The following is a 71,269-nucleotide window of genomic DNA, read 5'->3' as shown; positions in this document are numbered from 1 at the left end:
AAACCATATCCGTGTCTGACTGCCTGAGTCTCCCATTACTTTCTAGTCCTAAGGCATAAACCAGTGCAGCCAAGTAAACTACACAGTGCTTAAAAATGACTTGACCCTGTCTTTCATTCCTCTTGTCTGCTTCAAAGCAGCACTGCTTGGGATCCGGGATATCTGAGTAGCCTTTTTGGCTGACAAAGCCAGAAGTGAGAAAATACAGCAGGAATGTTATGGTTTTAGGACAGGCACTTGGGAATGTGGATTGTGACCAACTGTGCAGAGAATGTAGGGTAATGGTCTAGCCTAGGATGAGAAGTTGTAGGACAAATGCAAAAGCTCTGGTGTGCTAAAAACAAAAATAAGATGGTTGTATGCAGCCAAGGTAATAATTTTCCTAAGAGCTCTTGAAACAACTGAAATTGTTGACATTGCAATTATTCCAAATGATTTTATATAATAATAATTTTAATTATTCTCAGTATTTTTATTCTACTTGCAAATTCTGTTTTCTTGCTTTTTATTTTTTTTGTGTGAATTACAGAAGTTAATTTCTTTCTTAATTACCCAGTTCTCAAGCCCTGATGTAGATTTCTAACACTTTGAGGCATATTTAAGCAGATCTTTGTTTATGCATTTGGGGGAAAAACAAACAAGGAAATTTGGAAAATGGTTTTAACCCCAGCCATCCTTTGTGAAAACATGCTGTTGATTGATAACCAAAATGCTAAGCAACTGTTGTTGCTAGAACTCTGGTGTTGTATTCATTCCAGAGGAGTGAGAGGAGATGGAAGCTGCTGTTCCCACTGTTTTGCCTTGATAAGCCAGTTCACTTTTCCTCAAAAGCCTTTACCAGTTTCACACTTTTCATCCTTGCTCACACGAGGAAAAGGGTGCTGCAAAGACTCGGGAAAGGTTTCAGGAACTTAACACTTACAGGAAAGAGATGAGAAAGCACTGCTGGGGTGAGCCAGGATTCTCATTTCTCATCTTTATTATGGGAATCCCTAGGGATCCTTCTGGGACTCTGCAGTTTGTTTTCTCTGCCCCATTTCACAGCTCTCACTGTAGCATTGCCACAAAATAAACTCACCTTTTTATTTATGAATATCTGAGAGAGAAATTCTTAGCACCGTCTATGGGAGAAATAGAGATACTGGTTTCTTCACAGGTCTGAATCTGCAGTGAGAATGTGCCTAGACAAGCTGCTTGTCTTTTAACTTACAGCAGCCTGGAGTCTGTGCTTGGGAGATTGTGCCTTGTTTCAAAATGTGCCTTAAAGAAATGCAGTGAGCCATTTAAAAGAGGGCAAGCAAAGATTCAGATGTCAAAATGGTACCTTGGCTGTGGCAAGATAGGCCTGGCTAGAGCCTAGAGTCAATCTGGGCTAGCATGTCTGAGAAGGTTGGGTGAAGAATGGGATATTTGACCTTCTTGATCTTGATAGGATGAGGAAGATTCATATCACTTGAAGAAAAAGCAGAGGAAGCACTGTTATTAGCAGAAGACTGACTTCAAGGCACATCTCCAAGCTGGAGAGTATTCATGATCTGGAGTAGTGTCAGGACAAACACGATTTGATGGCTGTGACTCCTGACCAGAGCAGTGTCCTCTGTCCCATGTTTCAGGTCACTTGTCCATCTAGACCCTGTTGAGCTCCTAACTTTCACTTCCTGTGCTGCCTTATGGACCTCTCTCTGTTTCTCTGGTGCTCTTGCCTGTTGAAGTTTTGTGCTGTTCCTGTAGCTTTGGTTGTCCCTGGCTCCTCCTTCAGTAACAACTGATGTCTTGATGGGAGCACCATGCTGGCAGGCCAAGGCTCAAATCCGACTGCTGATAAGGAATGACACGACAAGAACAGAGCAGGTAATGGTCTCTTTAAGTCAAAAAGGTCTGATGTGTGCTGCTGTGGGAAACATGTAGCCCTGCACTGATAGACCAAGAGCTGCCATACTGCTGGTTCTAAATTGTTTGCCCTGCCATATTTGTTGGAGAGGACTTCAAGTGTCTGATGTGTCCATTGAAAAATGTTTCCTCAATACTCAGTGCAATTTTATTAAGATCTTGTTTATCCATTTGCTGTTCTCAGAGCACACTCTTTTAATTTTCACTCCGTGGTATTTGCACAGTAGAAACAAAAGTCCTATTGTTTTGTATCCTCTGTTCTGCTTGGTAAACAAGCAAAGGTCTTTTTTGTTACATTCACATGATTGCAGCTAATCATTTTGATGTTTTTAAGAAGCTGTGGTCTAGCAGGTAACTCAGTAAAAGTTTAGCTTTCAAAGGATTGGACAATTATTATTTCTGACTCTCTGGATAGCTGTTGGAGAGACCTCAGTACTTTCAATCAAAACTTCCTGTTTTACTAGCTCGCTCTATCAGTGCTAGCTGATAAGATAGCTAGATTTCAGATAATTAAGACCCCAAAATTCAATGACAATGAATGCCATTCTGGGAGTATGGGAGGATTAAACACAAGAGAAGGGTAAAGAGAGCTGTGCAAAGGTTGTTCCTGCCTCGGGAGGTGGTGTAAGCTGGGCAGTTTCAGCCTTGATGCCATTGGCTACATGGAATTGCAGTGCTGGTGAAATGCACAGTGCAGAATTGCTTATGCAGTGGCAACCTCTGGAGCTCCTTCACTCCAGTTTTAAGTGATCCTAGTGACAGCTTTCCCTGCATGCTTCCCTTGAGAGCTGTGTGCTTGGTCTAATTGATTGACCCATTAGCAAAGCAAGTTTCTCTTGCTATTCAGCCAGCATTTTCCTTCTGCTTCATTTCAGCCCATCACTCCTAGTTATGCCCCTGCAAAACCTGCCTGAACTGCCTTTGCCACACTATAGCTTTATTGATCCTGGTTCAATGTAAGTAATTCTTAGCTGACTGAACTTATTATTGGCTGTACCAGGGCAGTGAAGGCACTGGTGAGAGCCAGTTTTCATGGTCTGTGAGGCTGGAAGAGAGGAATGCAGGGAAGGAGTCTGGTGGTGTTCACTGAACTTTCTGAATGGCTGCCTGGAGTGGTGGAAAATGGTTTCTGAGTTTTCCCCCAGTCCTCAAATCCATGAGTTTGCACATCTATGTGTGTGATACGTGTGGATATCCAGGCCACTGGATGTCACAGCAAGGAGCCCTGAAATCAGAAGTTAACTCATGAGTATTTGGCCTCTGGGAGGTTTTTCAAGGATAATTTTTGGGTTCTTGTCAAGGAATGTGTGTTGTAGGTACAGGAAATGAATAATGTCTGAGGGAAGTTCTTACCTGAAAGTGTTTGGCTGAGGAAACCTGTTGTGTGATAGGCATCATGAGAACTGACTCCCAAACTTCATATCCTGTGATCCTTCCCTTTCAATGTCTGTTCTAGGCTATATACTCCAGAAGCATTGAGCATGCTAAAGTACCCACAAATTGAGGGGGATAATCACCCTGTGGCTTGCTCACACCCTGTTTAGAACTACTTAGATAGATATGTGTCTCACCATGAGCTTTGTGCTGGTGAGTTTATTCTGCCTCTAGGGTGTTGCTCATCTGAGTGGGCAAGCAGGAAAATTCTCCTTGATTCTCAAATTTCCATGCCCTTACCCCTTCTGTGACCCAGTTTACTCTTCGATGTAGCAAGATCTCTTTCCCAAGGGTGCTGGAGTGGAAAGGGGGAGAATGGTATTTCTATTGTTGGGATTTAATTTGAAGACCATTTACAAGCCAGTTTGGGCAGCCTGCTCATGCTATTGTGGAAGCTGTTGGTATGTGCTTCTCTGAGCTTACAGATCAACAGGATAGTTAGAAGGGCACTATTATGGAGAATTTTAAAGCCACTGATCGTTTCCTGTCTAGGGGAAAGCAGAGAGGCATGTGTGGGGCAGCAGGTGGTGGGAACACAGCCAGGCTGTGGATAAAACAGCAAATGCTCGACTGTACTGGTCCTGCTCCCACAGAGTTCAACACAAGCACAAAACTGTAGTTATCAAGCCTTAGGCACTACATAGTATTTACAAGCTGAGGGATCCAACTCCTTGTTTTAGGATATTAGGCCCCTATTAGTGCAAGAAGAGCTAAGCACAGGAAATTGCTGCAGCCTGCTGCTGAGATGCCAGTGGACACTGAGCCTCCCATGTTCTGTTGTGTGTTCCTGGAGGCTGGTTCTGCAAAAATGATTAATAAATGGGAGCTGTGCACCTTCCTGCTGTGGCTGCAGAAGCAAAGCCAAGACAATTATTTGCCCATCAGAGCTGGGTTACGGTGTTCCTCCTCCCATCTTCTCTATCCTCTCTTTTGTTTTTGTATTGTTTTGCTGAGAGTGTAAATGCAGAGATGATTAATTGCCTTGCTGACCTGATTCTGTAAATACATGGGATCTGCTTATCTCAAAAAGCTCCAGCCCAAATGACTAGAGTATGCCAAAGTTAGGTGATTAAAGAATTAGAAAATACTTTCTGAACATCCCATTCTCAACTCATTGTGACTTTGGACAGAAGCCCAGGCAAGAGGGGGAGAGAAGGGTGAAAAAGAAATAATATAAAAAAAGAAAATAAAAATAGTAAATTCAGTGAGAGAGACTTCTGCAATATTTTGCTCTCATTTTATTGAGAAGATTGATAACGAACATTAGTGAGGCAAAATTACAGTGATTTGTATAGATTCCCAGGTGAACAAGTTTAACAAAATAAAATATTATAGCCTTCTCTATCACGGAGCTATTGTACTGATCATAAAATGAAAGGGCTTTATATATATATGTAGGCAGGGGAGTGTGTGTGCTCTTACAGCATGGATGGAGGCATCTCATTTTCAGCTAATAGACTAAAATCTGTGCTGGGCTGGAATAGTGAAGTGTTTAACTCTGCTAATGCTATGGACGATTACTACTCTGGGAGAGGATGCACCTGGCAAACTCTTATTTCAGATGCCAAAGCAAACCCAGTGGAGCTTGCTGAAATGCCCCCTAGGCCACCAGTTCCTTAAACCCAGCTCAGATGCCCTGTTAGTTTCTGCTGAGGTTGGCAGCAAGCTGAGCACCCCGTGGCTCTCGTAGGTGTGAGTGTGGCACAGCACATCGGCGTTGACAGGTTAAGTGCTTTCTCCCTGCTGCTCCAGAGTTTGTGGCAGGAGCTGAGCAAAACTGAAGGACATTTAAATAGAAATAAACACTTCAGGATGAGAATGTTGTGTGTGGTGTTTTTGAGATAAGTGGTTGTGGAGTTTCTGTGTTGCCTGGTTTTGTTTTATTACAGATGATGCTGAGGGATAGGCTGGGTAGCACTGCCTTGTGCTGGCTTCTCAGCAACAGTCACTGATGTCAGCTGTGGTGGAGGAAGGAGCTGATGTTCCCTCCCTGTCCTGGGGCATTTTTCTGGTGGTTGCTCTAGCTTACAACAAATACCTCCTGGTTTTGTGGCCCTAAAATGGTAGGAAGATTAGAGATTAATTTCACCATGATGCAACACCATCACCTGCCATTCTGAAGTGAATCTACTTCCATGCCCTCCTGTGTGCTCCTTAAATATTCCAAGTTGAGGAGATTAACTTACTACCAAGGTAAAAGAGGACACAAATTTGTGGTGATAATACTTGTGCAATAAATTCCTATTTGCTTCATGTTTCACTTTCCAGTGTGATAAACTAATGTGGCATAGTGAACATCTGCTTTCCTTTAAACCACGCAGAACTGATGATTTGTTGTTTTAATTATTTCTAGGGTTTTAAAGAAGATGGAATTATTTTATTCTTCAGTACAAAATATTTCAAATGCTAATGTTCTTTGGAAGTGAAGATAACATCTACTGCAAAAACGTGTTTGCTTTGACAGCATTGTATGTTTTAGCCAAATTAAATGAAGGAAATAGTGTTTAATTCCTGGTTCTAATCAAAATCCAGCATCATCCCAACTCTGTCATTCATTTTTAATTTTGGCCCCTAGTAGTTTTTCTACTGTAAATACATGAGACAGAAAATGTGAAAGTAGTCATCCCTATTCCCTTTTCTTCTGCTCTCCACCTGTGCTTTAAATGCTGTTTGGAAATGAAATGTAAAGAAACATTATTTTTACAAACAATGTCAAAGCAAACCTCAGTCTAGAAATCAAATCAAAGTTCAATCCAGAAATATCACAGACTGTTTTCAGAGAAGATTATTTTTTTCTGATGTGTTTTCTTGCCAAAGAAAGCCATAGGTTTTCTGACCAACTCTTTTTACTAATAACAAAGGAGTTATCAGAAAGATAACCTGTCTCTTAAACTAGAGTTTACAGCTCACTATGTGTTCTCTTGTGCTTTGAATTCCCTTTAATATATGGGTGTCTTTTGTCATGTACCAAAGAAGGTCAGCTGAGAAAGGACATTGAAGGATTGTGTGTATGTGTACACTTGCAGCTTTTCCTGAGCATGAGCTGTGGGTTGCAGTGTTCAGAGAGTAGAAAGGGATGTTCTGTCCTGCCCGTGCCCTGGGTTGGACAGGGTCTAAGAAACTGTTGAAGAAAATCTACAGGAGCATTTGGATTGAAAAAAATCTGAATTACACCCTTCAGGGTTTTTATCTACCGGGTAGATATTTATATTCTAGCAGATGAAGTGGTGGTGGATTTCAGATGCCTGTACGCTGGGGAACTGATCCATCTTGAATGGAAACCGAGGATGGAATTGGGGCACCTGGTTGGGTTCCTAGTTTGCTAATCCTGACAGGCAGCCTTTTTCAATTTGTTCCACTGGTGTCTATTTGCAGTGCCAGTTCTTTGAGGCAGCAGCTGTCCATGGGATGAGTAGGTTTCTGTCGGAGTCTCTGAGTCAGGTTTCTGCGTGCCCTGCTGATCAGTAGGTAAAAATGCAGAGCATAGCATACTCTGATTGGGTGAGTCTTTTCTTTCCTCCCAAGGAAGGCATGACAGCTTCATGTACACCCTTCTTCTGCATACCAGTCTCCAGGAACCAGAAGCTGGGTACCACTGCTATCGATGCTGCTGCTAGACATCTACCATCCCCAATTTTAAGACCACTATCCATGTACTTCCTTTAAGAAGAGGAGCTGTGGTGGGAGATGAGCTCTGGGAAGTCATTATTTCCCCCTGGAAGGAAAGATAATTACTGCATAGCCTGTGTTGTTGGTTAGGCAGTTTTAGAACAGCTGTGCTAAAAGGGAAGCAATGGGTTGTCACTTCTAAACTGCTGGTGCTGTAAAGACAAGGACAGAAAGGAATGGCAGGTCTTTATCTCCATGTTTCTACCAAGTTTTAGTGCATCAATCACTCATGCTATCCAAGACCTGTTGAGGAGAGATGATAAGATTTATTGGTGGCTGTTGGAATAACCCACATAGTGGATGAATCTGTTAGTAACACTCCAGGGAGTCTTGGTCTATCAAAATGAAATAGGCAGGGAGGAGCACAGGCTCCCAGCTGTGGAGCAGCTGAGCTCTTGGAGGGAGGTCAGTTCTTCACAATCAACATGAATTGCACAAAGCTTCTGATGGCTTTTTGTGTTTTGTTTATTTATTTATTTCCTCTCGCAACATTCAGTGAAAGTCTGAGAAATGGAAATCAGACACTTGCAGTGGAGGAGGAGCAAGAGGCTAGGAATACAGTACAGTTTTCCATCCTCCTGTGTTAGGTCATCAGTGTGACCTTGATGGACTTGCCTCAGGCTGCTTGGTTGTGGCAGAGAAAAGACTCAAGTGAAGAACTGTGTTAACTTATGAGCAGTTAAGTTAGAAGGAGAAAATGTGACTTTGGTTATTTATTACTCCAATGCTTACTCCTGCCCTCCAGTACACATGGGGTACTTGCCATAGTACCAGCTACACTGCTGTGGGAAAAAGCATCAATGGAATAGCTTCCCCTCCTGCTGTGTGGAATCAAATGCATGCATGCCACATGTTCAGGCAAATAAAACTGCATCCCAGAAGTCCATGAGTTAAACCACCAGTCTGCATGTCCAGTCCTGAGAGAAACCCCTGGGGTTTTGTGTTTGTGCTCACACATTTGAATGTGAACACCCTGAATGGGAGAGACCTCAGGGCATCTCTAGTACAATCTCCTACTCAAAGCAGGGATAGTTTGAGGTCCAGTCAGGTGGATAAGAGCTCTTTGAGCTATTCCCTCTTGGATCTTGAAAACTTCTTCAGCTGGAAGCTGTGTGACCCCTCTGGGCAGCCTGTCCCACTGCCTGACTTTCCCAGGGGAAATGTTTTCACTTGCACCCACGCTGAGGCCCTTGTGTTTCAGCTTGCACCTGCTCTCTCATTGCCCACTGTGACAAGCCTGCCTCTTCTTGATGGGCTCTGGCTGGCAACGCTGGAGCCCCTCAAAGCCATCTCCTCTTGAGGCTGACCAGAGCCTGCTGGTGTTGGCTTTCTGCAGAGGTGTTCCCCACTGTCCAGACACTGCTGCCCTGAGCAAGCTCCACTTTATTCAAGGCTCTCTGCACTGGGAGTGCAGAAAACTGTAGGTGATGTCTAACAAGTGCTGAGGAGAAGGAATAATCCCTTCCCTTGATCACTGGTTGGGCTCATGTTCCTGCTCCGTGCCTGCCAGGACCCGTGTGCCTCCTCAGAGAGCTGTTCCCCAGCCAGGCAGACCCCTGCCCCTGATGAGAATTTTGGCTCTTGTTGCAAGAAGCAAAACATAAGCAGAGAATAGTTCCTGCACTTGCCTGTGTTTCACACGTTGGAAGATGAGTTTGCCTTCAGGCATCCTGATGAAGATGATTATTTTCTCTGAGCACTTAGCTTGCCACTGTTTGAACCTTGCATGGTTTAATAAAAACCAAAAAGCACCCCTTAAAACATTTTACCCAGGGCTGTTATGCTCAGAGTAAGTTCCAGTCTAGGGAGTTTTCTATTTCCCCCTTTTCCTCCCCTTGAATAGGATGCCTTTTAGAACACATTTGATAATCCAGGAGATGTCTCAGAGTTCGAAACAGCAGCTGCACAATGTGGTTTGTGTTTCCTTCAGCATCATCAGAAATTCTCCTTTGCATCCACCAGTTACTGACATTGCTTGGAAGTGACACACTGTGTGCTTCCTTCCTTTTATCAGTTAGAATTTTACAGTCTCTGAGAAGTTACAAAGCAGTCTTCCACTTAACTTCTGGAAAACTGAGTTAGATGAGGAATAGCTGCAGAAAAATCAGCATTCCTTAAGTTTAATTGAACTGCTGTATCAGACTGAACAAATTTCACTTCAGTAAAGTTAAAGTGGCATGGGTGTGTTAACTAGTGCTTATCCAGCTGTGGGTTTATTACTTTGTAATTAATTGTTAGTAGTGCTTTAATTAAAATAAATACCCATACAAAGCTGAGCATGGGTTTAATGTGTTTTGGGCTTTTTTTAAACACTGGCATACTGCAGTTGCATCATTAGCATCAGAAGATTCCTGCAGACTGTCACAGCACCAGATAATGAAGCTGACGTACTTTATCTTTGGGTGAGTGGACATCTCTCTAGCTCCAGCTCTGTGTGCAGGGTGGGAGCCCAGCAGTTAATTTCTCTGTGGGCTGTAGAGGCTGTGTGGCCCCACAGACCACAAATATGGAAACTGCTCAACAAGAGCCTGTTTTCTGCTGTCAGACATCCCATAGTTTGCCTGGTCCAACTGTAGATGATTCTGTTTCCAGTGACAAATTTTTGTGGCCTAATAGAATCAAAATATATTTCTCCAGTTATGTTTTTGTTCTGTTTAATCTTTATAATTTGTCATACTTAAATATTTACTCCATGCACACAGACTCTTTCTTTTCTTTGATTTAATCCTTCTGCTGCTTGTATCTCATGCTGTTTTATTTGCTAAAACCATATTTAGCCATAATGATGTTACAATGGTACGGTTTTAATGAATGATAGATTTCATAGCTGGAGTTTGTCATTCTAGGGTTCTGATTTCTCACGGGAACTGAAATTATTCCATGCAAGACATTTCTGATGTCTTTAGTTACCAAAATCCAGCTCTCCAGCTGCTGGAAGAAGCAGATTGTGATGAACATTTAACATCTTTTATAGCAATGGGAGATATAAAGTTAGGAATGCGAGGATCTGTTTTATTTTTTTCATGCTCTTATATTTTAATTTTTGGTCTCAGAGGGGCTATCTGCCTACCTCTAGTCAGCTGGGAAGCAGTGCTCTGACTTTGGGTAAGTCTCAGCTTTGAGTGCTTTGTCCCTGAAGAAAAATCCCAAGGTTAAAAGCTGGGGAAAAAAAAAAATCAACCTAACCCCCAATTTGGCAATAAATAGACCTGATATGATGGAATTACTTAAAGCAAAAATTAAATCCTAATTACTATGGACAGCTGATGGAAACATGGACAAGCTTTTATTACCAGTGCCTTGGGAATCTACAGGAGGAATTCCATCTGCTCTGAGTTCTGGGACTGCATCCAAGGCCAGACTGGCTGCCCATGGGCACAGGGCTGGCCCTGCAGGGTGGTTTCCAGAGCCTGTGCCCAGGATGGCTGAAGCCCCCTGCCAGGCAGAGGTTTCACAGGCACAGGTGGGAGCTGCTTGTTGCCCAGCATTGCCTGCTGCTCTTGTCCCCAGCTGTAAGGCCTCTCCTGGACATGGCTGTGGTTCTTTGTGCAGAACCAGAGCAGAGGTACAGCTGAGCAGATCTGCTGAGTGGTGTGGCAGTCTTTAGATTGGGCTAAGTGGGAAGAGGCTCAGGAGAAGTCAGGACTTGCCGGGTCATTGCAGTGTTCTGGCCTCCTGTGCAGAAGGGGCTGCCTGGGTCTTGTGTTGAGGGACTGCTGTAAAGACCTGCAAATGTGAACCAAGTGGAGTGCCTTTATTAGTTGGAGAAAAAGACCAGAAAGGCAGGACTCATGGGTTCCTGTGTGGTCAGGGGGAACTCAGTTAACTGCTCTGTGCTTCAGTGCAAGCCATCAGTAACATAAGCATCATGACACTTACCTGCCTCTGAGGGCCATTTGCTTAATTAAATTGCTGAGATCTTCAAATAAGAGATGCTTTAAATAAGTAGTTCTGTGTGGGGTAGAAGTAATGGAGCTTGGTTTCCAATGGCTTTGTCTTGTGCTTCATTGCCAGCTCTGATTGAAACTTTCCCCTGGGCCAAGACTTCATGAGGTGGTTTTTTTTTTTTGTTTTTGGTTTTTGGTTTTTTTTGTTGGTTTTTTGTTTTGTTTTGTTTTGTTTCTCTTCCTAATTTGCTCTCCTGGCTTCCCAGGTGTTCAGTAAGATGCAATCTTGGCCTTTCCTGAAGAATGGTCACTCCCAGGGGATGTTTCTTAGATGTCTCTTTTCCACCCAGCTGCCTGGCTTTTTTCCAGGTTTTTCTGTGTTACGGCAGATGTCAGTAAACTTTGGTCCAGGTCAGCCAGGAGTTTCAGGCAGTGCAGCAGCAGGTGAGACCTGCAGCCCACAGGGCAGCTTGCAAAAGCCTGGCTTGCTTTGGAAATCGTGTGGAAACCAGAGCATGACAGTGTGAACCTATTGCTTAGAAATGATGGAGGAACTGAAGGAGGAAGTGGGGTTCAAGTGTTTCACTTGGGCACTGTGGAAAGAGCAGTTATGGTCAAGGCTCCTAAATCATTTGGACACTTTGCTTACCTGCTCCAGTGTGATGCTGTCCTGAGGATGTCCATAGCTCTTTCTTCTTTTGAATTGTTTCTTTTGCATGTGGACATGTAAGGAAAGTGTGGTTTATGGATTTTCCTCAGTGCTTAAGGCCAAGGAGACCCTGTCAACACCAGTTAGCTGATCCCAAATCCCTTGTGTTGATAGCTCTGTGGCAGCTCCCCTTGTTGTAATTCATTCCTGCTGGCAGGCTGTCCAGCTGGGGAGAGTTTTTTAGGGTTTTTCAGCTGTTCCAGTTTTTGTGCACCCTGCCTTCTTGGTCTCCCACAAACAGACCAGAGATGAGGCAGGTACACCTTGGCACTCCACTTCAAATTAGACTGGTGAACACATTGCAAGTCTAGGAGAGCAGGTGGGGAATTGCTCATGACAAAGAAGGGTCCAGAAGAAAGGGTTGATTTTGGGGTTCAGGGAATGGGGAGCACAGCTGGTGAGCTCTGTTTGAATGTGAGTCTGTGTGAATATATGTAGTACCACATCTGCACCTCCTAGGCAGTGCTCCTGCTGGGGTTGCTACAAGGTCAGCTCAGGAGTTCACACTTTCTGCCTGTTACTCTGGGTGAAGTACAGATAGAAACTCTCTCCTCTGAGCTACCTTCCTGCTTCCTTGGGTTCTGCTGGGCTGGAGCTGGGAATAAACTGGCTGAAGGAAGGGTGCAAATGCAGAGAAACATCACTCACAGGTGGAGGGATCTGTGGGTGCAGGGATTGCACTGCAGATAAAGTCAGGCTCTTGTGCCTGCAGCTGCAGAGAAGATGAGCAGTGAATTGGCAGTTAATTGAAAGCTAAAGTAGCTGTTTACTAACAGTATAGTCTTGCCTTTTCTCCTCTGTTAAATTTGTGTGAGATCACTCAAAATCAGCGTCTTTGACCCAGCTTGTTTCTAATATTTATTTGTTTTCCCTTTTCCAGTTAAATTCATAGACCAAGCTTTTTATCCTTTCTTCCTTTTCTCTTTTTTTTTTTTTTTTTTTTTTGAAGCCAGCGTGTTGTATTGCTGATCCTCACTGCTAAACTGCTGCTATGCATCAGCTGAAAAACTGATTCTCTCAGTGAGCCAGTTAAATTCTGCTGATCTTCACTCTGCAAATAATTGGAACTTCGGAGAATAGGGATGCAAGGACTCCTTGGATAAAGAAGGGTTTACCGGTCTGGGAAAAAGGAGTTTTAAGATTCTTTTGGGATACGCAGAGGAAACGTTGGGTCAGGAAAAGAAGTAAATATTTGTGGGTTCTCATTGATTGAATGAAGCTGTTTAAGTCTGGCTTAAATTCTTTACAGGGCTGAGGGATTCATTCCTTGAAAGAATAATGTGGTTAATAATAATGCTCCTACTGGGTGAGTTGCTGACTGGTAGTTTGTACCTGCTCAGCTTTTTCCTGTTCAAATACACTGTCTTATGACTATGTAGTGTCAATACTTTAATTTAGAAAATCACATTGGTCAAAAGGGTAGAACAGGAAAGCATTTTACTGAGAAGATTAGGTTTTCTCATGTGGGAGATGATAGAAAATAGCACAACAACACTTCAGTATTCTGATGTTCTAGCTGTTAGAGTCTCTGACTCTCAGAGCTCCCTCTAAGCTAATGTGAAATGTGGTTACCAAGCACAGTCCCTGGCAATTGGTTGGTTTGTGGGTGCAGTATTTACAATATTCTAAACAAAACCAAGATAGGAACTGCTTGGGATTAGTTGTCATTAGAGCTGGCTGGCATTGTTTTCATTAATATTAAAATAATTAGGAGTATGTTACAAAGTTTGGTGTTTTGTTTTTTCCTAAGGGTTTTAAAAACTCAGAAAGAACTGGAATGAAATACAGCTCTCTTGCTGCTTACTTAGCTGCTTCATGCCCCATTCCCAATTTATTTACAGATATGAATGTGAGGCCAGGAGGAGCTTTCCAACCCAGTTGCCAGAAATGGAGGCAGTCAGGGCCATCTCCACCGAGATCCATGAGTACGCTTAAAAGTAAAGGAGGTTGTACAGCTGAGAAGGAGAAACTGGGGCATTCTGCTTTCATCAGTCTGCTTGGATGTCTCTTGTCAGATTCAGTAGGCAGGTATTGGTTTGATTTTTCTTTCCCCCCCCTCCAGTCTCCACTGGTACAAAATCCCTTTTAGATGCAGAAAGGAGAGAAGAAAGAGGATCTGAAAAGAATCTATAGAAAATTCATTTTAAGAATCTTTCTACCTGCAAATTATTCTGACATAAAATTCCCAGTTAGTGATTTTCTTCAAATATTTGAAGAGCAGTCAATCACAAAAAGTATCTTATGAAAGGATTTGGCTTTATTATATTTAATGGAGCTGAAAGTACACTGCTTAATATCTGGGCACCAGGCTAATGAGCACTTAGAAATGCTAGAAGCATTGGTATCTATATTGAAAAAATGTCCAGAACTTAGCACAAGGGCCCATTGTGGGAGGTGCTGGACAGGGGATGATACTTGGAAGGTACACCTGAGTAAAGCCATGAAGGATGTGAAGGGAAGTGAACTGGGAGCTCATGTGGGCAGGATGATCAAGATGTGCTGGGAACATGGACCTGGCTGGTGAGCCTCGGCAATCCTGAGTGATGCAGGGTAAAATCCCAAGGAAAGTGGAGAGGTGAGGCAGTGTTAAAATGCTCACCAAATCGGTGGAAACCTGACAGCAAACCAAGACAGAGATGGGCTATTTAGGGTAGTTCAGAAAGTGGATCCAGGGATGTTTATGGCAGCAATTTCATTGCTTGGAAACACTGGTTTTGAATACCTTTGCTTTGTGTAATATATGCAGTTACATCTCCAGGGAATTAAAGCAGCAAGAATTGTTTGAATTGTCTGCAGATATTTGTATTGTTGTTCAGAAGCTGAATCTCCTTTTGTTTGTGTTGTTTTCATTAGTTTCCTGGATTGAAGCTGCACATGAAAAATGCTTCAAACCATTTAAGGGGCAGGATTCTATTTGATTAGGATTGTTTTGCAAGTGGTTATTAAATCCATTTGCAGTCTTAGAACTGAGCCTCCCTTTGGCTCTGCAAGCTGGATTGGAGAGTGCCCGATTAGTGTGGCCCATCATATGGTCACCCATAAAGATGGTCCTTGCAAGGAGGGCAGAAGGAAACGCAGTTTAAGGAAGCATTGTATTGGACCATCAGGGCCAGAAGCCAGAGACTTCACACTGTGGAGAGCTCTGCTGGGAGGGAGATGGCTGTGGGAAACATCACTGAGTAGCAAACACTGCATCACCTGTGCCTCTGTCTGGGCAGCCATGCAAGGTTAATATGAGTGCTAACCAGCCCCAGCCTAAAGAGCTAGGATCTGGGGGTTTGGCTTGAAAATCTGCCCATATCTTCTTCAGTTCCAGTTCTTCCAAATCAAAACCTTGCTTGTTCCAACTAAACCTTTGAATTGTAGATTCTAAGCTGCTACAAATTCTTCCTCTACTGATGGGGGAAGCTGCCTCAGCTCTGGCAGGTTTGGCCTTAGTTTTGGATTTGTTCACGCATGTGCAGCATTAACAGCTTCAATCAGTGGAGTAGCTGAGAGCAAAGGTTGCCATTTCAGCTGCCTTGCAAATCCCATATCCCAAGCATGAAATGTGGTGTTCCAGCAGGTTTTGTGCATGGTTGGATTTTTCACCTGGAAAGCGCAGCCCACTTCACAAAATGTTACCAACAAAACAGCTGCTTAGAAAATTGGCCTTTAAGTACCACCTACTGAGTGTGACAAGGGACATGTGGGTCCTGGCTGCCATGTCTGCACTTCTCCTGCAAAAAATGGGAGCTCAGCTGGCTGCAGGTGAGCTGCTGTAGTCCTTGAAGAGGGAGTCATGGTTGTGTTCCCACTGCACAGAAAATTTCTGCTCGATTGACAATCTCCCCTGGCACAACTGCTCACAAAGAAGACAGTTTGGAGCTGAAGGGATATCTGGCCCAGGTCTGTGCAGGAGACAAAGGGATTGTCAAGGGGACGTGTCCAGGGGGCATTCAGAAGAGGGAAGAGGATATTTGGGCAGAGGTCTGGAAGAATGAGGAAAATAGGTGAAATCTCAAATAATAGGAGGGATCGAAACCATGGAATTTCTATGGATTGATGAAAGATAGTTTGTGCTGTACTTCAAGGGTTGGCTCTGAACTCCTTGCTGGGAGCCAGAGCAGACAACTGGAGCAATTCCTTTGGATGATGAAGATCCACAGACCAGACAATGTGTCTCAGAGGAGTTCTATGCAGTTGAGACCAAGAGCAATGCAGGGTGGGGTGAGTGATGCACCCAGCTTACCAGCAGCACTGGGAACAGTCCCTTCCTCCCTGACTCTCTCATTCTGCTCACAGTCCAGACAATTGTTTGAATTCACCACTTCACTGAATGCTCTTCCTGAACTTTGGCAAAACAAAGCTAAAAAAGAAAATCTCTTTTGCCATTTCAAAAGAAACTAACAGTCATGCTTCTGAGTGTCTTCACATTTATTTTCCAAAGATACAAGTGGCCTGTCTGTTTGAAAACAGAATAACACTCCCCTCCTCCCACAGTTTCTTCTTCTTTAAAGGCAAACCGAATAGCAGTGCAATACAAATCCAGGAGCAGTTCACAGTAAGGAAAGGCAGCTCAGCATGAGGGGCTGAATAGCACTAAAACTGCAAATAAGTGAACTGACAACAGTAAACCCAGAGAATGCATTACACGTTGGACTCTGATTATGTGGGGAAATGTACAAAAAAGATATTTGTGCCCATTTCAGGAGTGCCACTCAGGCCTGTTCAATATTGGAACTGGAGGGAACTAAGTGCAGTGATGAAGGGACCCTGAATGGATGTTTGACAAAGCCATTTTTAACTATGTTTTGTTCTTCTAGTATGTGTGAAAAGCACTAACTTTCCAAAGGAAAAATGTAGCGCTTGATATAAAAATCCCAGAAAACAAAAGGAGAGGGAAAGCCCCAAAACATAACTATGGATCAATGTCCTTTTGTAAAAAAATAAATTTTCAATTTAAAAGACCACCAAGATATCTTGTGGTATTTGTTCTTGTGCCTTAATGTCCCTTTCTTTTGCCATCCCCCACTTGGATGGGCTTGTGAGCTGGGCTGTGTCCATGTTGAATTCTACATAACTCCACCACCTTCCATCCTCCGCTGCAGTGTGGGACTCTCCTCTCTATGGCACTTGACTACTCCACCTTATGGAGAGAGCAGCATTTTTAAAGACAGTTATTTCTTTTGCCACGATACTTATGCCAAGTATTAGATGCAGTTGTTTTTCCACAAGGTATCTGAAGTTGGACTGAGGAAGAAACACCCTTTGAAATCCAGTACTCACTGAGGACCATGAACCTTACTGTTGGTGCTGATGGGGAGATGTTTTTCCCCTTGCTAGTCTGAAAGTATGGCACAAAAAAAGAATTACTGCTTTCTCAAAGCTCACAGACATTTTGGAACAGTTCTTGTCTCCTAATGACCTGTAGATTGGGCCTTCATTAGTTTAAGAGGGTGAAGGAAACATTGCTGAGTCTGCTTTTCAGTTGAAACTCTGTTTTGAAATACAATAGAAAGTTTCTCAAACTTCTATTTGTTAAAAAGAAGATGGACCCAACCCAGGCAACTTCCTGAAATTTATCACTGGCATTGCATGCTAAGTTCTGGGTGGGATGGCTAAATTACCTTTGGTTACAGTAAAGGGTTTTTTTCAGATTTGATTAAATATAAATGGCAGTTTTTTCTTTTGTAATTATTCCTGGGGGAAATTATTTTAGAGTAGACACATTTAATAAAAAAGTTTTTAAGGAATTCAGTCTTGGCAGAGACAGGAGGTATGGGAGCAAAGTGGGACAAAAAGTAATTTTATCACTTGATAATAAAATAAATAAAAATAACTCTAAAATAGTTTAGAGTTAAGCTAACTTTGCTCTTGTCTGCTGCTGAACTCAGTGCTGCTGAATGAAATATTCAGACAAAGGTTCTGGGTTTTGAGGAACTTCTTTGTAAATTCCAATACACAACTTTCTAGTTGATACCCCTGTGCAGTTAGGTGCTGAAGTAAAAGTTTACCTTGTAAGAGAAGTTTTGTGCTAAAACCAGTGGGAATTGGGAATTCTTCTTTAACTTAGCTTCTGTATGTTGACATTTCATTGGCACTACACTTGCTGCAGTGTTTGTATTGCTGGCTTGTCCATGGCTTGACTTGTCCGTGAGAAAGGCAAGGTGATAATTGAATCCAGCCGAGTTTGTTTTCTTGTCTTGTGCTGGCATCTTGCTCTTTCATGGGCTAAAAAAGTTTTATTGGTCTTCAGGTTCTGTACTAGGCCAAGTTGGATATTTAAGCTGCTGTCTTCCTCTGCTGTGCATCTGGTTTTGAGTTTCAGTCAGCGTAGGCGATGCTGGCTGAAACTGCATTTCTACAACCCAGAAACCTGTCAAGCGTAACTATTAGGTTACATATCCAGCAGTGGCTCTGCAGTTCAGGACGGCTCATTTTTTTGTGTAGAATTATTTAATTTATTATTTAATACCAGTTTGTATTTAACTGTGTCATGTCAGTTTTGGCTAGCTGCAGGTTGGAGCCTGTTGCCAAGCCCGTGCCAGCAGATGTGCAAGATCCCCTCTGGAGCTGCTCGTCTTGTTACACCGGGAATAATGGGGGTTTGCCAGCTCAGTCTGGACAGTGAGCCTTAGAAAACTGGAATGATCTCAAATTCTGTCTTAAGTAACAAGTAGCATCTACTGTGGAAAAGGAACAATGATTTCTATGCTCCAAGTGACCCAAGAGTTCTTGGAGACTGTATCCACACAGATCTTCCCTGAACTGCTGACACAGCCCTTGGCGACAGACCGTTACTAGTGACTCTGTTAACCCTGAGTTTTCACGTGCTCCTTTTTAAAAATTGTTCCTGAATTTAAAGGGTCAGGAAGGCTTCTTTCTTAAAGTCTGCAGGAATGATTTCCCTCTTGCAGATAGTGTTTTTCTGTGCAGCAGTTTGATCTGGAAGCTGATGATAATGTGTTCATGCTTGCACAAAGAGCTCATGAACACTTAAAAGCCAGTGCAGTCTGCACACCTATTCTTGCCACATCTCTCTTGACAGGTGAGATGTGCTTCCTTTTGGACCAACTGTTTCAAAGGCTTTTATTCATGTGGTGGATAGCTGAGGAAAATCAACTGCTTAAAGGACAGAGTTTGACTTCCCTCTTTGATCAGGAAGAGAAAAGGCCATTCAATCACCATCTTACCTAGATCTTAGGAGATCTTTCTGTATTACAGTCCAGTTTAAGTCACCCACTTGTGTGCATAATTGGAGGAGAGGGGTCATCAAAGATCTACCACGTTACTGAGGTTTTCTGCTCTGACTCTCAATATTGAGGTTGACAGCAGTCCAGAAGCAGGCTATACATCTTCAGGCTAAGTCTGCTACTTTTCCATCATCTCACAATACTACCACATAAAGGTAAATATTAAGATATTTAATGTAGGCCTGGTACTTGTTATCACTCAGCAGTTCAGCTAATTTTTTAAAAGCAAAGCCATGTTTGATCTGACCTTTGATAGACTTATTTGATATTGAATAAGAAAAATTCCCCCACCTGATAACCTAAAATTGTCCTGAACCTTGCCACAAGTGTCAAAGACTTAGAAGTCACAGACTTGCTGTGATAACACTGCTGATTATGCTGATAATTGGTATCTGAAGCATGTAAATGTATACTTGTAAAAATGAACTTATCAATGCCATCTTCTCTTTAAATATTTTTTAATTTTAATCAACCCTGCAATTGCTGCCTGAAATAAAAATACTGTATCTGCTAATTAAGACTTACATGGTAAATTAGAACTGGCATTGAGTAAAAAATGCCATCCTGGACTGGTAAATATTTCAAATTAAGGTTCTTTATTTCTAAATAGAATAATTAGAAGGCATCTGTTCTAGAGTAGCACAGTGTAGAAGGAGTTATACAAGTAAAATATATCATTATGCTGAGTTGTAATGACATCCATGGGGAGTTTTTTGCTTTTAGTTTTGATTTATAAGCAGAATTATAATGAAATAAGATGTGTAGAGGAGACTGTGGAGTAGTGTTTCTGTAGCTCTGGACACACACCTGTCCAGTCAGGAGAACTCGGGCTGATTATTTTATATAAATCACACGGCTACATTTTTCAGCTGAAGGAGATGTGCCCACTTGTTGAATGCATTGCAAACTCTCTGAAAAGCTAGTCAGTGGAAATTGTGGGTGGAGGTCACCTTGGGGAAGGCACATGGCAAGTGCTTTGCCTGGAAATCCTTGATGTGCCAGCTGGGTGCTCTTGTCTCCAGTGTTGCTCTTTCTCCTGAGCTCCAAAGCAGAGAGATAAGTACCATGGAAGAGCTTTCAGCAGTGGCAGAGGAACTGTTTTAAGCAAAGCAATATCTTTTTCCCTGCATGTCAACCTCAATTCAGTTGGAATACTTTGAAGAACAAACTAAATTCCCCATTGCTAAATTCTCCTTCCATAGTAAGGTTCAGTAAGAGTTTGGGGGCTTCATGTGTTTGTGTTCACTGCCACAATGTGTTCTGTGCAAATCTGGCTGCGGGAGGTAGGGGAGAAGTAGATAAGCTGGTAATATCTGTGTCAGTTGAGGCCCACAGTGTCACTTGTATTGTCACAGCCAAAAGTTTAGTGAAAAACTCATCATAACCTACGTGCTATTTCAACGCAAAGAATTTTCTGAACCTTCCGATTTTCTCTGATATATGGAAGATTACCTCCTTTTCCCTGCTCCTGTGAAAATATAATTATGGCAAAACCAGACATCTTTACATTGTGCTCACAAATATGTGTCTTTTCCTATGAGTGTTGAAAACTGATCGCTTTCCTGCTCTTCTTGGACCAGGAACAGCACAGCTTGTCCACCTCTATTGACTTTGGAGTAATTGCTTTGGTTAAGAAATTCTCTTGAATGTGCAGAAGAGGGCATGGAAAAGGGGGCATTGTTTTGAGAAATTGATACCTTTCTCAAGGTATCATCAAAACAGGGAAGTTGATGTTTGTAATTCCTACTGAAAATTTTCTCTTAAGTTGCTGATGGGGTTTTGTTTTCATATATGTTTTTAACAGACCTCTCTGGACCCTCTGCTGCTGGTTTAACCCCTGCTGCAAAGCCTCGTTTGTTGAGGTGGCAGGCCAATAGGCAATCACATGGATTATGTGAGGATCATTTCAGGGCATTCTCAGCTGGAGATAAGAAGGAAATATATCTGGAGTATGCTTCACGTTTTCATTGACTAGTTTTGTTGGTCTCAGAGGCAGGTAGGAACAGAAAAGAATTGCTGTATATTAAAATGCCTGCAGCAGTATTGTGCTTTTTGTCAGTAGTGAGGCACAGCTTTTATTTTGTAGGCTGGATTAGAATGTCTCTTTTGCAAATGCCTTGTGCCAACAAAATGTTTACCAGCCACTAAAATGCTGGGGGAGAATACTTTTCTATTGTGATTAAATTTTTTTTAGCTGTAATTAATTTTTTAAAAGCAAAGACTGGAAGCAGTGAAGCAAATATCTTGAAGCCATGTGACTTTGAGGGAGTAAGAGCACCTGCCCTATGCAAGCCTAGTTCTTTTCAGGACTTCATGAGCTGGGTAACCAGAATCACTAAAGGCTTAAGAATCCTAAATCTATGAGTCTTGAACTGTGCAAATGTGGATCCTGTGGTACTGAAGAGCTCAGGTGACCACTCTAGCACATGGGTTGTTGTTGTTGTTCTGTAGTTTTTAGTAAAAATTAAAAGGTTAAATCAGTTCTGTTCATCTGAAATGAGGCCATGGTGCCGAAGATAGTTAAGAGGATGCTCTCTTCTTGGAGTCTGGTCTGAATTCACACCAGATAGCAGCAGTATCTTTTTGGTTTCATGAAGATGCACCCTAAAGCTCTTAAGCTTCCAAGGGTTTGACTGGAAGAGTTGAAGGGGGAAGGGATAATGTGTCTGATATACAAGGAGTTGAATCAAAGTTCTTTATAATCAGAATTACCAGCCCGAAACATACATAGGCTTTCATAAAAGTATTAGATTCCAATGTATTTGTTATCAGAGGCAAGCTACAACATATCACTCTTTTTGTGAGATCCTGTTAGCCTGATCTCAGTGTGACTGTGTTTTTTTTTTTTTTTTTCCAATCATCTTTGTCTCTCCCAGTTTTTTTTCTCAGCTGACAGTTCTGTCCACCAATTCGGTAATTACTGTCTATCATTTTAGGTGATGTGCTAAGGGCCAATATTTAAGGTCACGGCCATGAACATCTGACTTCCCTTGAGAGTAGAACTGGTTGAGTAGGAAGAATATTGATTCACTGAATAGATCAACCGAAAAGAAGAAAATTTTTCAAATGCTTTTGACCTAATAGCATTCAACCTTCTCTGCTTGAGGCAAGTTAATGAAGGGGTAAATCAAATATTGTATGAATCATGCATCAAAATACATAATGAGAAAGACTGAAAAAAAGCAGCCCAGAGACTTGCTGCTGACAGCTGGGAATGTGTAATAGGCAGGGTTCAGAACAGAGTTCTAAATTTCTAGGTTTCTAGAAAATGCAGAAATGGATGACTTTGACCCCTAAGTGAGGGTGCAAACTAATTCACCTCTGTGGCTACTTTGGTGGATTGCATCTTAAAGAGGAAGATAGAAGCAATAGCAGATTTCACTGTTTTACCTAAAAATGTATGAGGCAATTGACAGAAAGGGTGAACCTGTAACGTACTGTTCCCTCGAATGGTGTCTTTTAAGTTAGGAAGAAAGTTCTCTTAGTTCAATTCCAATGATTTCTTACTTTCCCCTATATGTGTAACCCTGAGCAATTCTACTTTTTATTATTGGGTAATAGCATCAATTACAGAGCATTAAGAATTTCCCAGGCTACTCAATGAGCACTGCAGATGAGGAAAGAACATCCCTAAAACACAAACCCAAAGACAGTTCCATCATGGGTGGTGTGACTGGCATTGAAAGAAGGTTCTGAGTTCAGGTGCCCATTTCCCATTTGGTGCAAGTCATAGTTTGGAATCTGTGGTGGCTGATATTCTGAAACCCCTGAATTCTGTATGTTGTGCTTCTGGTCTGAACTAATGATGTGGAAATATAAAAGAAGCTTTTTGATAACAGCAATAGGGAGAGCAGCAAAATAGTGATCCCAAAAGGCCTTTAGATCTCTTGGCTGAGTTTAACTTTCTTGGCAAATTTGAGCTCCAAATAACAGAAACAGCTTGTCCTGCAGAAGGAGAAAAGTGCCATGCAAGAAAATGTCCTAATCTTCTGGGTCATCCACTCCGATCCTTTTACCCTTGAACGTGAATAATTTACACTCAGGAAGTTGGTTTTACTGTGACAGACAAGCATTTGTTGAGAAATCTCAGTGTTGGTCTTTCAGAGCTATCCGGGGGGCTCCTGGGGGTCCCCAGTTCCCCCCGTCCCCACCCCAAAACAGCTCCTGGCCAATCAGAGCGTGCGGCGCTGCTGACAACTCAGTTGCCGGGCCGGCGATTTTCAGGCAATCAGCGCCTGCGATAGCGCTGCTCATCGGTTGCCAGGCAGATCAAAACGCTTCTCAATGCGCTAGCCAATCAGAGACTGCGCGGGGCCATTTCTAGCCAATCAGAGCGCTTGTTCTCGATGACTCCTCAGTCGCCAGGCGGACCCGCAGCGCCCAGCGCTCCCCGGGAGCGGAATTTGGGGAGGGGGGAGGTGACCCTGGGGATGGGGATGGGGCGTGCGGGGGCAGCTGGGGCCGGACTGGTGGCACTGGTGGTGCTGAGAGCCCCCCCGGCCGCGGGGGTCGCGGTGAGAAGGGGTTGGGGGCCCCAAATTAAACCAAAGAGGGATCGGGACCCCCCCACGGAGCAGGAGGGGCCTGGAACCCCCAAAACCAAACACGGGGGAGGGGAGCGGGGATTGGGGGAACGATGGGGAGGGCGGGGGAAAGAGGGGGATGGGACACCCAAAAAGGATCAAGACAACTTGAGGTGGCCACCTTTCTATGTGGATGGTAGCCAATGGTAGCCAATGCTTTTTCCCAGTCCATGGGATCCCAGTCTGTGCAATCCCAGTCGATGTGGTCCCAGTCCATATAATCTCAACCCAGTTTATCCCAGTGTGTACCGTCCTGATCCCTATGGTCCCATTCCATATGGTCCCAGTCCATAGGATCTCAGTCCAGGTGATCCCAGCCCATGTTTGATCCCAGTCTGTGTGGTTCTGCACACACTGCCAGGGTCTGAAATTCCAGTCACCAGCCAGGAAAAAATGTTCCTGCCCTTGAATGTCCTTGCTGTCCTCTCAACGAGTTAGAATAAAACTAAAAATCAATAAATTTGAATTTAAATAAAATAGAATAAAAATGAAATTTAAAAATTTCAACTCTTACTTACAGTACTCCAATAATGATTTAACCCAAAACCACCTTTTGCTGGGAATGGAGACACCGGGGACCCTTGGAGTCCCCTTTGCTGACGATAGTGACACAATTAAGCTCGCCCAAACTCCTCCTGGATCTCCCCTAAGCCCCCAGTGGGGATTCCTGGGAGTTCCCCTGTGTTCCCCCTTTCCCAGGACTCTGGGGGTCCCCCCGACCTGTCCATGCACCCCCAGATTTCTTCCACAGCCCCCTGTGATGGTGGGGGTGGGGGCCAAGTGCTGCAGCAGATCCAGCAGTGAGGGGAGTTTGGGGGGATCCCTGAGCATTTGGGGTCCCCTGGGTTTTGGGGTGACCCCCGGGCCCCCCAGGATCTCCCTGGACACGCTGACGCTGCCCGTGCGTAGTGAGAAGGTTCATACCCGGCACGGGGTCCCAGCTCTGTCACCGGCATTGCCCAGGAAGCCCCAAACCCTCCTGGGAACCCCCAAACCCCCCAGGACACCCCGACCTCCCCGGGACCCCAAAACCATCCCTGGGCCCTCCAAAAACTCCCCAAGACCACAAAAACCCCACACAGACGCCCTCCAAACCCTCCCAGGACATCAAAATTCCCACAAGACCTCCCGGCACGCCCCAGACCCCCCTGAGAAGGTTCATACCTGGCAGGGGGTCCCCATCTCTGTCACCGAAAGGTACCCCAAACCAGCCTTGGGTTCCCCCTAGGATTGCCCAATCCCCCCCTTTGAGAATCCTGAAAACCCCCCGGGGAACCCCCCAAAAATCCACCGGGACCCCAAAAACCCTGGAGATAGACAAAACCCCCCCAGGAATTCATCATGAAATTTATACCCAGCACGGGATCCCCATCACCATCATCGGCATCACCCGGATACCCCCAGATCCTCTCGGGATCTTGTGCCTGAAGCAAATGGAAAGAGAACTGGGGTGTGAAAAATAAAGTTTGTTTATTTTCAGAAAAACAGCAATGAAAACACAGAACACATTTACATTGTAAGAATATTTGTAACAACAGCAATCTATAGAACGTATATACCTAAGAACATATGTCATGGTTTGACACTGGCGCGATGCCAGCGCTCCCATGAAAATGCACTTTTTAAAATAATTGCTGTGAGATGTGATCAGGAACAGAGCAGAGCAGGCTCAAGCTTAATAACAAAGAAAATAACTTTATTAAACTACTACTACTATAAAAACACAGACACTCAATCCTGGACAAAGACCTTCCAAAACACTCTTCCTCCTCCCAACTAATTCCCACCTAATTTCCAAATGGAACCACAGTGAGACACCACCCGGGATCCTGATCAAGTTGCCACCCTTCAGATAATCAAATACTCAATCTTTCAAGGGAGACAGGAGTCTCTCCTGTGCCACAGACTCCCCAGGAAACACAATTGCCACCCTTGTGTTTCCATGTCACACATGGCAACTGCCCAGAGAAAATCTGTCATGGTGACACTCTCCTCTCCATGTCACAGTGCTCTCACCACCGTGCATGGACAGACTGCTCATAGGGCTCCTTTAAGGATGCTTTGCCATGGACCAAAAGAGACAACAGTTCAGTTTCTCATTGCGGGACTACAGTCACCCCCATTGTCCCCTGGGGCTGAGGGTCCAACAGCAGAGGTCTTCTTCTCCTCTTCTTCTTCCTTGAAGACAGAGGGCTTCTCCCCACCTTTTTCAACTCTCCTCTGTTCTCTCTACTCCTCTGCTGGTAATCCCTGAAACAGGTCTCTTGGCTCACCAAACCACCCCCCTAAGTGCAGCTTCTGTCAGGAGAATTTGGTTCAGTCTATGGCTAACAAGAAAAGTCCAGCCACAAGCTACTCCATCATCTCCTTCCAACTCAAGAATTTCTTCTTCCATCATCTCGGATCCCAGACTGTCTCTCTTCTACTTCAAATCAAGGAGGAGTAATATTTTACAAAGCCTTCATTTCTCAGGAAAGGGTTAAAAGCTCAGACTCCCTGGATGGCTGATATCTCTGCCCAGCAGCCGATTCCCAAGGCCAAGGCTGGGTGCATTGCCCCCCCCTCTCCTTCTCCTCCGCGCCGGCAAAGTTACAGGTGCTGTCCGCACTTTCTGCCTCTTCCCCCTGGGGGGGATGACAAAGACATCTCCACTTCTCTCCACCCTTCTGTCCACAAGAGCTGGCTCGGTTCCAGTCCTTCAGCCCCCTCGGCTCACCTCGACCAGGCCACATGGCTTCCCCTCCCCCACCCAGCCCCATGGCAGGGCAGGGGAGATCTGCACTGCACCCTGACCGGAACCAAAGAGAGCGAGCACTTGGGAGTTCTTGCTTTTAACCCCCTGTGTTCTCAGAGGCGTATCCACACCTTTAGTGGCCACTTTAGGTGCCAATATCCAAACTTGACCACTGATTGGTTTGACCCAACTTCCTGAAAGAATTCACTTCCATGTCAAACCACAACAGCATATCCAACAAAAGTCAATTAAACGTACTTACAGAAGACAAAAAGAAGCCCTGAAACCTATAGCCTAAAGACAACAACAAACTCTACAACGTATGTACAAAAGGGTGGTGTCTCTGTCCGGGATCTCCATCGGTCCTTGAGGAAAAGCAAGAGGCACAGTCACTCCAATCAGGCAGAGAGGGCTCTTCCATGTGCCCCCAGGCTGGCCCAGCAAGCGCAGCACAGGCTGGGGATGGCCACCAGAACCCAATGCACCGGGTCCCACATCCCTGAGCAGGGACCACCCAGCCCAGTCCCAGCCTGGCAGCAGAGGACCCACTCTGCCTGTGGGGACCACATGCCTGTCCTGCTGCTGGTATTGGTCTTCATCCCAAGATCATGGCCTCTTCCTCATCTTTCTCATCAATGTCCATGTCCTCAAGGTACTCTTCCATTTCCACGTCCATCTCCTCTTCCACATCTACCTCCATCTCTTCTTCACCAGTCTCTTCTCCATCCACTTCCATCTCCTCCTCCGTATCCATCTGCATGTCCACCTCCATCTCTTCCTCTCCACTCACTTCTCCATCCACTTCCATCTCCTCCTCTGTATCAATCTCCATGTCCACTTCCATTGCATCGTCTCCACTCTCTTCCCCATCCACTTCCATCTCCTCCTCTGTATCAGCCTGCATGTCCACCTCCATCTCGTCCTCTCTCTCTGTGACAGCCTGCAGAGGTAGCAACACCTCAGAGTGGGGTCCCTGTCCCACCCCATCCCCACAGAACTCCAGCCCAGCCGGGCAGCTGGGGGGGGTCCACCTCCATGGAATGGCACTGTACCTTCCTCAGGACAAATGTGAGCATCCTGCAGGGACGGATGACAAAATCCAGGCAACAGAGAGCTTTCAGGACTGATGGGAGTATCAGGGCGCAGGTGACGAGAAGAGTGACAGGGAGCATGGTGAAGGGTGAGCTGGCACGAGGGCTGGCACAGGGTGGGCTGACACAAGGGCCAGTGGTTGTGTTGTGGTCTTTGCTGGACGCTGGAAGTTCCTGCTGGAACATCACATCTGTGACATCACAGTGGATCTAAAGAGCATCTTGTTCCAAGCTGAGCAATCTTCCCCAGCCCATGCTGCTCACAGCCCTGTTGCCAAGGATGGGGCATCCACAGCCTGGGCCAGTGCCTCAGCAGCCTCCGTGTAAAAGAGCAGCTTCCTCATATCCAACTTCAATCAGCCTCCTGCAGCTGAAAGCCATCCCCCCTTGTCCTGTTGCCACGGGCCCGGCTGAACACTGTCCCCGTCTTTCCTGTGGGACCCTTCCAGTCCTGCAGAGCTGCACTGAGGCCTCCCCAGTGTCTCCTCTTTCCAGGCTGAGCATCCCCAGCCCCACTTGGACGGCAGTCAGGTAGATCAGGGGGAGTCAAGGCTGAAGTCAAACAGCATCAGGAACTGAGAGGTGGAAGCTTTAGGCCCAGGTTTGCCTCTATAATAACAGTGGAGGGGAAGATGGTGGGACACTGGCTCTGTTCTAACCGCTGATTATTTTCTTTTTTTTTTTTTTTCCCTTCTTTTCTGTCATGCTGATGCAGGTGTTGCTGTTTGCAAGGAAGCTTGGCACATTATCCATTGTCTTCTCCATTTGTGAAACACCGAGCAGAGTCTGGGCAGGCTGATGATGCAGAGCAAAACCTGCAAATACACCGGTGATCCTGAGCCTGGAGGGTGCAGCTAAACCCGGCCAAAAATAATTTCTGGAAAGTCAAGCCTGGTTTACATTTTCTTGAATTTGGCTATTCCTGAACTGGGGGAGAGGGCTTTCTGGGGAGGGGGTGCCACAGGGTTTCCCCCCCCCCATTTTTGGGGGGTTTCCCATGATGCCCCCTCCCCAAAAAGCACCGCGGGCCCCCTGAAGCGGCTTCTGTTCCACCGGCCGGTGCCCCCTGATCCAGGACTGCCCCCGGTGAGTCTGGGGCGCTCTGGGGGGATTTTGGGGAGATTTTGGCGGCATGTATGGGCTTTGGGGGATTTTGTTGGGAGATTAGGGGGAATTATTGGATTTTGGAGAGAATTACTGGGTTTGTGGGGTTATGGGGGTTTTGTGGGATTTGAGGATTTTGGATTTTGGGGATTTTTAGGGTTTTGGGTTGGTTATTTTTTGGGGGGTTTATTGAAATTTTTGGGCGGTTTTTTTCTTTTTTTTTTTTTTTTTTTTTTTTTTTTTTTTTTTTTTTTAATTTTGGTGGGTTCCATTGGGATTTTGTGGGATTCTTTGGTGTTTAGGAGTTTTTAATTGGGATTTTTGGGGGATTTTGGGGGGTTTTAGTGGAATTTTGGGGGGCTTTGGAGTTGTCCCAGGGTGTGGGGAAGGGCTGAGAGGCACCAAAGTCTCCTTTAAACCCCTGAAAGTCCCAATAAACCCCATGAAATAGCAATTAAATTTCACAAATTCCCATTAGAACACCCTCGAATCCCAATAAAAGCCCACAAAATCCCAATTAAACCCCACAAATCCTCCCAAAAATGTCTCCAAAACCACAACAAGCCCCACAAAATACTCACGAGTCCAAAGAAATCTTGACAACAACCTAGAAAAAACCTACAAAACCCCCCCTAATCCCCACTAAAATTCCTAACAAACCCAAATCCCCAAAGAATCCCACTAAATGCCCCCACAATTCCAATAAATTGCCTCCAAATCCCCTAAAAATCCCAATAAAACCCAGAAATAATTCCAGAGGATCCCACAAAATCCCCACAAAATCCCAGTAAAACCTTCCAAAATTCTAAAGAAAACACAAAAAATTTCAATTAACCACCAAATACCCCCAGGAAAACAACTTCCCCCTCAAAGCACCAATAAAACCCCTCAAAACCAAACTCCCCAAAATCCCCCAACTGCCTCCAAACCCAATAATTCTCCCCAAAAACCCCAACAATTCCCCATAAACTCCCAACACAATTCCCCAAAGCCCAAAAAAGCCCCAGATGCCCAAACCCCTCCCGAGCCCTCCTTGGTCCCTCCTGGTCCCGCCCAGGCCCGTCCGGGGCCGCGGCCAAAACTGCCCGGAGCGAACGCGGAGGTCCCGGAGCGACCCCGGAGCCGATCCCAGGCTCGGCCTCGGGCTCGGCCCCTTTGGGGGATTTTGGGCCGAACCGGGCAGGTTTAGGGTGGGCTTCAGATCCCTTGCGGGGATCCCGAGCCTTTTTGGGTGGATTTTCAGCCCCTGTGGCTGATTTGAGGCCGAATCTGGTGGGGTTTAGGGGGGATTTCAGACCCCTTTGGATGATTTTAGGCCCATGTGGGTGGGGCTGGGGCCCATTTGGGTGAGTTTAGGAAAAACTGGGCCCATATGGGTGACTCCTAATCCTGTGTGGGTTATTTTAGGTCCCTTTTTATGGTATTTTGGGCCCATTTAAGTAGGGTTTTTTGCTGCTTTGGGCAATTTTAGCTTGAACCAAGCCTTTTTAGGGTGATTTTAGGTCTTCTTGTGTTGGTGTCAGGGACATTTTGGTGATTTTAGATACCTTTGGATGATTTTAGGCTGGACCAGATACTTTCAGGGTGGATTTTAGTCACATTTGAAAGATTTACGGGTGATCTTAAGCCATTTCTTGAGGGCTATAAAACACTTGGGGCAGTTTTAAGCCCCTTTGGTTGGATTTTAGAGCCCTCTGGATACTTTTAATCCCATTTGGTTGGTGTCAGGCCGAACCATGTGGATGTAGGCTGCATTTGATGCCCTTTTGGGTGATTTTGGGTCAAACCGGGCTTTTTTAGGACAGCGCGTCCCCCTGGCCCCGCTCCTTTCCCCTCACGGTTCCGCCCTTTCCTCGCTCCTTTCCCCTCACGGTTATGCCCTTTCCTCTCTCCTTTCCCCTCATGGTTCAGGATCCCGGAGCGGGGGAGGAGGAGGAGGGAGGGAGGAAGAGGCGCAGCGGCAGCAGGGAGCAGCCGGAGGAGAGGAGAGAAGGAATCGCGTGGCCCTGGCGCTGCCTGAGCTCGCAGCACCCCGGGAGCATCGCCCCCATCCCGCAGGTGCCCGGGGAGGGGGAGCTCGGCCCAAATATCCTGGGGGGTGCCTGGGTTCGGGTTCTTTGGGAGGGATGTTTGGAGCTGGCAGGGCTCCAAAGCCGAGCCGCAGCTGGCCCTCGGGGGGACATCGGGGGGTCCCCGAGAGGTGTTTTCGGGGCATCCCAGTGTGGGTGGCGGCAGAGCCCCGTCGGGGGGACACCGGTTTTGGGGAGCCCCGGAAGAGCCGCGGCTGCGCTGAGCGGGAGCCCCGAGAGAGGAGAGCCCCAGAAGCCCCAGCGGAGAACCCGAGAGGGGGGGACCCCTGGCAGTGCCGGCACCCCAGCAATGGGGGGTGCTGGGGCTGGAGGGGCGGCATGGCCGGGAAAGGGGTGCGGGGCTCCCGAGGCCGCCAGGGGCTGCTCCCAGCAGGAGCCCAGTTGCTCCCAGTCACTCCCCGTTATGATACAATTTGCCCCCAGCACTGTTCCCGTTGTTCCCAGTGCCATCCAGTGTTTTCCCAGTTCTCCCACTTGCCCCCAGAATAGTCCCAGTCACTCCCAGTAAGATCCCAGTATGAGTCCAGTATGATCCCAGTCTCTGCCAGCAGGGCCCCAGTCACTCACCCTTGTCCCCAGTTGCCCCCAGCGTGGTCCCAGTTGCCCCCAGCACATTCCCAGTGGCTCCATATGTGTCCCAGTCCTAGTGCAATGATGGGGAATACCAAATGCCCTTGAGGCATCACGTACGGTTAACACCAAAGCTGTGGCTATGTTTGTGATGGGGTCATAGGTAAAGTTCACTAGGTTCCACCGGGATTGGAATTCCTTTTCAAAATCAGCGGCACTGTCCCAAACTATTTTCCCAATTTCAGTAGGAAAAGTTCCTTCTTCACCTTCTCCTATAATCGAGGCAGCAACCGACTGCATCCCTAATTGAGCCTGGATACAGCTGAGAGCTAAAGAAACGTTCTTTTGTGTGGCACCGAGTGCATCAATTACCAATTTGTGATCATTTACGCTTGCTTCCTCCCAACTTGGTAATATGTTTGATAGCAAGCACTGATGTCTTCCCAAGGCCAATAAGGACGACTGCAGTGGTTGTTGGAATTTGGTCAAATCTAGTGGTGGCAGCCAATGTGTTCATTAATACTTCTGAATCAATGCTATTTAGAATTCCCAATCCTGTTCCCACAGCACCGGTTATGTCTCTTAGCATCCGTCTTTTAGAAGGGTTCCGCTGTCGCAACCAGGTCGTCCAACCCTGAAAAGAAGTTTTTTTTGCATCAGCAAAATCAGGGGTATTTAACCCCATCGTTTGGGAATTGGGGAGTGTTTGACACCCCAGGATCTGGGATTTGGAGGGTTTGATCCTAAAATTTGGGGTTCGGGGCTGGGGGGGGGGTAGGGCTTGACATCCCAGAGTTTGGGTTTGAGGGTGTTTGACCCCCCCAGTGTTTGAACCCCCAGGATTTGGGGTCGGGGGGAGTTGACCCCAGGATCTGGGGTGTTTGACCCGCTGGGTTTGGGGTTGGGGTTGAGAGCAGAGCCATTTCCTGGAAACAGCGGCGGGACCGGGACTGGGAACAGGATCGGGATCGGGAATGGGAGTGGGATCGGGGTCGGGAATGAGATCGGGAACGGGAACAGAAATGGGAATGGGATTGGGATCGGGAACAGGATCAGGAACAGGATTGGGCTCGGGAAGGGGAGAGGCCCTGGCCCAATAATGGACCCCTCCCCCAGGGAGCGACCCTGCCCTAATTCCGGGATGGAGCAATCCCCTCAATCCAAGACCCCTCCCCAATTCCCAAACCCTCCCCAATGCCAGCCCCTGACCCAGTCCCAGACCCCTGCCCAGTCGCTGAACGGACCCTCCCTCAATCCCAGCCCGCCCCGATCCGGATCGGAGCCATCCCCGGAGCCTCTCCCATTCCCGGACCGGACCCTTCAATCCCTTTTTGGGGCGGCTCCTGCCGCTTCCAGCCCATTTTTGGGGGATCCAAAGGGCTCCGGGGACCCTCCCCACTTTGGGGGTGTTGGGGTGGCCCCAGGGCCGCCCCGAGGGCCGAGGGGGGATGGAAACCCCCAAAGCCGGGGGGCTCCTGGGGGTCCCCAGTTCCCCCCGTCCCCACCCCAAAACAGCTCCTGGCCAATCAGAGCGCGCGGCGCTGCTGCCAACTCAGTTGCCGGGCCGGCGATTTTCAGGCAATCAGCGCCTGCGATAGCGCTGCTCCTCGGTTGCCAGGCAGATCAAAACGCTTCTCAATGCGCTAGCCAATCAGAGACTGCGCGGGGCCATTTCTAGCCAATCAGAGCGCTTGTTCTCGATGACTCCTCAGTCGCCAGGCGGACCCGCAGCGCCCAGCGCTCCCCGGGAGCGGAATTTGGGGAGGGGGGAGGTGACCCTGGGGATGGGGATGGGGCGTGCGGGGGCAGCTGGGGCCGGACTGGTGGCACTGGTGGTGCTGAGAGCCCCCCCGGCCGCGGGGGTCGCGGTGAGAAGGGGTTGGGGGCCCCAGATTAAACCAAAGAGGGATCGGGACCCCCCCACGGAGCAGGAGGGGCCTGGAACCCCCAAAACCAAACACGGGGGAGGGGAGCGGGGACTGGGGGAACGATGGGGAAGGCGGGGGAAAGAGGGGGATGGGACACCCAAAAAGGATCAAGACAACTTGAGGTGGCCACCTTTCTATGTGGATGGTAGCCAATGGTAGCCAATGCTTTTTCCCAGTCCATGGGATCCCAGTCTGTGCAATCCCAGTCGATGTGGTCCCAGTCCATATAATCTCAACCCAGTTTATCCCAGTGTGTACCGTCCTGATCCCTATGGTCCCATTCCATATGGTCCCAGTCCATAGGATCTCAGTCCAGGTGATCCCAGCCCATGTTTGATCCCAGTCTGTGTGGTTCTGCACACACTGCCAGGGTCTGAAATTCCAGTCACCAGCCAGGAAAAAATGTTCCTGCCCTTGAATGTCCTTGCTGTCCTCTCAACGAGTTAGAATAAAACTAAAAATCAATAAATTTGAATTTAAATAAAATAGAATAAAAATGAAATTTAAAAATTTCAACTCTTACAACCCTCCTAGGGCTCCGCTGCCGGAATCAGCAGGAGTGGTGTTGGCCTCTTCAGGGGAGTTAGAGTGGGACCCGACCAGAGCGGGGGCCCTTAAACCCCAAAAATCCACCCTGGGGGGCAAAACATCCCCTACAGCGGCTTGGAGTGAGTCCCCCAGAAAAATGTCACTTAAAGCTGTCATGATCACCCCTGAAAAGGGGCTTGTGGGGCTGTGGCCCCACAAACACCTGAAAATGGGGAGGAAAAAACACCCTTGGAGGGGTGAGGTCCCCCCAAACATCCCTAAAAAGAGAAAAACTCCTCTTCAGAGGGGCCTGAAGACCCTTCAGGGCACTCGAGGAGGGACAAGATCCCCTCCTCTGCTGGGGCCTCTCCGAGCCGGGAGCTCTCCCGTTGGCGGCTGCCCTCGGGGGAGCCCCGAACGACGGCGGCTCCTGGGCTGAGCCCCCCTCAGCCGGGGCTGTGGAGGGAACTGGGGGGGCTGGGACGGGGCCTGGGGGTCCTGGGGTGACCTGGGGGAGCCTCAGTGGGTCCCACCTCCCCCTGTGCCCCCTCTCCCACCCCCTTCTCAATATTGCCCCCAAACAAAAGCTTGTGGCTGTGCCAGCGCCCCCACCGACCTCCAGCCCTGGGAACCTGGAGCAAGCGGAAACCACAACTTTGCAAATGCTACCTGTGCCTGAAGCAAATGGAAAGAGAACTGGGGTGTGAAAAATAAAGCTTGTTTATTTTCAGAAAAACAGCAAAGAAAACACAGAACACATTTACATTGTAAGAATATTTGTAACAACAACTATCTATGGAACGTATATACCTAAGAACATATCTAACAAAAGTCTATGAAACGTATTTACAGAAGACAAAAAGAAGCCCTAAAACCTATAGCCTAAAGACAACAACAAACTCTACAACGTATGTACAAAAGGGTGGCATCTCTGTCCGGGATCTCCATCGGTCCTTGAGGAAAAGCAAGAGGCACAGTCACTCCAATCAGGCAGAGAGGGCTCTTCCATGTGCCCCCAGGCTGGCCCAGCAAGCGCAGCACAGGCTGGGGATGGCCACCAGAACCCAATGCACCGGGTCCCACATCCCTGAGCAGGGACCACCCAGCCCAGTCCCAGCCTGGCAGCAGGGGACCCGCTCTGCCTGTGGGGACCACATGCCTGTCCTGCTGCTGGTATTGCTCTTCATCCCAAGATCATGGCCTCTTCCTCATCTTTCTCATCAATGTCCATGTCCTCAAGGTACTCTTCCATTTCCACGTCCATCTCCTCTTCCACATCTACCTCCATCTCTTCTTCACCAGTCTCTTCTCCATCCACTTCCATCTCCTCCTCTGGATCCATCTGCATGTCCACCTCCATCTCTTCCTCTCCAGTCTCTTCTCCATCCACTTCCATCTTCTCCTCTGTATCAATCTCCATGTCCACCTCCATCTCTTCCTCTCCAGTCTCTTCTCCATCCACTTCCATCTCCTCCTCTGTATCCATCTGCATGTCCACCTCCATCTCTTCCTCTCCACTCTCTTCTCCATCCACTTCCATCTCCTCCTCTGTATCAATCTCCATGTCCACCTCCATCGCATGGTCTCCACTCTCTTCGCCATCCACTTCCATGTCCTCCTCTCTATCAGCCTGCATGTCCACCTCCATCTCGTCCTCTCTCTCGGTGACAGCCTGCAGAGGTAGCAACACCTCAGAGTGGGGTCCCTGTCCCACCCCATCCCCACAGAACTCCAGCCCAGCCGGGCAGCTGGGGGGTGTCCACCTCCATGGAATGGCACTGTACCTTCCTCAGGACAAATGTGAGCATCCTGCAGGGACGGATGACAAAATCCAGGCAACAGAGAGCTTTCAGGACTGATGGGAGTATCAGGGCGCAGGTGACGAGAAGAGTGACAGGGAACATGGTGAAGGGTGAGCTGGCACGAGGGCTGGCACAGGGTGGGCTGACACAAGCGCCAGTGGTTGTGTTGTGGTCTTTGCTGGACGCTGGAAGTTCCTGCTGGAACATCACATCTGTGACATCACAGTGGATCTAAAGAGCATCTTGTTCCGAGCTGAGCAATCTTCCCCAGCCCATGCTGCTCACAGCCCTGTTGCCAAGGATGGGGCATCCACAGCCTGGGCCAGTGCCTCAGCAGCCTCCGTGTAAAAGAGCAGCTCCCTCTGCAGATCCAACTTCAATCAGCCTCCTGCAGTTGAAAGCCATCCCCCCTTGTCCTGTTGCCACGGGCCCGGCTGAACACTGTCCCCGTCTTTCCTGTGGGACCCTTCCAGTCCTGCAGAGCTGCAGGGAGGCCTCCCCAGTGTCTCCTCTTTCCAGGCTGAGCATCCCCAGCCCCACTTGGACGGCAGTCAGGTAGATCAGGGGGAGTCAAGGCTGAAGTCAAACAGCATCAGGAACTGAGAGGTGGAAGCTTTAGGCCCAGGTTTGCCTCTATAATAACAGTGGAGGGGAAGATGGTGGGACACTGGCTCTGTTCTAACCGCTGATTATTTTCTTTTTTTTTTTTTTTCCCTTCTTTTCTGTCATGCTGATGCAGGTGTTGCTGTTTGCAAGGAAGCTTGGCACAATATCCATTGTCTTCTCCATTTGTGAAACACCGAGCAGAGTCTGGGCAGGCTGATGATGCAGAGCAAAACCTGCAAATACACCGGTGATCCTGAGCCTGGAGGGTGCAGCTAAACCCGGCCAAAAATAATTTCTGGAAAGTCAAGCCTGTTTTACATTTTCTTGAATTTGGCTATTCCTGAACCGGGGGAGAGGGCATTCGGGGGAGGGGGTACCACAGGGGTTCCCCTCCCCCGTTTTTGGGAGGTTTCCCATGGTGCCCCCTCCCCAAAAAGCTCCGCGGGCCCCCTGAGGTGGCTCCTGTTCCACCGGCCGGTGCCCCCTGATCCAGGACTGCCCCCGGTGAGTCTGGGGCGCTCTGGGGGGATTTTGGGGGGATTTTGGCGGCATGTATGGGCTTTGGGGGATTTTGTTGGGAGATTAGGGGGAATTATTGGATTTTGGAGAGAATTACTGGGTTTGTGGGGTTATGGGGGTTTTGTGGGTTTTGAGGATTTTGGGTTTTAGGGATTTTTTAGGGTTTTGGGGTGGTTATTTTTTGGGGGGTTTCCTGAAATTTTTGGGAGGTTTTTTTTTTTTTAAATTTTGGTGGGTTCCACTGAGATTTTGTGGGATTCTTTGGTGTTTAGGAGTTTTTAATTGGGATTTTTGGGGGATTTTGGGGGGTTTTAGTGGAATTTTGGGGGGCTTTGGAGTTGTCCCAGGGTGTGGGGAAGGGCTGAGAGGCACCAAAGTCTCCTTTAAACCCCTGAAAGTCCCAATAAACCCCATGAAATCTCAATTAAATTTCACAAATTCCCATTAGAACACCCTCGAATCCCAATAAAAGCCCACAAAATCCCAATTAAACCCCACAAATCCCCACCAAAAATGTCTCCAAAACCACATGAAGCCCCACAAAATACTCACGAGACCAAAGAAATCTCGACAACAACCAAAAAAAACCTACAAAACCCCCCCAAATCCCCACTAAAATTCCTAACAAACCCAATTCCCCAAAGAATCCCACTAAATGCCCCCACAATTCCAATAAATTGCCTCCAAATCCCCTAAAAATCCCAATAAAACCCAGAAATAATTCCAGAGGATCCCACAAAATCCCCACAAAATCCCAGTAAAACCTTCCAAAATTCTAAAGAAAACACAAAAAATTTCAATTAACCCCCAAATACCCCCAGGAAAACAACTTCCCCCTCAAAGCACCAATAAAACCCCTCAAAACCAAACTCCCCAAAATCCCCCAACTGCCTCCAAACCCAATAATTCTCCCCAAAAACCCCAACAATTCCCCATAAACTCCCAACACAATTCCCCAAAGCCCAAAAAAAGCCCCAGATGCCCAAACCCCTCCCGAGCCCTCCCTGGTCCCTCCCGGTCCCGCCCAGGCCCGTCCGGGGCCGCGGCCAAAACTGCCCGGAGCGAACGCGGAGGTCCCGGAGCGACCCCGGAGCCGATCCCGGGCTCGGCCTCGGGCTCGGCCCCTTTGGGGGATTTTGGGCCGAACCGGGCAGGTTTAGGGTGGGCTTCAGATCCCTTGCGGGGATCCCGAGCCTTTTTGGGTGGATTTTCAGCCCCTGTGGCTGATTTGAGGCCGAATCTGGTGGGGTTTAGGGGGGATTTCAGACCCCTTTGGATGATTTTAGGCCCATGTGGGTGGGGCTGGGGCCCATTTGAGTGAGTTTAGGAAAAACTGGGCCCATATGGGTGAATCCTAATCCTGTGTGGGTGATTTTAGGTCCCTTTTTTGGGTATTTTGGGCCCATTTAAGTAGGGTTTTTTGCTGCTTTGGGCAATTTTAGCTTGAACCAAGCCTTTTTAGGGTGATTTTAGGTCTTCTTGTGTTGGTGTCAGGGACATTTTGGTGATTTTAGATACCTTTGGATGATTTTAGGCTGGACCAGATACTTTCAGGCTGGATTTTAGTCACATTTGAAAGATTTACGGGTGATCTTAAGCCATTTCTTGAGGGCTATAAAACACTTGGGGCAGTTTTAAGCCCCTTTGGTTGGATTTTAGAGCCCATTGGATACTTTTAATCCCATTTGGTTGGTGTCAGGCCGAACCATGTGGATGTAGGCTGCATTTGATGCCCTTTTGGGTGATTTTGGGTCAAACCGGGCTTTTTTAGGACAGCGCGTCCCCTTGGCCCCGCTCCTTTCCCCTCACGGTTCCGCCCTTTCCTCGCCCCCTTTCCCCTCACGGTTCAGGATCCCGGAGCGGGGGAGGAGGAGGAGGGAGGGAGGAAGAGGCGCAGCGGCAGCAGGGAGCAGCCGGAGGAGAGGAGAGAAGGAATCGCGTGGCCCTGGCGCTGCCTGAGCTCGCAGCACCCCGGGAGCATCGCCCCCATCCCGCAGGTGCCCGGGGAGGGGGAGCTCGGCCCAAATATCCCGGGGCTCCCTGGGTTTGGGGTTTTTTTTGGGTGGGATGTTTGGAGCTGGCAGGGCTCCAAAGCCGAGCCGCAGCTGGCCCTCGGGGGGACATCGGTGGATCCCCGGGAGGTGTTTTCCGGGGGTCCCGGTGGGCGGTGAGGGCAGCAGAGCCCCGGCGGGGGGACACCGGTTTTGGAGAGCCCCGGGAGAGCCGCGGCTGCCCTGAGCGGGAGCCCAGAGAGAGAAGAGCCCCAGAAGCCCCAGCGGGGACCCCGAGAGGGGGGGACCCCTGGCAGTGCCGGCACCCCGGCAATGGGGGGTGCTGGGGCTGGAGGGCCGGCATGGCCGGGAAAGGGGTGCGGGGCTCCCAGGGCCGCCAGGGGCTGCTCCCAGCAGGAGCCCAGTTGCTGCCAGTCAGTCCCCATTATGATACAATTTGCCCCCAGCACTGTTCCCGTTGTTCCCACTTTCATCCAGTGTGTTCCCATTTGCTCCCAGTCACAGCCAGTATGGGGGATGATGTGCCTGGTGTGTTCCCAGTCACTCTCAGACACTCCCAGTATTAGTCCAGTCCTTCCCAGTATGGTCTAGAGATGAGACCAGTGTGCTCCCAGTCACTGCCAGTATGAACCAGTTGTGCCCCACATGGTTCCAGTTGCTCCCTTTCACCCTCACTTTTGTTCCAGTCACTCCCAGTCTCTCCCAGTGTACCCCAGTTCCTTCCAGCATACTCCCAGTCACTCCCAGTTCCTTCCAGCATGATCCCATTTGTTCACAACCACTCCCAGTCAGCCTCAGTGTAGTTGCACTCACTGCCAATATGATCCCTGTCACCTCCAGCATGATCCCAGTTGATCCCAGGAGAAGCCCAGTTGTTTCCAGTCACCCCCAGCATGCACCCAGTGACTCCCAGTTCCTCCCACTTGCTCATAGCATGATCCCAGTTGCTCACAGTTGCTCCCAGTCAAACTCAGAATGATCCCAGTCATTCCCAGTGTATCCTATTTGCGCCAGCATGGTCTCAATTGCCCGCTGCAGGCTCCTACTCTGTCCCAGTGTGATCCCAGTATGATCCCAATATGATCCCAGTCTCCCTCGGTGTGACCGCAGTCTGCCCCAGCATGGGCCCAGCTGCTCCTAGTATGATCCCAGTACGATCCCAGTGTAACAAAGTGACTCCCAGTGCTGCCATTCCTGGGATCCCCCAGCCCTCTCTGCGTTCCCCCCTCCCGGATCTCCCGAGAGGAGCCCCAAGGGCTGGCAGTCCCCTGGCAGGGTCCCCAGCAAGGCCCAGTTTGGATGTGCAGCCCCCAGTTTTCCCAGTTTGCCTCTCCTTTTGCCTGGGCCGGGTTCCCCCCGCCCCCAGCGGGTGGGAGCAGCCGAGAACCCCGCGCTGCCCATCCCGACCTGTCCCGGCTCCATCCCCGCTCCTGCCGCGGGCTGCCAGGGCTACGGGAACGGGGCACCAAGGGTGTCGCTTCTCCTGGGGAAGGAGGAGGAGGGAGGGAAGAGGAGGCATGGGACGAAGAGGAAGAGGAGGGACAAAGGAGGATCAGGAAAAGAAAAAGGAACCATGAGCTGGAGCCCTCCCTGAATTCGCAGCCCCTCTGGGACCATCACCCCCTCATCCCATGGGTGACCGGGGATGGGGAGCTCAGCCCAGATATCCTGGGGGGGTCCCTGGGTTGGGTTTTTGGGGGGATGTTTGGAGAATGAAGAATTGCAAAGCTGAGTGGAAAAGGCCCCTTGGGGGGACACTGCGGGGTCCCGGTTGCAGCTGCCGGCAGAGGCAGCCTGGAGGAGCAGAGCCCTGTGTCCCCCAGGAGCCCAAAGTGGGGAGCCCAGAGAGGGGGGAGCGCCGTCATTGGCGGGACCCTCAACAGCCTGGAGAGGGGCAGGGGGGACTCCTTGGAGCCCCTGCAGCCCAAAGCAGAGAAGGAGGGGAGAAGGGACCCCGGGAGCCCAAAAAGCCCTGGCATCCTGTGCCAGGAAGGTGGACAGAGCTTCAGCCAGAGCGCGGAGCTGGTGGGCCATGAGCAGGTTCACCATGGGGAGAAGCCCTACAAGTGCTTGGAGTGTGGGAAGAGCTTCAGGCAGAGCTCCCACCTGATCCAGCACCAGATGATCCACACCGGGGAATGGCCCTAGGAGTGTGGGGAGTGTGGGAAGGGCTTCAGCTGCAGCTCCCACCTCGTCACACACCAAGGCATGCACACTGGGGAGAGGCCCTACGAGTGTCCCGAGTGTCAGAAGAGGTTTCAGACCAGCTCCAGTCTCCTCAGGCACCAGTGGATTCACACGGAGGAGAGGCCTTTCCGCTGCCCCAACTGTGGGAAGGGCTTCAAAGAAAAGTCCCACCTTGTCACCCACCGGCGCGTCCACACTGGGGAGAGGCCCTACGAGTGTCCCCAGTGTGGGAAGAGCTTCTCCAGGAGCTCTACCTTGACCCAACACCAACGGAGGCACCGGTAAGGGAAATCCTGCAAATGTCTCAGCTGTGGGAAGAGCTTCGTGCCCTGCTCCAACTCCATCCCCCATGGGAGGACCCACTTTGGTCAGAGTCCTGGTGACCCACATTCCCAGTGATCCCTGCTGAGAAGACACCTGGAAGGTGGTCTCCACGTCCTCCTGGATCCCCATAGGCACCTGGATGAACACAGGGGCAGGAACATCCATCAGGACTCTGATCTAAACTGGAAATTCACTGGCAGAAAGTGATTTGTTGACTTTACACCCCAAAGAAATTTCACCCGCTCTGTCCAGTTATTTCTTCTGGTGGCATCAAGCAGTGCTGCATGATCTTGGAGGTCTTTTCCATTTCAATAATTTCTTTCCTCACCCTGTCTAAACAACCAAAACTGGGGTGAAAATAAAGAAATTGAGCAAAGAGATCTAAAGCTGCACCATTTACCTGGATTTGGGGGTGAATTTGGGGTTGGTTCAATAGAATATTTGGGAGGATTTGGGTGTTCTGAAGCTATCAAAGGCAGGGGACATGTCCACAATCTCATAGGTGTGCCGGCAAAAGGTGTCCACCTGAGCCCACCTGTTCTCCAAGAATTCTAATTGTCTGTCCCAGTCCCTGGCCTGGGTCTCCCTATCCTGGATGTTCCCCCAAAGTGCCCAAATCACTGCTGAAGTGCCCGAGCTGATCCTGGCTGTAAATGTTCCTGTCCACCAACCTCTCCTGGTCAGTGCCATGGGAGGTGGGAGTTTAGGGGCCCCTGGGGGGATTGGGAAGGGCTTCTGTCAATCCTGTGGGCATTTGTGGTGCTGGGAGGGGGCTTGGCAGGGTCTGTGAGGGAGATTTGGGTCCCTGACAGGGCTGTGTGGCTTGCCGAGAATTTGGGTGGGTCCTGGGGGAGATGGAAATGGGTTTTGGTGGTTCTTGGGGTCATTTATCTTGCAGGGAGTAGTTGGTGGTGGGGGGTCCTGGCTGGGAGCTGTGGGGTGGTTGGAGGAGTCTGGGAGTGGCTGTGGGGCTGGGAGGGCGTTTTTGGGTGGTTGTGACTCCCCCAGACTCCCAAAGCTGCCACCAGACCCCACCCCCCAAGATACTGCCAGAGGGCAGTTGCTCCATGTTGGGGTTCATCGTCCTGGCTCTGCAGAAGATATGGGGGGGTCCCCGGGGCCATGTGTGTCCCCCCAGAGCGTGTGTGACACCCCCCATCCCATTGTCACCCCCTTGTCCCTCCCCACAGGGCTCCAGCCCCAGCTCCTGCTCCCCCAGAGGGAATTTGGGGAGGGGGCAGGGGGGTGTGCAGCCCCCGCCGGGGAATGGCCCCGGCCCAGTCCCTTTGTTCAGCACCAAGCTGGGCTCGGGGCCGCAGGAGGAAGAGGCCGGTGGGAAGCAGATCCTGCAGCTGGGACAGTGCTGGGGGTCAGGGCAAGGGCCTGCCCTGCACACCTGGCTCAGGTGTGACCCTGCCCCGGCAAGGGAGCGGGACATTCCCATCCCCACGGATCAGGGCTGGGAGCAGCACTTGGGGCACGGACATGGAAATACTGGGAGCGACTGGGAGCACACTGAGGGCGTGAATTATTCCCCCGCCTCCACCTTCTCCGGCCGCCCTGCCAGCTGAGAAATGCTCGCTGGGCCTCGGCCTTGGCCAACAGCCCCTGGGCTCAGCTCCTTGGAGCTCATCACAAACACTGTCTGCTCCAGGCACTGCTGCTGCCCTGCCAGCTCCTGGCTGCTTTAGGAGCAGTCCCGGGAAGTGTTTTTGTTCCCTCGGTGGCACAACAGCCCTGTTCTCACCCTGCCAAAGAAAGCTGTGGATGCCAAGTGCGGCCAGGATGAAACATTGCTGGCACTGAAGCCCCTCTCTTGGGGCCCTACAGACAGCGCTCCAAAAGGAGCCCCTTGGAGCTCTCCTGGGCCAGCGACTCCCTCGGAGTGGGGCCTCTCCGAGCCGGGAACTCTCCCGTTTGCTGCACTCGGGGATCCCCAACAACGAGGGAGCCTGGGCCGATCCCCCCACTCCTCCAGGCTCAACCCTTCCCCCGCTGGGGAGATGCCAAAGCATGGGCAGGGAGCATTTCCCTGCCCTCAGGGGAATTTCTCACAGGTGCCTTGCACTGACTCTTTGTGTCTGTGTGCACACAGGAGTGCCTGTGCTCAGGAAATGTGGCAGAAATGCTGCTCTCTGAGGGGTCTGAGTGCCTTGGATAGCTGAGCCAGTCAGGCCTGTCAGTAGGGTTAAATCACAAGGTCTAAGCTAAGTTAAATTGTGCTAAGAGTTGTTCTTTGCTGAGTTTTTACATTTAAAATATAAGTCAGGTTGAATATTGTTAAATGTTATTTCTCAGTTAAAATGCAAAGTCATAGGTTATAAGTTCGGTTAAATACTGTAAAGTGCTGTTCTTTTGCTAAATTGTGAAGTTGAAGGTGGAAGTTAAGGTTAAGGTAGAAGTTAAGTCCTGTTAAGTTTGAGCTCTGTAAGCTCTTGGGCCTGTATTTCTTTTATCCTTGCCCTCATTTCCTTGTGTCTTACACTCACACAGGGACAGTTCTTGGTTCATTTCTGGTTTGATTGCCTGGATTCTGTTTGGTTTTGTTGTTGCTTTGTTTCCTTGGTGTGCCTGAAGTGTCCAGTCAGGAGCAGAGTGACTCTTGCCAAGGAACTTTGTGGTGCTGTTACTCAATATTAAATCGGGTTTTTGCTGCTCCCTTGCCGGGGATTTTTTCAGCGCTCTCAAGCCCTCGTTGGTAACAGGGTGAAGGAGCCCTGGGCCAGGCTCTGGCCCTGGGAGACACGGGGACGCTGCCGGGGGGTCCCTGTCCCCTGTCCCGCCCCCCATGGCCCTGTGTCAGGCTCTGGGCTCGATCTCGTGGAACATCCTCTGGGGGAGGCTGCGGCGCCGGGGGCGGGGGGACCCGGGGGGACAGGGGACCCCGCTGTGCACGAGCAGCGTTGGACTTCTCTGGGGGAACTGGGGGGGGGGCTGGGGCAGAGTCACCTCCCCAGTGACCTCACACGGCCCCTGTGATGTCACACAGCCCCTGCGATGTCATACAACCTCCTGTGATGTCACACAGCCCCTGTGATGTCATACAACCTCCTGTGATGTCACACTGCCCCTGTGAGGTCACAGAGACAACTCTGAGATGTCACCCTGTGATGTCAGACAGCTGCTCTGTGATTTCACAGAAGACTCTGATATGTCACCCTGCAATGTCACTGTTTGTTCTTTGATGTGTTGGTACAAAGGCAAAGAGAATAAATGCTTCCAAACTACCATGAATCTCTACTATGTATGGCAAGAAGTAAATCATGTTTTGTTTAGCTGCAACTCACCATGGATAAAGCTGTGCATGGAAAGTAGCTCTCACTGCTAGACAATATTATATAGGCCTGGTGGAAAAGGTTATATTAATAGACCAGCAGGGCCTCTCCGAAAGGACACAGATAACCAGGAATAGAAAAAAGAGAAAAACAAAAAAGATGTATTGAACCACATGTTTTGCAGTTAGGGACTTCTCTGACTTCAACTCTTCGGACTGAATTGTTCCCCAGGAGCGTATAAAAGTGACTGTGTGAAGAAAACTTTTCCAAATATTCCTAAAAATTCAGGAGTACTCTGCTGCAAAATTTCAGGCACTTCAGGGCATTTTCACTTCAAGCTTCAAGCGTTTCTATGGAAATGCTTGAGAGACAGCACACTTCATATATCCAACATCTCTGTTTGCAAAAAGTTTTTATTTCAGATAGGGGTATAGGAAGGACATTCTTTAAATACAGAGGGTTAAATGCAAAGAATGACACATTTCAGGCAATTTGAGAAACTTATTTTCTTTTATTAATTTCTCAAACATAGATATTCAAGTATTATTTAAAAGCAGACAAGCAACTACAGTAGGGTATTTCTCTACACTAAGGGTAACTTTGCAGAATAGTTATACACTGACAAGACTAAAGGGCATCTGGAAGGAATGCTAAGAAACTAGTCTAATTAAAGCTACAGCTCATTAAATGAATACATTAAGTCCCTAACAGACTAGGTTGCTGTCTTCGAGATATTTCAAGCAACCTCCATCAACTTCACTGTTCTTCTGTGAGGATGTGCAGGTGGAGCCAGTTTCTGCCTCATAGACTTTGGCAACAGCACCGTCGTAACTGGAAGGTGAAGGGCAAGGCCACTCAGAGATGTGTCTGCACAATGAATCCATGTGCTGCAGCATCTTCCTTCCGCAGGAGCAGGAAAGCAGCTTCAGGATTGCCAGTGACAAATGCAACAATTACGCAGCGTTCACGTGGCTGCCATCGGGTGTGACGCCCCCAGCACAGCTCTGTGCAGGGAACTCCTCTCAGTGGCTGGAGAGCAGCGTCCGGAGGCGAAATCGCAGCCGACCATAAGCTTTCAGCGCCTCTAGGTGGGCAGCAGGATCTCGGGCCAGGTGCTCAAAGAGGTTGAGTGGCTGAAGCCTTCGCATTGCTGGCGGCAAGCTGATCTCTGCAGGAAGCCTCCCGTTGCCTAGCACAAAATGCTCCAGGTGTTTCAAGTGCAGGCAGCGGCGCAGGTACGCCATGACGTCCCACAGCCGCTGTGCAAATTCCCTCCTGTGCCACCGGGACAGCGGTACGGTGGTCAGCACGTGCATGACCACAGTCTTCCAGGTAGAGCTGGAAAAACCTGTGCCCCTCAGGATGCAGGTGAAGACCTGCAGGCATTTCAGGTGCAAGCTCTGGCACGGCATCTGCCTGGCGATGTGCTGCAAGAATTTTGCCTCTGCCACAGCATATGTCTCAGGCCACGCTGTGCTTGTGATTATGTCTGCCTCGGTGGGCTGACTGCTCACAAAGATGCTGGAGTTGCCTTTCTGGGCCTCTGTGGGATGGCTGACCACAAAGATGTCAGAGTCCCCTTGGCGCACCCCAAAGAGCATCTCCACCGTCAGGCTCTTCTTGCCTTTGCTCAGCTGGAATTGGCAGGACCGGCTGCAGGGCTGAAACACCAAGTGCCATGAGTATGACTGAGGCACGTGCAGCCACGAGCATCTCACCAACTGGTAGAACCAGCGGGAGGTTTTCTCCACATCCAGGTAGGAGCCGGTGCAGAGTGTCTCTAGGAGGCTGCGCTTCTGCTCCCGCCACAGCTCCTCCTGCGAGTGGTGCAGGAAGCACAACAGCTTCTTGCCCAGCCGCTCCCTCTCGCACAAGCACGCAAGCTCCACACGGACGCTGAAGGTCCTTGTTGCCATCTGCCCTGCACTGTTCAGCTCTAGGTGGAAGACGTGCCCTGGCGGGGGATTCAGTGGGACCAGCACGTGGTACACACCATCCCACCCACGGGGACTCCAGCCCTCAAAGGCACTGCCCACCCCGATGGCTTCTTGAGGCACCGGGTAGAAGCTATTGCTCACGCTGTCCACAAAGACACGCGTGAAGCTCTCCATCAGCTCAGCTACCACTGAGCAACCTCTCTCCAGGTCCTCCACAGGCCACTGTATGCCATCCACTAAAAGGATGCCTTGCTCATTCCCAGCATCCTGAGTGTCTTCTCTGTCTTCGGGTCCACCATTGCCGCTCTCTTCCTTGCCACCATCACTGCCAACTTTTTCACTGGCAGCCACGTTACCTTGTTTGTCTTCTTTTCTATCCTTGTTCTTGTTTCCCTCCACGTTCACATCACCCTGTTCTTCAACCTTGTTTCTATCATTGCCATCTTCTTCTGTAACATCCTTATTTTCTTTCTCAGGTCCAGCAAAACCATTAAGGGCACTTTCATTCCCGCATTTACTGCTATCTTCCTGCTCAGTCACATCTCTGCTTCTCTGTTCACTGGCATCACTGCTTTCCTGCACCTTCACATCCATGTATTTTTCCTGTCCATCTATGTTGTCTTCACCTTCATTTATGTCATTGTTGTCGCCCACCTTTATAGTCACACTATTGTTTTTTTCTTCATTTCCATCTCCTTCTTCTTCCTTTCCAGTGTCCTTGTCTTGCTCCACCCGCACATCCTTGTGTTCTCCTTCATTTGCTTCATCTAGGTCTTCTTTATTTCCAACAACATGGCCAGGTTCTTCTTCATTTTCGTCACCACGACTGTCTCCTGGCACATCCCCATCACTCCGTCCCTCATCTTTCTTTAAATCATGTCCATTGTCTCTGTGAACATCGCTGTCTTCCTTCACCTTCACATCATCATTGCCTTCAATGGCATCATCACTGTCTCCTTCATCTACAGCCACAGGACTGCCTCCTCTGTCATTTTCAGTGCTGCTGTCATCTGCCTCCACAGTCACGTCAGTGTTTTCTCCACCTTCCTCTGGATCAGTGCTGTTTTCTTTCTGTTCTGTTCCTTTCTCATCTCCCAAGGTCTTGCAGGAGCTCTGGTCCTTGCTGCTGCTGCTGGTGTCACAGCTCCTTCTCCTGCAGCTAAACCACAGGCCCAAGAAGAGCAGGACGCCAGCAAGAACCCAGAACGGCCACTGCTGCAGGGCACCAAAGAGCACGGCTCCCCAGCCCTCGTCCTGCTGCTCCAGGGGCCCCCGCTCCAGCTCCTGCAGCAGCTGAGCCATCTCACGGGCCAGCAGCTCCTGACGCTCCTTCATTCGCTGGTGCGTGGCCTCATCCAGCCCATCCCCAGCCGGCTGGGGGTACTGGATCAGGCTTTGCACGAGCACGAAGAGCAGTGACAGTAAAGCCATGGTCTGCAGGAGGACACACAGAAGGGGTTCAGTGGGGCCGGAATGGAGACGGACAATGAGGGGCAGGAGCAGCAGGGATGTGGCGGCAGGAAGGAGAGGGCCCCCGGCAGCTGGCAAGGCCCGCACCGCTGCCCCAGCAAGCAGCGCGCCCTCAGCGAGGCGCTCCCGCCGGGGCTGGGCCCTGGATGCGGGGGCAGCCCCAGGTACCGGCGCTTCTCCCCCAGCCCTCCTCCAGCCCCCAGCCCCGTCTCCTCACTGCTGTGCACTCACCGCTTGCCCAGGCTCTACTGGGGCAGCGGCACCCGCTGGGGCCTTTTCTAGCTGCCCCCATTGTGACACGGCGCCTGCGATGTCCCAGAACCCAGAGCGCGGCACAGGCCAGCCCCGCCCGCCGTCCCCAGCCCGGTCAGGGAACTCATCGTGGCCCTGGGCACCCCGAGCCCCAACAGACACCAAGTGCAGATCCATCCCTCGGGAACCTGGGAACACCAGAGCTTCCCTTGACAGAGCAGGCACAAGCACCCTCACACACAACCCTTGTCAAATTCAAATCTGGGTGACATGACCCAGGGATGTTCTCAGTGTACAAGTGCAGGCTTTTATTTAATACTGGTGGGGGACATTTTTTATTAGTAGTATTTATACTTACTACTTTGGGGTAGGATGTCATGTAAGCTAATGCTCTGTTACAGATTTAGTGAGATTTCTTTCTTTCTGGAAGAAATCCAGGTTGCTTGGATGATGCACAGGAAGAGTTAATACCGTCCTAAAAAGGCCAAATAATTTAATTACAAAATGTTGATGCCTTCAATAACCTCTTAGCTCTCAAACTCTGTGGTTCAACACCGTGCAAAATTCTGGTATGGCCAGGATTTTGTTCAGAAAGTAGAATGTCTGTGTTTTCAAATTTGTGCAAAGATGTACCTCTGTCACTCCCACCATCTTCAGAATTGTCTCCCTTAAACAGTGTTAGCCAATCTCTTTGACTGAGAAAGGAACTTCTGTCTGTTTCTGCCATCTCTTTGTGTATTTATCTCCAAAGGACTGTGAGTACAGGAGAGATTACACTCCTCAACCTTTCTTTGGGGAACTCATCTCTAAATGGAACTGCAGAAATGGGGAGGGAGGAAAGGGAAACAGGATGTGACTTGAGTACCTGCATCGTGACCACAGATGGCCACTGCTAGACAGACACTGACGTCAGGCTGATCACGCTCGCCCATTGGTGTGTAGCAGAATAATGTTGGGATTGCTAAAACTGCTCTTTAAATTGGGTTAGTGTGGGATGTTTCACTTAAATCTTCAGATTTTTTTTTTCCAGCTGAAGCTTTTGCATGTCTTCCCTGCAGAATCTTGCACAACGGCACAACAGCATTGCTTCTTTGTTGGTTTTGGGTTTTTTTTTTTTTAATCTGGTGTTGGCAGCTGCTGGCAAAGGGGTGATTTTAAATGGGCTGATGTGTTATAAGAGGCATAAAGAGGCACCTCATATCCTCTAGCACCTCTAGCACCTCACATCCTGCACTTACCATCTCAAGGGGGCTGGGAGTCTCTGGGATGACCAAGAATTACAACAGCACTTAGCAGTGACTGACTCTTGGCTTCTTTCAGAGGTAATTTCTCCCATTGCAATTGATTTTTTTTAATGTTTCTGCCCCTCCTTTCCCCCATTCATTCCAACTTCTTTAACTTGTGAAAGTGAAACACAGCTTGGCTTTCTTCTTGTGAAGATCTGCCAACACCCACATTAACCCACAAATACCTTCTTTCTAGCCAGTAATTTGGCAGGAGACCTTCTGTCTTCCTAGTGCATAGTTCCTTCTTGAGAGTAGAACTTGCACTGCAGTTCATAGTTCTACTTGAAACATTTTCAAATGTGTGCCTTGAGGTCAAAAGGGTTTTTTGGATTTCCTGCGTGATTTGCCATGGGATGTGAAAGGAAATCTGCCCTCAGATCCTTTTGGATCCTTTTGGCAGTTTCACTGAGGGTGTGCTTGAGTCACTCTGGTTCTGAGTGAGATCTAGTCCCTGGTGTGTGTGCAGTGCAGGCAGAGAGGATGGCCACTGGTGTTGGTGAATGATGGGAGAGCATCCCCACTGCCCCCTGCCCACCTGCTGCACCAGCACTGCTGCTGCTGGTGCCACAGGACAAAGGATACCGCCAGCCTTTGTGTAAGGAAATGCCACAGTGCCTTCCCAGAAGGTGAAGGTGGTGGAGCTGTCACTGTAGCAGGGTTAAGGCATGGCAGTTGCGTGGGATGGTATCTTCTGCTGCATTCCTGCTGAGATACCAGGCTTTCCTTGTGATTCTCCTCAGGTTGGTTGCTGTCTTGTTCAAGGCGGGGCTTGGAACTTGTCCTGCCTTTTAATCCACTTCAGCATCCCCCTAACTTTCTAAATTAATTGGAACTATTCACTTTGGAATAGAAAACCAGTATTTTAAGGTATGTGGGAGAAGTGCTTATTCTCAGCTCAGCCTCATCAGAAACAAAATGTTCCAGCATTCCCATCCATTATGTAAAGGGTGAACATGAGGGGAACAATGTAGAAGTTTTGACAAGAATTTTCCAGTTGATGGTATCCACTGCCCCTGAGCAGTGTTTGCCTAGGTGTGTCTTTAAGCAGAACGTGGGTCTGTCCACACAGCCACAGCTACCTGCAACCTGCTTTTGACACCACTCCTGTTCCCTCACACAGAAGATAAATTGTAGCCAGGGTGAGAGTTTTTTGCTAATTATAAAACATGAAATGATCTTAATCTACCTTCTCCCCAATGAACAAAGCAATTGATTTATCTTTAGAGTTGTACAGAACCTTTGCTAGCAATGGAGCCATTTGTATTAAATTCAGGCTTAGTTTTCCTATTCCATGAAGTCCCATCATTGTGTTGATTGTACTTTGAAGTCATAGCAGGTTTCCCTCTCCTGCTATGCACCTAAATTATTTCAGCCCCGACACACATCTCCTAAATTCTTGTTGAATTTTTTTCTGAACAAAAGGACTAAAAGTCGGTGTGTCTTAAATGAAAGACATGAGGCAGTTATGGTTCCCTTCATTTCCTCATATCTATCTGCTGCATCTAGAGAGCTATTGTCATGTGTGCACTACTGGGAAATAATAATAATACTAATAAAAATAATAATTCTAGGATTTGCTGTCAATAGAAACAATCTATAGAGAACTTAAACCTAGAGAGTGAGTGATTAAAGTTTAGCAGCAGAACTGAAAAATACTTTCTGAATGCAGAAAGAAGCTACAGAGGACAGACAGGATCTAGAGGGATCTGCTTGGTCTCTGAAGCCAGTATGAGCTAGAACGCTGCTATGAAGGGGCGGGAACTTGTGTGAGAACTTTGCCTCCTCATGGCTCTCCTGTCTTTCTCCTCTTTCCCCAGGAAACCTTTTCTGGCTTGGGGGCATACAACAGTTGGAATTTTGTCCCTTTCTTAAGCAGGGCTGGAGGAGCAATTTAAGAGCTTAGAGAGAAGTTTGAGTGAACTCAGTGTGTGTGAAAGGATTTATAAAGCTGTGACTGTGACTCTGGGCACTGTGTGTGGATGATACTGAGTGTACAGTAGGTTGTTACTGCTGCCTTTATTCTTCCCAGATATCACAGATTTGACTGGCTTCGGGGAACTGACCTTCCCCAAAGGAAAAAAAATTACAAGTCTTGTAGGCACCCAATTTGAGACAGATCAGGGTCAGCACTGTACTTGGCCTCGTAGGAATTGTGCTTGTCTGGGTGAAGTGAGAAAATTTCTTTCGACCTAGATGAATGAAGAGCTACAGAATCCCAGGTTCACCAAAGAAGCCTGGTTATTTAAATTGTTCTGTCTCTGTTAGTTTCCTCTCAGAGTGCCAAAGAGCTGGTAAAGTGTGATTAGTTTCCTTTCACTGATAAGAGCAGATTAACACTGGCTAAAATTGCACCCATATTCTCTTGGTAAATGAACCATAAGACACACTGTCAAAAGAGAGCCTTCCATACTGACTGTGGTTAATATTTCAGAGCTTAAACTCAAGCATGAGAGAATCAGCAACAGATGCTGTACATTAGCTTGATTTCTATTCACTTGCAGCTCGAGAGTATTCTTCTCTTCCCTCATGCTAATTTCAGAGTTCTGTAGAGCAAGGGATTTGCATCTGATTTCGTACTCAGGGATGTATGTATTTTTTATTGGGGAAGCTGTACTGTAGGCAGAAGTGAGGCAGGATAGTTCATGTGCTTGTGGTTCTAAGCTGAGGCTCAGGAAATCTCAACTCCCTCCTCTCCTGCAGAGTTCCTGTGCTTAGCAGAGAATCCCTGTGCCTCATGTCAACTCAGTTCCTTGAATCGTAGCGTGAGCGTGAAAATGCTTTCCTTGCTCCTCGTGGAATCCATCAGTTCTTGGGTTCTGCAGAGGTTGTGGTGCACTAAAATACCCTCTTAAGATGCAAAGTTAGATGGGGAAGATCTCCTGGGGCTCACTGATTGAGCTGTGCAAATACAAATTCCTGTGTTACGAGGGGTACCACATGTACCAAGGCACACACCCCGTCTGGGTCTGCTGGTCTTCCTTTTCACCCCTCAGTATGTTTGTGCTCAGCACATTCATGTGGGGCAGTGAAGATCTGCTCTCTGTGAATCTCCAGACTGCTCCTTCTGAGATGCCAGGCAGAGGGTGACTTTAGTCTCATCTCTTGCTCCCTTGCTGTCTGTTTTCTGCAGAGAGGCTCTCTGGCCAGATTGCTTGGGCGCTGTCTGTGAGTGCTGCTTCCTCTGCAGGGAACGTGCTTGGCTGGACACAGTTTTCATTTGCTTTGTGTTCCACAGGGATGTTTTCTGCCTGATTCCTGCTCTCACTTTCCTGGAAGAAAGCATTAAATTTCAGACCATGGCACCTCTGCTGTTAAAACCATATCCGTGTCTGACTGCCTGAGTCTCCCATTACTTTCTAGTCCTAAGGCATAAACCAGTGCAGCCAAGTAAACTACACAGTGCTTAAAAATTACTTGACCCTGTCTTTCATTCCTCTCGTCTGCTTGAAAGCAGCGCTGCTTGGGATCTGGGACATGTGAGTAGCCTTTTTGGCTGACAAAGCCAGAAGTGAGAAAATACAGCAGGAATGTTATGGTTTTAGGACAGGCACTTGGGAATGTAGATTGTGACCAACTGTGCAGAGAATGTAGGGTAATGGTCTAGCCTAGGATGAGAAGTTGTAGGACAAATGCAAAAGCTCTGGTGTGCTAAAAACAAAAATAAGATGGTTGTATGCAGCCAAGGTAATAATTTTCCTAAGAGCTCTTGAAACAACTGAAATTGTTAACATTGCAATTATTCTCAATAATTTAATATAATAATAATTTTAATTATTCTCAGTAATTTTATTCTACTCGCAAATTCTGTTTTCTTGCTTTTTATTTTTTTTGTGTGAATTACAGAAGTTAATTTCTTTCTTAATTACCCAGTTCTCAAGCCCTGATGTAGATTTCTAACACTTTGAGGCATATTTAAGCAGATCTTTGTTTATGCATTTGGGGGAAAAACAAACAAGGAAATTTGGAAAATGGTTTTAACCCCAGCCGTCCTTTGTGAAAACATGCTGTTGATTGATAACCATAATGCTAAGCAACTGTTGTTGCTAGAACAACGGTGTTGTATTCATTCCAGAGGAGTGACAGGAGATGGAAGCTGCTGTTCCCACTGTTTTGCCTTGATAACCCAGTTCACTTTTCCTCAAAAGCCTTTACCAGCTTCGCACTTTTCATCCTTGCTCACACGAGGAAAAGGGTGCTGCAAAGACTCGGGAAAGGTTTCAGGAACTTAACACTTACAGGAAAGAGATGAGAAAGCACTGCTGGGGTGAGCCAGGATTCTCATTTCTCATCTTTATTATGGGAATCCCTAGGGGTCCTTCTGGGACTCTGCAGTTTGCTTTCTCTGCCCCATTTCACAGCTCTCACTGCAGCATTGCCACAAAAGAAACTCACCTTTTTATTTATGAATATGTGAGAGAGAAATTATTAGCACCATCTATGGGAGAAATAGAGATACTGGTTTCTTCACAGGTCTGAATCTGCAGTGAGAATGTGCCTAGACAAGCTGCTTGTCTTTTAACTTACAGCAGCCTGGAGTCTGTGCTTGGGAGATTGTGCCTTGTTTCAAAATGTGCCTTAAAGAAATGCAGTGAGCCATTTAAAAGAGGGCAAGCAAAGATTCAGATGTCAAAATGGTACCTTGGCTGTGGCAAGATAGGCCTGTCTAGAGCCTAGAGTCAATCTGGGCTAGCATGTCTGAGAAGTTTGGGTGAAGAATGGGATATTTGACCTTCTTGATCTTGATAGGATGAGGAAGATTCATATCACTTGAAGAAAAAGCAGAGGAAGCACTGTTATTAGCAGAAGACTGACTTCAAGGCACATCTCCAAGCTGGAGAGTATTCATGACCTGGAGTAGTTTCAGGACAAACATGATTTGATGGCTGTGACTCCTGACCAGAGCAGTGTCCTCTGTCCCATGTTTCAGGTCACTTGTCCATCTAGACCCTGTTGAGCTCCTAACTTTCACTTCCTGTGCTGCCTTATGGACCTCTCTCTGTTTCTCTAGTGCTCTTGCCTGTTGAAGTTTTGTGCTGTTCCTGTAGCTTTGGTTGTCCCTGGCTCCTCCTTCAGTAACAACTGATGTCTTGATGGGAGCACCATGCTGGCAGGCCAAGGCTCAAATCCGACTGTTGATAAGGAATGCCACGACAAGAACAGAGCAGGTAATGGTCTCTTTAAGTCAAAAAGGTCTGATGTGTGCTACTGTGGGAAACATGTAGCCCTGCACTGATAGACCAAGAGCTGCCATACTGCTGGTTCTAAATTGTTTGCCCTACCATATTTGTTGGAGAGGACTTCAAGTGTCTGATGTGTCCATTGAAAAATGTTTCCTCAATACTCAGTGCAATTTTATTAAGATCTTGTTTATCCATTTGCTGTTCTCAGAGCACACTCTTTTAATTTTCACTCCGTGGTATTTGCACAGTAGAAACAAAAGTCCTATTGTTTTGTATCCTCTGTTCTGCTTGGTAAACAAGCAAAGGTCTTTTTTGTTACATTCACATGATTGCAGCTAATCATTTTGATGTTTTTAAGAAGCTGTGGTCTAGCAGGTAACTCAGTAAAAGTTTAGCTTTCAAAGAATTGGATAATTATTATTTCTGACTCTCTGGATAGCTGTTGGAGAGACCTCAGTACTTTCAATCAAAACTTCCTATTTCACGAGCTCGCTCTATCAGTGCTAGCTGATAAGATAGCTAGATTTCAGATAATTAAGATCCCAAAATTCAATGACAATGAATGCCATTCTGGGAGTATGGGAGGATTAAACACAAGAGAAGGGTAAAGAGAGCTGTGCAAAGGTTGTTCCTGCCTCGGGAGGTGGTGTAAGCTGGGCAGTTTCAGCCTTGATGCCATTGGCTACACGGAATTGCAGTGCTGGTGAAATGCATACTGCAGGATTTCTTATGCAGTGGCAACCTCCGGAGCTCCTTCACTCCAGTTTTAAGTGATCCTAGTGACAGGTTTCCCTGCATGCTTCCATTGAGAGCTGTGTGCTTGGTCTAATTGATTGACCCATTAGCAAAGCAAATTTCTCTTGCTATTCAGCCAGCATTTTCCTTCTGCTTCATTTCAGCCCATCACTCCTAGTTATGCCCCTGCAAAACCTGCCTGAACTGCCTTTGCCACACTATAGCTTTATTGATCCTGGTTCAATGTAAGTAATTCTTAACTGATTGAACTTATTATTGGCTGTACCAGGGCAGTGAAGGCACTGGTGAGAGCTGGTTTTCATGGCCTGTGAGGCTGGAAGAGAGGAATGCAGGGAAGGAGTCTGGTGGTGTTCACTGAACTTTCTGAATGGCTGCCTGGAGTGGTGGAAAATGGTTTCTGAGTTTTCCCCCAGTCCTCAAATCTATGAGTTTGCACATCTATGTGTGTGATATGTGTGGATATCCAGGCCACTGGATGTCACAGCAAGTAGCCCTGTAATCAGGAGTTAACTCATGAGTATTTGGCCTCTGGGAGGCTTTTCAAGGGTAATTTTTGGGTTCTTGTCAAGGAATGTGTGTTGTAGGTACAGGAAATGGATAATGTCTGAGGGAAGTTCTTACCTGAAAGTGTTTGGCTGAGGAAACCTGTTGTGAGATAGGCATCGTGAGAACTGACTCCCAAACTTCATATCCTATGATCCTTCCCTTTCAATGTCTGTTCTAGGCTATATACTCCAGAAGCATTGAGCATGCTAAAGTACCCACAAATTGAGGGGGATAATCACCCTGTGGCTTGCTCAGACCCTGTTTAGAACTACCTAGATAGATATGTGTCTCACCATGAGCTTTGTGCTGTTGAGTTTATTCTGCCTCTAGGGTGTTGCTCATCTGAGTGGGCAAGCAGGAAAATTCTCCTTGATTCTCAAATTTCCATGCCCTTACCCCTTCTGTGCCCCAGTTTACTCCTGGATGTAGCAAGATCTCTTTCCCAAGGGTGCTGGAGTGGAAAGGGGGAGAATGGTATTTCTATTGTTGGGATTCAATTTGAAGACCATTTACAAGCCAGTTTGGGCAGCCTGCTCATGCTATTGTGGAAGCTGTTGGTATGTGCTTCTCTGAGCTTACAGATCAATAGGATAGTTAGAGGGGCACTATTATGAAGCATTTGAAAGCCACTGATCGTTTCCTGTCTAGGGGAAAGCAGAGAGGCATGTGTGGGGCAGCAGGTGGTGGGAACACAGCCAGGCTGTGGATAAAACAGCAAATGCTCGACTGTACTGGTCCTGCTCCCACGGAGTTCAACACAAGCACAACATTGTAGTTATCAAGCCTTAGGCACTCCATAGTATTTACAAGCTGAGGGATCCAGCTCCTTGTTTTAGGATACTAGGCCCCTATTAGTGCAAGAAGAGCTAAGCACAGGAAATTGCTGCAGCCTGCTGCTGAGATGCCAGTGGACACTGAGCCTCCCACGTTCTGTTGTGTGTTCCTGGAGGCTGGTTCTGCAAAAGTGATTAATAAATGGGAGCTGTGCACCTTCCTGCTGTGGCTGCAGAAGCAAAGCCAAGACAATTATTTGCCCATCAGAGCTGGGTTACGGTGTTCCTCCTCCCATCTCCTCTATCCTCTCTTTTGTTTTTGTATTGTTTTGCTGAGAGTGTAAATGCAGAGATGATTAATTGCCTTGCTGACCTGATTCTGTAGCTACATGGGATCTGCTTATCTCAAAAAGCTCCAGCCCAAATGACTAGAGTATGCCAAAGTTAGGTGATTAAAGAATTATAAAATACTTTCTGAACGTCCCATTCTCAACTCATTGTGACTTTGGACAGAAGCCCAGGCAAGAGGGGGAGAGAAGGGTGAAAAAGAAATAATTTAAAAAAAGAAAATAAAAATAGTAAATTCACTGAGAGAGACTTCTACAATATTTTGCTCTCATTTTATTGAGAAGATTGATAACAAACATTAGTGAGGCAAAATTACAGTGATTTGTATAGATTCCCAGGTGAACAAGTTTAACATAATAAAATATTATAGCCTTCTCTATCACGGAGCTATTGTACTGATCATAAAATGAAAGGGCTTTATATATATATGTAGGCAGGGGAGTGTGTGTGCTCTTACAGCATGGATGGAGGCATCTCATTTTCAGCTAATAGACTAAAATCTGTGCTGGGCTGGAATAGTGAAGTGTTTAACTCTGCTAATGCTATGGACGATTACTACTCTGGGAGAGGATGCACCTGGCAAACTCTTATTTCAGATGCCAAAGCAAACCCAGTGGAGCTTGCTGAAATGCCCCCTAGGCCACCAGTTCCTTAAACCCAGCTCAGATGCCCTGTTAGTTTCTGCTGAGGTTGGCAGCAAGCTGAGCACCCCGTGGCTCTCATAGGTGTGAGTGTGGCACAGCACATCGGGGTTGACAGGTTCAGTGCTTTCTCCCTGCTGCTCCAGAGTTTGTGGCAGGAGCTGAGCAAAACTGAAGGACATTCAAATAGAAATAAACACTTCAGGATGAGAATGTTGTGTGTGGTGTTTTTGAGATAAGTGGTTGTGGAGTTTCTGTGTTGCCTGGTTTTGTTTTATTACAGATGATGCTGAGGGATAGGCTGGGTAGCACTGCCTTGTGCTGGCTTCTCAGCAACAGTCACTGATGGCAGCTGTGGTGGAGGAAGGAGCTGATGTTCCCTCCCAGTCCTGGGGCATTTTTCTGGTGGTTGCTCTAGCTTACAACAAATACCTCCTGGTTTTGTGGCCCTAAAATGGTAGGAAGATTAGAGATTAATTTCACCATGATGCAACACCATCACCTGCCATTCTGAAGTGAATCTACTTCCATGCCCTCCAGTGTGCTCCTTAAATATTCCAAGTTGAGGAGATTAACTTACTACCAAGGTAAAAGAGGACACAAATTTGTGGTGATAATACTTGTACAATAAATTCCTATTTGCTTCATGTTTCACTTTCCAATGTGATAAACTAATGTGGCATAGTGAACATCTGCTTTCCTTTAAACCACGCAGAACTGATGATTTGTTGTTTTAATTATTTCTAGGGTTTTAAAGAAGATGGAATTATTTTTTTCTTCGGTAAAAAATATTTCAAATGCTAATGTTCTTTGGAAGTGAAGATAACATCTCCTGCAAAAACGTGTTTGCTTTGACAGCATTGTATGTTTTAGCCAAATTAAATGAAGGAAAAAGTGTTTAATTCCTGGTTCCAATCAAAAGCCAGCATCATCCCAACTCTGTCATTCATTTTTAATTTTGGCCCCTAGTAGCTTTTCTACTGTAAATACATGAGACAGAAAGTGCAAAAGTAGTCATCCCTATTCCCTTTTCTTCTGCTCTCCACCTATGCTTTAAATGCTGTTTGGAAATGAAATGTAAAGAAACACTATTTTTACAAACAATGTCAAAGGAAACCTCAGTCTAGAAATCAAATCAAAGTTCAATCCAGAAATATCACAGACTGTTTTCAGAGAAGATTATTTTTTTCTGATGTGTTTTCTTGCCAAAGAAAGCCATAGGTTTTCTGACCAACTCTTTTTACCAATAACAAAGGAGTTATCAGAATGATAACCTGTCTCTTAAACTAGAGTTTACAGCTCACTATGTGTTCTCTTGTGCTTTGAATTCCCTTTAATATATGGGTGTCTTTTTCATGGACCAAAGAAGGTCAGATGAGAAAGGACATTGAAGGATTGTGTTTATGTGTACACTTGCAGCTTTTCCTGAGCATGAGCTGTGGGTTGCAGTGTTGAGAGAGTAGAAAGGGATGTTCTGTCCTGCCCGTGCCCTGGGTTGGACAGGGTCTAAGAAGCTGTTGAAGAAAATCTACAGGAGCATTTGGATTGAAAACAATCTGAATTACACCCTTCAGGTCTTTTATCTACCGGGTAGATATTTTGTATTCTAGCAGATGAAGTGGTGGTGGATTTCAGATGCCTGTACGCTGGGGAACTGATCCATCTTGAATGGAAACTGAGGATGGAATTGGGGCACCTGGTTGGGTTCCTAGTTTGCTAATCCTGACGGGCAGCCTTTTTCAATTTGTTCCACTGGTGTCTATTTGCAGTGCCAGTTCTTTGAGGCAGCAGCTGTCCATGGGATGAGTAGGTTTCTGTCGGAGTCTCTGAGTCAGGTTTCTGCATGCCCTGCTGATCAGTAGGTAAAAATGCAGAGCATAGAATACTCTGATTGGGTGAGTCTTTTCTTTCCTCCCAAGGAAGGCATGACAGCTTCATGTACACCCTTCTTCTGCATACCAGTCTCCAGGAACCAGAAGCTGGGTACCACTGCTATCGATGCTGCTGCTAGACATCTACCATCCCCAATTTTAAGACCACTATCCATGTACTTCCTTTAAGAAGAGGAGCTGTGGTGGGAGATGAGCTCTGGGAAGTCATTATTTCCCCCTGGAAGGAAAGATGATTACTGCATAGCCTGTGTTGTTGGCTAGGCAGTTTTAGAACAGCAGTGCTAAAAGGGAAGCAATGGGTTGTCACTTCTAAACTGCTGGTGCTGTAAAGACAAGGACAGAAAGGAATGGCAGGTGTTTATCTCCATGTTTCTACCAAGTTTTAGTGCATCAATCACTCATGCTATCCAAGACCTGTTGAGGAGAGATAATAAGATTTATTGGTGGCTGTTGGAATAACCCACATAGTGGATGAATCTGTTAGTAACACTCCAGGGAGTCTTGGTCTATCAAAATGAAATAGGCAGGGAGGAGCACAGGCTCCCAGCTGTGGAGCAGCTGAGCTCTTGGAGGGAGGTCAGTTCTTCACAATCAACATGAATTGCACAAAGCTTCTGATGGCTTTTTGTGTTTTGTTTATTTATTTATTTCCTCTCGCAACATTCAGCGAAAGTCTGAGAAATGGAAATCAGACACTTGCAGTGGAGGAGGAGTAAGAGGCTAGGAATACAGTACAGTTTTCCATCCTCCTGTGTTAGGTCATCAGTGTGACCTTGATGGACTTGCCACAGGCTGCTTGGTTGTGGCAGAGAAAAGACTCAAATGAAGAACTGTGTTAACTTATGAGCAGTTAAGTTAGAAGGAGAAAATGTGACTTTGGTTATTTATTACTCCAATGCTTACTCCTGCCCTCCAGTACACATGGGGTACTTGCCATAGTACCAGCTACACTGCTATGGGAAAAAGCATCAATGGAATAGCTTCCCCTCCTGCTGTGTGGAATCAAATGCATGCATGCCACATGTTCAGGCAAATAAAACTGCATCCCAAAAGTCCATGAGTTAAACCACCAGTCTGCATTTCCAGTCCTGAGAGAAACCCCTGGGGTTTTGTGTTTGTGCTCACACATTTGAATGTGAACACCCTGAATGGGAGAGACCTCAGGGCATCTCTAGTACAATCTCCTACTCAAAGCAGGGATAGTTTGAGTTCCAGTCAGGTGGATAAGAGCTCTTTGAGCTATTCCCTCTTGGATCTTGAAAACTTCTTCAGCTGGAATCTGTGTGACCCCTCTGGGCAGCCTGTCCCACTGCCTGACTTTCCCAGGGGAAATGTTTTCAATTGCATCCATGCTGAGACCCTTGTGTTTCAGCTTGCACCTGCTCTCTCATTGCCCACTGTGACAAGCCTGCCTCTTCTTGATGGGCTCTGGCTGGCAACGCTGGAGCCCCTCAAAGCCATCTCCTCTTGAGGCTGACCAGAGCCTGCTGGTGTTGGCTTTCTGCAGAGGTGTTCCCCACTGTCCAGACACTGCTGCCCTGAGCAAGCTTCACTTTATTCAAGGCTCTCTGCACTGGGAGTGCAGAAAACTGTAGGTGATGTCTAACAAGTGCTGAGGAGAAGGAATAATCCCTTCCCTTGATCACTGGTTGGGCTCATGTTCCTGCTCCATGCCTGCCAGGACCCGTGTGCCTCCTCAGAGAGCTGTTCCCCAGCCAGGCAGACCCCTGCCCCTGATGAGAATTTTGCCTGTTGTTGCAAGAAGCAGAACATAAGCAGAGAATAGTTCCTGCACTTGCCTGTGTTTCACACGTTGGAAGATGAGTTTGCCTTCAGGCATCCTGATGAAGATGATTATGTTCTCTGAGCACTTAGCTTGCCACTGTTTGAACCTTGCATGGTTTAATAAAAACCAAAAAGCACCCCTTAAAACATTTTACCCAGGGCTGTTATGCTCAGAGTAAGTTCCAGTCTAGGGAGTTTTCTCTTTACCCCTTTTCCTCCCCTTGAACAGGATGCCTTTTAGAACACATTTGATAATCCAGGAGATGTCTCAGAGTTCGAAACAGCAGCTGCACAATGTGGTTTGTGTTTCCTTCAGCATCATCAGAAATTCTCCTTTGCATCCACCAGTTACTGACATTGCTTGGAAGTGACACACTGTGTGCTTCCTTCCTTTTATCAGTTAGAATTTTACAGTCTCTGAGAAGTTACAAAGCAGTCTTCCACTTAACTTCTGGAAAACTGAGTTAGATGAGGAATAGCTGCAGAAAAATCAGCATTCCTTAAGTTTAATTGAACTGCTGTATCAGACTGAACAAATTTCACTTCAGTAAAGTTAAAGTGGCATGGGTGTGTTAACTAGTGCTTATCCAGCTGTGGGTTTATTACTTTGTAATTAATTGTTAGTAGTGCTTTAATTAAAATAAATACCCATACAAAGCTGAGCATGGGTTTAATGTGTTTTGGGCTTTTTTTAAACACTGGCATACTGCAGTTGCATCATTAGCATCAGAAGAGTCCTGCAGACTGTCACAGGACCAGATAATGAAGCTGACGTACTTTATCTTTGGGTGAGTGGACATCTCTCTAGCTCCAGCTCTGTGTGCAGGGTGGGAGCCCAGCAGTTAATTTCTCTGTGGGCTGTAGAGGCTGTGTGGCCCCACAGACCACAAATATGGAAATTGCTCAACAAGAGCCTGTTTTCTGCTGTCAGACATCCCATAGTTTGCCTGGTCCAGCTGTAGATGATTCTGTTTCCAGTGACAAATTTATGCAGCCTAATAGAATCAAAATATATTTCTCCACCTATGTTTTTTGTTCTGTTTAATCTTTATAATTTGTCATACTTAAATATTTACTCCATGCACACAGACTCTTTCTTTTCTTTGATTTAATCCTTCTGCTGTTTGTATCTCATGCTGTTTTATTTGCTAAAACCATATTTAGCCATAATGATGTTACAGTGGTACTGTTTTAATGAATGATAGATTTCAAGGCTGGAGTTTGTCATTCTAGGGTTCTGATTTCTCACGGGAACTGAAATTATTCCATGCAAGACATTTCTGATGTCTTTAGTTACCAAAATCCAGCTCTCCAGCTGCTGGAAGAAGCAGATTGTGATGAACATTTAACATCTTTTATAGCAATGGGAGATAGAAAGTTAGGAATGCGAGGATCTGTTTTATTTTTTCATGCTCTTATATTTTAATTTTTGGTCTCAGAGGGGCTATCTGCCTACCTCTAGCCAGCTGGGAAGCAATGCTCTGACCTTGGGTAAATCTCAGCTTTGAGTGCTTTGGCCCTGAAGAAAAATCTCAAGGTTAAAAGCTGGGGAAAAAAAAATCAACCTAACCCCCAATTTGGCAATAAATAGACCTGATATGATGGAATTACTTAAAGCAAAAATTAAATCTTAATTATTATGGACAGCTGATGGAAACATGGACAAGCTTTTATTACCAGTGTCCTGGGCATCTACAGGAGGAATTCCATCTGCTCTGAGTTCTGGGACTGCATCCAAGGCCAAAGTGGCTGCCCATGGGCACAGGGCTGGCCCTGCAGGGTGGTTTCCAGAGCCTGTGCCCAGGATGGCTGAAGCCCCCTGCCAGGCAGAGGTTTCACAGGCACAGGTGGGAGCTGCTTGTTGCCCAGCATTGCCAGCTGCTCTTGTCCCCAGCTGTAAGGCCTCTCCTGGACATGGCTGTGGTTCTTTGTGCAGAACCAGAGCAGAGGTACAGCTGAGCAGATCTGCTGAGTGGTGTGGCAGTCTTTAGATTGGGCTAAGTGGGAAGAGGTTCAGGAGAAGTCAGGACTTGCCGGGTCATTGCAGTGTTCTGCCCTCCTGTGCAGAAGGGGCTGCCTGGGTCTTGTGTTGTGGGACTGCTGTAAAGACCTGCAAATGTGAACCAAGTGGAGTGCCTTTATTAGTTGGAGAAAAAGACCAGAAAGGCAGGACTCATGGGTTCCTGTGTGGTCAGGGGGAACTCCATTAACTGCTCTGTGCTTCAGTGCAAGCCATCAGTAACATAAGCATCATGCCACTTACCTGCCTCTGAGGGCCATCGGCTTAATTAAATTGCTGAGATCTTCAAATACGAGATGCTTTAAATAAGTAGTTCTGTGTGGGGTAGAAGTAATGGAGCTTGGTTTCCAATGGCTTTATCTTGTGCTTCCTTGCCAGCTCTGCTTGAAACTTTCCCCTGGGCCAAGACTTCATGAGGTTTTTTGTTTGGTTTGGTTTGGGTTTTTTTGTGTGGGTTTTTTTTTCCTTCTTTTGAATTGTTTCTTTTGCATGTGGACATGTAAGGAAAGTGTGGTTTATGGATTTTCCTCAGTGCTTAAGGCCAAGGAGACCCTGTCAACACCAGTCAGCTGATCCCAAATCCCTTGTGTTGATAGCTCTGTGGCAGCTCCCCTTGTTGTAATTCATTCCTGCTGGCAGGCTGTCCAGCTGGGGAGAGTTTTTTAGGGTTTTTCAGCTGTTCCAGTTTTTGTGCACCCTGCCTTCTTGGTCTCCCACAAACAGACCAGAGATGAGGCAGGTACACCTTGGCACTCCACTTCAATTAGACTGGTGAACACATTGCAAGTCTAGGAGAGCAGGTGGGGAATTGCTCATGACAAAGAAGGGTCCAGAAGAAAGGGTTGATTTTGGGGTTCAGGGAATGGGGAGCACAGCTGGTGACCTCTGTTTGAATGTGAGTCTGTGTGAATATATGTAGTACCACATCTGCACCTCCTAGGCAGTGCTCCTGCTGGGGTTGCTACAAGGTCAGCTCAGGAGTTCACACTTTCTGCCTGTTACTCTGGGTGAAGTACAGATAGAAACTCTCTCCTCTGAGCTACCTTCCTGCTTCCTTGGGTTCTGCTGGGCTGGAGCTGGGAATAAACTGGCTGAAGGAAGGGTGCAAATGCAGAGAAACATCACTCACAGGTGGAGGGATCTGTGGGTGCAGGGATTGCACTGCAGATAAAGTCAGGCTCTTGGGCCTGCAGCTGCAGAGAAGATGAGCAGTGAATTGGCAGTTAATTGAAAGCTAAAGTAGCTGTTTACTAACAGTATAGTCTTGCCTTTTCTCCTCTGTTAAATTTGTGTGAGATCACTCAAAATCAGCATCTTTGACCCAACTTGTTTCCAATATTTATTTGTTTTCCCTTTTCCAGTTGAATTCATAGGCCAAGCTTTTTATCCTTTCTTCCTTTTATCTTTTTTTTTTTTTTTTTGAAGCCAGCGTGTTGTATTGCTGATCCTCACTGCTAAACTGCTGCTATGCATCAGCTGAAAAACTGATTCTCTCAGTGAGCCAGTTAAATTCTGCTGATCTTCACTCTGCAAATAATTGGAACTTCGGAGAATAGGGATGCAAGGACTCCTTGGATAAAGAAGGGTTTACCGGTCTGGGAAAAAGGAGTTTTAAGATTCTTTTGGGATACGTAGAGTAAACGTTGGGTCAGGAAAAGAAGTAAATATTTGTGGGTTCTCATTGATTGAATGAAGCTGTTTAAGTCTGGCTTAAATTCTTTACAGGGCTGAGGGATTCATTCCTTGAAAGAATAATGTGGTTAATAATAATGCTCCTACTGGGTGAGTTGCTGACTGGTAGTTTGTACCTGCTCAGCTTTTTCCTGTTCAAATACACTGTCTTATGACTATGTAGTGTCAATACTTTAATTTAGAAAATCACATTGGTCAAAAGGGTAGAACAGGAAAGCATTTTACTGAGAAGATTAGGTTTTCTCATGTGGGAGATGATAGAAAATAGCACAACAACACTTCAGTATTCTGATGTTCTAGCTGTTAGAGTCTCTGACTCTCAGAGCTCCCTCTAAGCTAATGTGAAATGTGGTTACCAAGCACAGTCCCTGGCAATTGGTTGGTTTGTGGGTGCAGTATTTACAATATTCTAAACAAAACCAAGATAGGAACTGCTTGGGATTAGTTGTCATTAGAGCTGGCTGGCATTGTTTTCATTAATATTAAAATAATTAGGAGTATGTTACAAAGTTTGGTGTTTTGTTTTTTCCTAAGGGTTTTAAAAACTCAGAAAGAACTGGAATGAAATACAGCTCTCTTGCTGCTTACTTAGCTGCTTCATGCCCCATTCCCAATTTATTTACAGATATGAATGTGAGGCCAGGAGGAGCTTTCCAACCCAGTTGCCAGAAATGGAGGCAGTCAGGGCCATCTCCACCGAGATCCATGAGTACGCTTAAAAGTAAAGGAGGTTGTACAGCTGAGAAGGAGAAACTGGGGCATTCTGCTTTCATCAGTCTGCTTGGATGTCTCTTGTCAGATTCAGTAGGCAGGTATTGGTTTGATTTTTCTTTCCCCCCCCTCCAGTCTCCACTGGTACAAAATCCCTTTTAGATGCAGAAAGGAGAGAAGAAAGAGGATCTGAAAAGAATCTATAGAAAATTCATTTTAAGAATCTTTCTACCTGCAAATTATTCTGATATAAAATTCCCAGTTAGTCATTTTCTTCAAATATTTGAAGAGCAGTCAATCACAAAAAGTATCTTATGAAAGGATTTGGCTTTATTATATTTAATGGAGCTGAAAGTACACTGCTTAATATCTGGGCACCAGGCTAATGAGCACTTAGAAATGCTAGAAGCATTGGTATCTATATTGAAAAAATGTCCAGAACTTAGCACAAGGGCCCATTGTGGGAGGTGCTGGACAGGGGATGATACTTGGAAGGTACACCTGAGTAAAGCCATGAAGGATGTGAAGGGAAGTGAACTGGGAGCTCATGTGGGCAGGATGATCAAGATGTGCTGGGAACATGGACCTGGCTGGTGAGCCTCGGCAATCCTGAGTGATGCAGGGTAAAATCCCAAGGAAAGTGGAGAGGTGAGGCAGTGTTAAAATGCTCACCAAATCGGTGGAAACCTGACAGCAAACCAAGACAGAGATGGGCTATTTAGGGTAGTTCAGAAAGTGGATCCAGGGATGTTTATGGCAGCAATTTCATTGCTTGGAAACACTGGTTTTGAATACCTTTGCTTTGTGTAATATATGCAGTTACATCTCCAGGGAATTAAAGCAGCAAGAATTGTTTGAATTGTCTGCAGATATTTGTATTGTTGTTCAGAAGCTGAATCTCCTTTTGTTTGTGTTGTTTTCATTAGTTTCCTGGATTGAAGCTGCACATGAAAAATGCTTCAAACCATTTAAGGGGCAGGATTCTATTTGATTAGGATTGTTTTGCAAGTGGTTATTAAATCCATTTGCAGTCTTAGAACTGAGCCTCCCTTTGGCTCTGCAAGCTGGATTGGAGAGTGCCCGATTAGTGTGGCCCATCATATGGTCACCCATAAAGATGGTCCTTGCAAGGAGGGCAGAAGGAAACGCAGTTTAAGGAAGCATTGTATTGGACCATCAGGGCCAGAAGCCAGAGACTTCACACTGTGGAGAGCTCTGCTGGGAGGGAGATGGCTGTGGGAAACATCACTGAGTAGCAAACACTGCATCACCTGTGCCTCTGTCTGGGCAGCCATGCAAGGTTAATATGAGTGCTAACCAGCCCCAGCCTAAAGAGCTAGGATCTGGGGGTTTGGCTTGAAAATCTGCCCATATCTTCTTCAGTTCCAGTTCTTCCAAATCAAAACCTTGCTTGTTCCAACTAAACCTTTGAATTGTAGATTCTAAGCTGCTACAAATTCTTCCTCTACTGATGGGGGAAGCTGCCTCAGCTCTGGCAGGTTTGGCCTTAGTTTTGGATTTGTTCACGCATGTGCAGCATTAACAGCTTCAATCAGTGGAGTAGCTGAGAGCAAAGGTTGCCATTTCAGCTGCCTTGCAAATCCCATATCCCAAGCATGAAATGTGGTGTTCCAGCAGGTTTTGTGCATGGTTGGATTTTTCACCTGGAAAGCGCAGCCCACTTCACAAAATGTTACCAACAAAACAGCTGCTTAGAAAATTGGCCTTTAAGTACCACCTACTGAGTGTGACAAGGGACATGTGGGTCCTGGCTGCCATGTCTGCACTTCTCCTGCAAAAAATGGGAGCTCAGCTGGCTGCAGGTGAGCTGCTGTAGTCCTTGAAGAGGGAGTCATGGTTGTGTTCCCACTGCACAGAAAATTTCTGCTCGATTGACAATCTCCCCTGGCACAACTGCTCACAAAGAAGACAGTTTGGAGCTGAAGGGATATCTGGCCCAGGTCTGTGCAGGAGACAAAGGGATTGCCAAGGGGACGTGTCCAGGAGGCATTCAGAAGAGGGAAGAGGATATTTGGGCAGAGGTCTGGAAGAATGAGGAAAATAGGTGAAATCTCAAATAATAGGAGGGATCGAAACCATGGAATTTCTATGGATTGATGAAAGATAGTTTGTGCTGTACTTCAAGGGTTGGCTCTGAACTCCTTGCTGGGAGCCAGAGCAGACAACTGGAGCAATTCCTTTGGATGATGAAGATCCACAGACCAGACAATGTGTCTCAGAGGAGTTCTATGCAGTTGAGACCAAGAGCAATGCAGGGTGGGGTGAGTGATGCACCCAGCTTACCAGCAGCACTGGGAACAGTCCCTTCCTCCCTGACTCTCTCATTCTGCTCACAGTCCAGACAATTGTTTGAATTCACCACTTCACTGAATGCTCTTCCTGAACTTTGGCAAAACAAAGCTAAAAAAGAAAATCTCTTTTGCCATTTCAAAAGAAACTAACAGTCATGCTTCTGAGTGTCTTCACATTTATTTTCCAAAGATACAAGTGGCCTGTCTGTTTGAAAACAGAATAACACTCCCCTCCTCCCACAGTTTCTTCTTCTTTAAAGGCAAACCGAATAGCAGTGCAATACAAATCCAGGAGCAGTTCACAGTAAGGAAAGGCAGCTCAGCATGAGGGGCTGAATAGCACTAAAACTGCAAATAAGTGAACTGACAACAGTAAACCCAGAGAATGCATTACACGTTGGACTCTGATTATGTGGGGAAATGTACAAAAAAGATATTTGTGCCCATTTCAGGAGTGCCACTCAGGCCTGTTCAATATTGGAACTGGAGGGAACTAAGTGCAGTGATGAAGGGACCCTGAATGGATGTTTGACAAAGCCATTTTTAACTATGTTTTGTTCTTCTAGTATGTGTGAAAAGCACTAACTTTCCAAAGGAAAAATGTAGCGCTTGATAAAAAAAATCCAAGAAAACAAAAGGAGAGGGAAAGCCCCAAAACATAACTATGGATCAATGTCCTTTTGTAAAAAAATAAATTTTCAATTTAAAAGACCACCAAGATATCTTGTGATATTTGTTCTTGTGCCTTAATGTCCCTTTCTTTTGCCATCCCCCACTTGGATGGGCTTGTGAGCTGGGCTGTGTCCATGTTGAATTCTACATAACTCCACCACCTTCCATCCTCCGCTGCAATGTGGGACTCTCCTCTCTATGGCACTTGACTACTCCACCTTATGGAGAGAGCAGCATTTTTAAAGACAGTTATTTCTTTTGCCACGATACTTATGCCAAGTATTAGATGCAGTTGTTTTTCCACAAGGTATCTGAAGTTGGACTGAGGAAGAAACACCCTTTGAAATCCAGTACTCACTGAGGACCATGAACCTTACTGTTGGTGCTGATGGGGAGATGTTTTTCCCCTTGCTAGTCTGAAAGTATGGCACAAAAAAAGAATTACTGCTTTCTCAAAGCTCACAGACATTTTGGAACAGTTCTTGTCTCCTAATGACCTGTAGATTGGGCCTTCATTAGTTTAAGAGGGTGAAGGAAACATTGCTGAGTCTGCTTTTCAGTTGAAACTCTGTTTTGAAATACAATAGCAAGTTCCTCAAACTTCTATTTGTTAAAAAGAAGATGGACCCAACCCAGGCAACTTCCTGAAATTTATCACTGGTATTGCATGCTAAGTTCTGGGTGGGATGGCTAAATTACCTTTGGTTACAGTAAAGGTTTTTTTCAGATTTGATTAAATATAAATGGCAGTTTTTTCTTTTGTAATTATTCCTGGGGGAAATTATTTTAGAGTAGACACATTTAATAAAAAAGTTTTTAAGGAATTCAGTCTTGGCAGAGACAGGAGGTATGGGAGCAAAGTGGGACAAAAAGTAATTTTATCACTTGATAATAAAAAAAAATGGTCTAATTTTTAGAGTTAAGCTAACTTTGCTCTTGTCTGCTGCTGAACTCAGTGCTGCTGAATGAAATATTCAGACAAAGGTCTTGGGTTTTGAGGAACTTCTTTGTAAATTCCAATACACAACTTTCTAGTTGATACCCCTGTGCAGTTAGGTGCTGAAGTAAAAGTTTACCTTGTAAGAGAAGTTTTGTGCTAAAACCAATGGGAATTGGGAATTCTTCTTTAACTTAGCTTCTGTATGTTGACATTTCATTGGCACTACACTTGCTGCAGTGTTTGTATTGCTGGCTTGTCCATGGCTTGACTTGTCCATGAGAAAGGCAAGGTGATAATCGAATCCAGCCGAGTTTGTTTTCTTGTCTTGTGCTGGCATCTTGCTCTTTCATGGGCTAAAAAAGTTTTATTGGTCTTCAGGTTCTGTACTAGGCCAAGTTGGATATTTAAGCTGCTGTCTTCCTCTGCTGTGCATCTGGTTTTGAGTTTCAGTCAGCGTAGGCGATGCTGGCTGAAACTGCATTTCTACAACCCAGAAACCTGTCAAGCGTAACTATTAGGTTACATATCCAGCAGTGGCTCTGCAGTTCAGGACGGCTCATTTTTTTGTGTAGAATTATTTAATTTATTATTTAATACCAGTTTGTATTTAACTGTGTCATGTCAGTTTTGGCTAGCTGCAGGTTGGAGCCTGTTGCCAAGCCCGTGCCAGCAGATGTGCAAGATCCCCTCTGGAGCTGCTCGTCTTGTTACACCGGGAATAATGGGGGTCTGCCAGCTCAGTTTGGACAGTGAGCCTTAGAAAACTGGAATGATCTCCAATTCTGTCTTAAGTAACAAGTAGCATCTGCTGTGGAAAATGAGCAATGATTTCTATGCTCCAAGTGACCCAAGAGTTCTTGGAGACTGTATCCACACAGATCTTCCCTGAACTGCTGACACAGCCCTTGGCGACAGACCGTTACTAGTGACTCTGTTAACCCTGAATTTTCACGTGCTCCTTTTTAAAAATTGTTCCTGAATTTAAAGGGTCAGGAAGGCTTCTTTCTTAAAGTCTGCAGGAATGATTTCCCTCTTGCAGATAGTGTTTTTCTGTGCAGCAGTTTGATCTGGAAGCTGATGATAATGTGTTCATGCTTGCACAAAGAGCTCATGAACACCTAAAAGCCAGTGCAGTCTGCACACCTATTCTTGCCACATCTCTCTTGACAGGTGAGATGTGCTTCCTTTTGGACCAACTGTTTCAAAGGCTTTTATTCATGTGGTGGATAGCTGAGGAAAATCAACTGCTTAAAGGACAGAGTTTGACTTCCCTCTTTGATCAGGAAGAGAAAAGGCCATTCAATCACCATCTTACCTAGATCTTAGGAGATCTTTCTCTATTACAGTCCAGTTTAAGTCACCTGCTTGTGTGTATAATTGGAGGAGAGGGGTCATCAAAGATCTACCACGTTACTGAGGTTTTCTGCTCTGACTCTCAGTATTGAGGTTGGCAGCAGTCCAGAAGCAGGCTATACATCTTCAGGCTAAGGATGCTACTTTTCCATCATCTCACAATACTACCACATAAAGGTAAATATTAAGATATTTAATGTAGGCCTGGTACTTGTTATGACTCAGCAGTTCAGCTAATTTTTTAAAAGCAAAGCCATGTTTGATCTGACCTTTGATAGACTTATTTGATATTGAATAAGAAAAATTCCCCCACCTGATAAGCTAAAATTGTCCTGAACCTTGCCACAAGTGTCAAAGACTTAGAAGTCACAGACTTGCTGTGATAACCCTGCTGATTATGCTGATAATTGGTATCTGAAGCATGTAAATTTATGCTGGTAAAAATGAACTTATCAATGCCATCTTCTCTTTAAGTATTTTTTTAATTTTAATCAACCCTGCAATTGCTGCCTGAAATAAAAATACT

At 46.9% G+C, this 71,269-nt stretch overlaps 1 protein-coding gene across 1 annotated transcript; it reads right to left on the bottom strand.

Annotated features, from left to right (window-relative positions):
• Positions 1-44,946: 44,946 nt before the first annotated feature.
• Positions 44,947-49,077, bottom strand: LOC137467314 (inositol 1,4,5-trisphosphate receptor-interacting protein-like 1). The gene is made up of 2 exons (XM_068178804.1): positions 49,062-49,077; positions 44,947-47,076 (listed from the first exon to the last, which is right to left on the bottom strand). The coding sequence occupies exons 1-2, from the start codon at positions 49,075-49,077 to the stop codon at positions 45,200-45,202; spliced, it is 1,893 nt and encodes a 630-aa protein (XP_068034905.1). The 3' UTR covers positions 44,947-45,199.
• Between the last annotated feature and the right edge of the window lie 22,192 nt (positions 49,078-71,269).

This window comes from Anomalospiza imberbis, unplaced genomic scaffold, assembly GCF_031753505.1.
Source record: "Anomalospiza imberbis isolate Cuckoo-Finch-1a 21T00152 unplaced genomic scaffold, ASM3175350v1 scaffold_59, whole genome shotgun sequence".
Classification (NCBI taxonomy): Eukaryota; Metazoa; Chordata; class Aves; order Passeriformes; family Viduidae; genus Anomalospiza; species Anomalospiza imberbis.
Note: the sequence above shows the minus strand (reverse complement) of the source record. Positions and strands in the feature narration are given on the sequence as shown.